The following is a 72089-nucleotide window of genomic DNA, read 5'->3' as shown; positions in this document are numbered from 1 at the left end:
TAAGGGAGAAAGGTGAATATTAGGATCAATGACTGGATTATGATGGAATTGTTTGGACAGATTTCAGCACAGGATACTTACTACTTTGTGGGATTTTACCATATCACCTAAGCATAAGCAGAACTGTTTTTATATGAAGTGCAGAAATATTTTATTTCTGTGCCTTTGCATACACACTTTGTACAATAATGTTTTTAAAAATGTTCAAATTGACCCTAAAGGTTTAACTGTAAACCCCCGATATTTTCTCAAACTTAATTTTCTATTTAGATGGCAAACATATTTTTAGGCTCATGGAAAATGTGAAGCTTTAAAATAGGTAATTATGGTGGACAATCTTGCATTCATCCAATAGATTAACTATAAAAAATGTGGACTTACAGAATATAGAAAATGATCTAGGGAGGTCCCACGCCCGCGGATCCCGGGCCCGCAGCAGCTCTCTACTCCCAGACCCTGTGGGAAAGACACCTCGCCACCTGATCAGGTGGGCACTCCTGGGGCTGCGGAGCGGAGGAGACTGCCAACGCTGCCCACCCCTGCCCACATCCCTGGCCCAAGAGGAAACTGTGTGGGGCCTCTGGGCTCCTGTGGGGGGGGGGGCAGGAGCGGCAGGACCCCTGCCTGGGACACCGCCGGAACCTGAGGGAGGCAGACCGGATGGACAGTTCTCTGCACCCAGATCCCGTGGGAGGGAGAGCTGAACCTTCGGACAGGCGGGTGGGCCTGGGAGACCAGAGGAGACTGCTCTCTGTGCATACATCTCGGACGCCGGAGGAGAACACCGGGGGCCATCTGGAGCCCTGGTGCACTGAGGCTCCCGGAGGGGGCGGCGCGGGTCTTCCTGGTTGCTGCCGCCGCGGAGAGCCCTTGGGCAGCGCCCCGCGAGCAAGCTTGAGCCTCGGGACCACAGGTAGGACCAGCTTGTCTGCTGCAAGAGAGCTGCCTGGTGAGATCGGGACACACAGAGGCAGAGTTAATCTAGGACCAGGCACGTCCTGTGTTTGCCGGAGGTCCCACGCCCGCGGATCCCGGGCCCGCAGCAGCTCTCTGCTCCCAGACCCCGTGAGAGAGAGACCCAACCGCCTGGTCAGGTGGGCACTCCTGAGGCTGCAGAGCGGAAGAGACCGCCAACACTGCCCACCCCTGCCCACATCTCTGGCCCAAGAGGAAACTGTATAAGGCCTCTGGGCTCCCGTGGGGGAGGGCCCAGGAGCAGCAGGACCCCTGCCTGAGACACCGCCGGAACCTGAAGGAAACAGACCGGATAAACAGTTCTCTGCACCCAAATCCCGTGGGAGGGAGAGCTGAACCTTCAGAGAGGCGGACACGCCTGGGAAACCAGAAGAGACTGCTCTCTGTACATACATCTCAGACGCCAGAGGAAAACACCAAAGGCCATCTGGAACCCTGGTGCACTGAAGCTCCCGGAAGGGGCGGCACAGGTCTTCCTGGTTGCTGCCGCCGCAGAGAGCCCTTGGGCAGCACCCCGCGAGCAAACTTGAGCCTCTGGACCACAGGTAGGACCAACTTGTCTGCTGCGGGGGGGCTGCCTGGTGAACTCAAGACACAGGCCCACAGGAACAGCTGAGGACCTGTAGAGAGGAAAAACTACACGCCCGAAAGCAGAACACTCTGTCCCCATAACTGACTGAAAGAGAGGAAAACAGGTCTACAGCACTCCTGACGCGCAGGCTTATAGGACAGTCTAGCCACTGTCAGAAATAGCAGAACAAAGTAACACTAGAGATAATCTGGTGGCGAGAGGCAAGCGCAGGAACCCAAGCAACAGAAACCAAGACTACATGCCATCATCGGAGCCTAATTCTCCCACCAAAACAAACATGGAATATCCAAACACACCAGAAAAGCAAGATCTACTTTCAAAATCATATCTGATCATGATGCTGGAGGACTTCAAGAAAGACATGAACACACTTAGGGAAACACAGGAAAACATTAATAAACAAGTAGAAGCCTACAGAGAGGAATCGCAAAAATCCCTGAAAGAATTCCAGGAAAACACAATCAAACAGTTGAAGGAATTGAGAATGGAAATAGAAGCAATCAAGAAAGAACACATGGAAACAACCCTGGATATAGAAAACCAAAAGAAGAGACAAGGAGCTGTAGATACAAGCCTCACCAACAGAATTCAAGAGATGGAAGAGAGAATCTCGGGAGCAGAAGATTCCATAGAAATCATTGACTCAACTGTCAAAGATAATGTAAAGCGGAAAAAGCTACTGGTCCAAAACATACAGGAAATCCAGGACCCAATGAGAGGATCAAACCTAAGGATAATAGGTATAGAGGAGAGTGAAGACTTCCAGCTCAAGGGACCAGTGAATATCTTCAACAGAATCATGGAAGAAAACATCCCTAACCTGGAAAGGGAGATGCCCATGGGCATACAAGATGCCTACAGAGCTCAAAATGGATTGGACCGGAAAAGAAACACCTCCCGTCACATAATAGTCAAAACACCAAATGCACAAAATAAGGAAAGAATGTTGAAAGCAGTAAGGGAAAAAGGTCAAGTGACATGTGAAGGCAGACCTATCAGAATCACACCAGACTTCTCGCCAGAAACTATGAAGACCAGAAGATCCTGGACTGATGTCATACAGACCCTAAGAGAACACAAATGCCAGCCCAGGTTGCTGTATCCTGCAAAGCTCTGGGTTAACGTGGATGGAGAGGCCAGGATGTTCCATGACAAGGCCAAATTTGCACAGTGTCTTTCTGCAAATCCAGCACTACAAAGGATAATAGATGGTGAAGCCCAACATGGGGAGGCAAGCTGTACCCTAGAGGAGGCGGGAAGCTAGTCATCTTGGCAACAGAACAGGGAGAATGAAAGCACACAGACATGACCTCACATCCAAGTGTGAATATAACAGGAAGCAATAACCACTATTCCTTAATGTCTCTCAACATCAATGGCCTCAACTCCCCAATAAAGGGAAATAGATTGACAAACTGGATACGCAACGAGGACCCTGCATTCTGCTGCCTACAGGAAACACACCTCAGAGACAAGGACGGACACTGCCTCAGAGTGAAAGGCTGGAAAACAACTTTCCAAGCAAATGGTCGGAGGAAGCAAGCTGGAGTAGCCATTCTAATAGCGAATGGAATCAATTTTCAACTAGGGGTCGTCGGAGAAGATGGGGAGGGACACTGCATGTTCGTCGGGGGAGGAATCCACCAAGATGAACTCTCAATCCTAAATATCTATGCCCCAAATACAAGGGCACCTACATATGTAAAAGAAACCTTACTAAAGCTCAAAACACACATTGGACCTCACACAATAATAGTGGGAGATTTCAACACCCCACTCTCATCAATGGACAGATCATGGAAACAGAAATTAAACAGAGATGTAGACAGACTAAGAGAAGTCATGAGCCAAATGGACCTAACGGATATTTATAGAACATTCTATCCTAAAGCAAAAGGATATACCTTCTTCTCAGCTCCTCATGTTACTTTCTCCAAAATTGACCATATAATTGGTCAAAAAACGGGCCTCAACAGGTACAGAAAGATAGAAATAATCCCATGCGTGCTATCGGACCACCACGGCCTAAAACTGGTCTTCAATAACAATCAAGGAAGAACGTCCACATATACTTGGAAATTGAACAATGCTCTACTCAATGATAACCTGGTCAAGGAAGAAATAAAGAAAGAAATTAAAAACTTTTTAGGATTTAATGAAAATGAAGGTACAACATACCCAAACTTATGGGACACAATGAAAGCTGTGCTAAGAGGAAAACTCATAGCGCTGAGTGCCTGCAGAAAGAAACAGGAAAGAGCATATGTCAGCAGCTTGACAGCACACCTAAAAGCTCTAGAACAAAAAGAAGCAAATACACCCAGGAGGAGTAGAAGGCAGGAAATAATCAAGCTCAGAGCTGAAATCAACCAAGTAGAAACAAAAAGGACCATAGAAAGAATCAACAGAACCAAAAGTTGGTTCTTTGAGAAAATCAACAAGATAGATAAACCCTTAGCCAGACTAACGAGAGGACACAGAGAGTGCGTCCAAATTAACAAAATCAGAAATGAAAAGGGAGACATAACAACAGATTCAGAGGAAATTCAAAAAATCATCAGATCTTACTACAAAAACCTATATTCAACAAAACTTGAAAATCTTCAGGAAATGGACAATTTCCTAGACAGATACCAGGTACCGAAGTTAAATCAGGAACAGATAAACGAGTTAAACAACCCCATAACTCCTAAGGAAATAGAAGCAGTCATTAAAGGTCTCCCAACCAAAAAGAGCCCAGGGCCAGACGGGTTTAGTGCAGAATTCTATCAAACCTTCATAGAAGACCTCATACCAATATTATCCAAACTATTCCACAAAATTGAAACAGATGGATCACTACTGAATACCTTCTACAAAGCCACAATTACTCTTATACCTAAACCACACAAAGACACAACAAAGAAAGAGAACTTCAGACCAATTTCCCTTATGAATATCGACGCAAAAATACTCAACAAAATTCTGGCAAACCGAATCCAAGAGCACATCAAAACAATCATCCACCATGATCAAGTAGGCTTCATCCCAGGCATGCAGGGATGGTTTAATATACGGAAAACCATCAACGTGATCCATTATATAAACAATCTGAAAGAACAAAACCACATGATCATTTCATTAGATGCTGAGAAAGCATTTGACAAAATTCAACACCCCTTCATGATAAAAGTCCTGGAAAGAATAGGAATTCAAGGCCCATACCTGAACATGGTAAAAGCCATATACAGCAAACCAGTTGCTAACATTAAACTAAATGGAGAGAAACTTGAAGCAATCCCACTAAAATCAGGGACTAGACAAGGCTGCCCACTCTCTCCCTACTTATTCAATATAGTTCTTGAAGTTCTAGCCAGAGCAATCAGACAACAAAAGGATGTCAAGGGGATACAGATCGGAAAAGAAGAAGTCAAAATATCACTATTTGCAGATGATATGATAGTATATTTAAGTGATCCCAAAAGTTCCACCAGAGAACTACTAAAGCTGATAAACAACTTCAGCAAAGTGGCTGGGTATAAAATTAACTCAAATAAATCAGTTGCCTTCCTCTATACAAAAGAGAAACAAGCCGAGAAAGAAATTAGGGAAACGACACCCTTCATAATAGACCCAAATAATATAAAGTACCTCGGTGTGACTTTAACAAAGCAAGTAAAAGATCTGTACAATAAGAACTTCAAGACACTGAAGAAGGAAATTGAAGAAGACCTCAGAAGATGGAAAGATCTCCCATGCTCATGGATTGGCAGGATTAATATAGTAAAAATGGCCATTTTAACAAAAGCAATCTACAGATTCAATGCAATCCCCATCAAAATACCAATCCAATTCTTCAAAGAGTTAGACAGAACAATTTGCAAATTCATCTGGAATAACAAAAAACCCAGGATAGCTAAAGCTATCCTCAACAATGAAAGGACTTCAGGGGGAATCACTATCCCTGAACTCAAGCAGTATTACAGAGCAATAGTGATAAAAACTGCATGGTATTGGTACAGAGACAGACAGATAGACCAATGGAATAGAATTGAAGACCCAGAAATGAACCCACACACATATGGTCACTTGATTTTTGACAAAGGAGCCAAAACCATCCAATGGAAAAAAGATAGCATTTTCAGCAAATGGTGCTGGTTCAACTGGAGGTCAACATGTAGAAGAATGCAGATCGATCCATGCTTATCACCCTGTACAAAGCTTAAGTCCAAGTGGATCAAGGACCTCCACATCAAAGCAGACACACTCAAACTAATAGAAGAAAAACTAGGGAAGCATCTGGAACACATGGGCACTGGAAAAAATTTCCTGAACAAAACACCAATGGCTTACGCTCTAAGATCAAGAATTGACAAATGGGATCTCATAAAACTGCAAAGCTTCTGTAAGGCAAAGGACACCGTGGTTAGGACAAATCGGCAACCAACAGATTGGGAAAAGATCTTTACCAATCCTACAACAGATAGAGGCCTTATATCCAAAATATACAAAGAACTCAAGAAGTTAGACCACAGGGAAACAAATAACCCTATTAAAAAATGGGGTTCAGAGCTAAACAAAGAATTCACAGCTGAGGAATGCCAAATGGCTGAGAAACACCTAAAGAAATGTTCAACATCTTTAGTCCTAAGGGAAATACAAATCAAAACAACGCTAAGATTTCACCTCACACCAGTGAGAATGGCTAAGATCAAAAACTCAGGGGACAATAGATGCTGGCGAGGATGTGGAGAAAGAGGAACACTCCTCCATTGTTGGTGGGATTGCAAACTGGTACAACCATTCTGGAAATCAGTCTGGAGGATCCTCAGAAAATTGGACATTGAACTGCCTGAGGATCCAGCTATACCTCTCTTGGGCATATACCCAAAAGATGCCTCAACATATAAAAAAGACACGTGCTCCACTATGTTCATTGCAGCCTTATTTATAATAGCCAGAAGCTGGAAAGAACCCAGATGCCCTTCAACAGAGGAATGGATACAGAAAATGTGGTACATCTACACAATGGAATATTACTCAGCTATCAAAAACAACGACTTTATGAAATTCGTAGGCAAATGGCTGGAACTGGAAAATATCATCCTGAGTGAGCTAACCCAAACACAGAAAGACATACATGGTATGCACCCACTGATAAGTGGCTATTAGCCCAAATGCTTGAATTATCCTAAATGCCTAGAACAAATGAAACTCAAGACGGATGATCAAAATGTGAATGGTTCACTCCTTCTTTAAAAGGGGAACAAGAATACCCTTGGCAGGGAAGAGAGAGGCAAAGATTAAAACAGAGACTGAAGGAACACCCATTCAGAGTCTGCCCCACATGTGGCCCATGCATATACAGCCATCCAATTAGACAAGATGGATGAAGCAAAGAAGTGCAGACCGACAGGAGCCGGATGTAGATCGCTCCTGAGAGACACAGCCAGAATACAGCAAATACAGAGGCGAATACCAGCAGCAAACCACTGAACTGAGAATAGGACCCCCGTTGAAGGAATCAGAGAAAGAACTGGAAGAGCTTGAAGGGGCTCGAGACCCCATATGTACAACAATGCCAAGCAACCAGAGCTTCCAGGGACTAAGCCACTACCTAAAGACTATACATGGACTGACCCTGGACTCTGACCTCATAGGTAGCAATGAATATCCTAGTAAGAGCCCCAGTGGAAGGGGAAGCCCTGGGTCCTGCTAAGACTGAACCCCCAGTGAACTAGACTGTTGGGGGGAGGGGGACCATGGGGGGAGGGTGGGGAGGGGAACACCGATAAGAAAGGGGAGGGGGGAGGGTGATGTTTGCCCGGAAACTGGGAAAGGGAATAACACTCGAAATGTATATAAGAAATACTCAAGTTAATAATTAAAAAAAAAGGGTGAACAAAAAATATCCATAGGAGGGGATATGGAGCCAACATTTAGAGCAGAGACTGTTGAACAGCCATTCAGAGCCTGCCCCATATGTGACCCGTATATACACAGCCACCAAAACTAGATAAGATTGATGAAGCTAAGAAGTGCATGCTGACAGGAACCGGATATAGATCTCTCCTGAGATATACAGCCAGAACTTGTCAAATACAGAGGTGAATGCTAGCAGCAAACCATTGAACTGAGAACAAGACCCCCATTGGAGGAAACAGAGAAAGGATTGAAAGAGCTGAAGAGGCTTGCAACCCCATAAGAACAACAATGCCAACCAACCAGAGTTTGCAGGGACGAAGCCACTACCCAAAGACTATACATGGACTGACCCATGGCTCCAACTGCATATGTAGCAGAGGATGGCTTTGTTGGGCACCAATTGAAGGAGAAGCCCTTGCTCCTGCCACAGATGGACCCAGTATAGGGGTTTGTTGGGGGGAGGAACTAAGGTGGGATGGATTGGGATGGTAACACCCTTATAGAAGAAGGAGTGGGGAAAGTTATATGGCTAGGAAACCTAAAAAGTGAATAACATTTGAAATGTAAATAAAGAAATATCTGGGGGTTGGGGATTTAGCTCAGTGGTAGAGCGCTTGCCTAGGAAGCGCAAGGCCCTGGGTTCGGTCCCCAGCTCCGAAAAAAAAAAATAAAAAAAAAAATATATTTCAAAAAGAAATATCTAAAAAAAATAGAGAAACAAACAAAAAAAGAAAACTAGAGTTAGACATTGAGACAGATTTTTAGTTTTTTGACATTGTGAATTTTAAGCTAAAAATCATTCTTAATTAGTTAAATCTATATAAAAGGTATACTTCAGAAGATAAACTAGGTTAGTAGTACTTTGGTTCTAAATAGGCTATTTTATAACAAGGGTTTAAATTGTGTTTCAGCCAAAGAAGTAGAATAACACAGAATTTAATTAAGGACACACATAAAATGTAGGAAAAATTTCTTCATTATTCCACCATTTTTTATTCAAATGTCTTATCCTTCCCAGTTATTTACCCTTTAGTTAGCATAAGTATAGGTTGGGTTACAGATTTTACTGTTTATAAGTTGGCAGACATAATGCTTATGTCAAATACCTTGGTATACTGAGAAGTTCTAGACAGTTTTATTGGCCACTAGAGATTAAAACAAAAAGTCAGTATATTTCCAAATGTACTCATAGATTGTCAAAAAGAATATCAATAATAAATTATATTTTGAAAACATATCACTTTTGATCTTGACAATCATTATATTGGTGTATCAGATAAAATAATAAAAGACCAACAGCATTGTTCAGGGTGTTGAGTTACCTCAGTCAACTGACTAACACCTTTGGATTGAACCAAAATGAAACCTTTCAAAACTGACTTTTATGACCTTGATAGCCTAAAACTTGAAAAGTAACATAAGTGGCTCTGGTACACTAAGCCAACCAAAACTTGGAATTAAGGAAACATATTTTTATGAAGCACAGGGGAATGTGAGGGGAGTGTGACAGAGAAGGATGTGAATACATAGCAGTTCTATGAAGTAGTGAAAGGACAGTATTTCTGTTTTAGGAAAAAATTCGTATTTCCTTCTACCAAGATCATGTGGATAGTGTTTTCTCTAAGACTTCATAATTCAGCAGAACATTGTAAAATAGTCTGAAGTACACACGGACTTGAAACTGGGTGTCATTTAAGTGTAACATCTTTATGGTGTCCCAGGTTTGTTGAAAGCAAACAACAAGGATTATCTTAGTTACAGTGACAAACCAGATAATCTGCACGTTTCTGCAGCAAAGGTTTAATATATCTAATTTGTGAAAGTTAAAATTCTTGCTAATCTTTCCTGTCACTGTCGAGGGCTGGGAGTTGTCACCTATTCAGTGAGTTCTGTGGAGTAGGGAGACTGATGTACAATAGGTAAAAGTTATCAGCACAAACATCAGAATAAAATGATCATTTGGAACAAAAAGAAAAAAGAAAATGATCTAGACAGTTTGGTGCATGCTTAAAATGCTAGCTCTGAGGAAGTTAAAGCAAAATTTTCTTGTGACCAACTTGGACTGTATAGAAAGCACAGCACACACCTTTAATACCAGTGCTTGGGAGGCAGAGGCAGATGTCCACCTATGGGTTTGAGACCAACCTGGTCTACAGAATGTGTTTCAGGACAGCCAGGATTACACACAAGAAAAAAGAAAAGAAAAGAAAGAATAATAAAAAACAAAAAGACCAAAAATTTGGACAAGCAATGAAAGTAATTTATTAAAGCCACACCACTATATCAATTGGGAATCTCATATTTAAAATATGTCATTTCATAGAGAAAACAGGAATGTTAAAACTACCAAATTTATACCAAAAATGATGGGATATTTTATTAATTGTAACAAAAAGATAAATAGAGGAATACCTCAGATTATTTCTTATATAATATTTTCATCAGGTTATAATCTATTTTAAAATTATTACTACAGTATATGATCTTCACTTAGACAAAACTTTCTTCAAGATATAATTTTCAATTCAAATTTTGGAAACCAAAAAGGAAAGCTATTCACTAATGGGAAAGATGTCATTTTTTACTGGAGTCCTGTTGGGCATACTAAGTGAACTATGATTTTACAAAAGCAGAATTCATATTACCAAAATAGTGTTGAAGCATTTTATTTTGGCTTTTAAAGAAATGATACAGAATGGAGTCCTGGAACACCACATTGGGAAGTACCTTCATCCTGGTGGGAATTCTGGATGATAGTGGCTCTCCTGAACTGCTCTGTGCTGTAATCACAGCCCTGTACATGTTGGCTTTGGCCAGCAATGGGCTGCTGCTCCTGGTCATCAACATGGATGGACAGCTCCACATACCCATGTACCATCTGCTTGGGCAGCTCTCTCTCATAGACTTCTTTTTCACATCGATTATTACTCCCAAGGCTATCATGGATTTTCTGCTCAAAGACAACACCATCTCATTAGAGGGTTGTGCCCTGCAGATGTTCCTGGCACTGACACTCGGTGGTGCAGAAGACCTCCTTCTGGCCTTCATGGCCTATGACAGATATGTGGCCATTTGTCATCCTCTGAACTATATGGTTTTCATGAGGCCAAACATCTGCTGGCTTGGAGTAGCCACATCACGGATCCTGGGATTCCTGAGTGCTCTAGGACACACCATCCACACAATGCAATATCCCTTCTGCAAATCCCGGAAGATCAGACATCTATTTTGTGAGATCCCTCCATTGCTGAAGCTGGCTTGTGCAGACACCTCAAAATATGAACTCATGGTTTATGTGACTGGTATGGCCTTCCTAATTCCCCCACTTGCTACAATCCTGACTTCCTACATATTAATTCTTTTCACAGTGCTCAATAAGCCTTCAAATGAAGGAAGGAAGAAAGCCCTTGACACCTGTTCTTCCCACTTAACAGTAGTTGGTCTGTACTATGGGGCTCTTACAGTTATGTATGTCCTACCCAGTTCCTATCTTAGTCCCAAACAAGAGAACATCCTCTGTTTTCTACACTGTCGTGACCCCAGCTCTAAACCCTCTCATTTACAGTCTGCGGAATAAGGAAGTCACTGGGGCCTTGAGGAGGGTCTTGGGTAAGTGGTTTCTGCCTACACAGTCTACATTTTAGGGGATTCTATTGGGTATCTGCTAGACTAAATTCTTTCTCAATGTCAGCACATTTCTGTTATAAATGATACTCTCCCAATGCCACAAAAAATGAATTTTTTTCTAGAGAAGCAGAGAATATGTGTCCTCGATAAAAGTTTTTTAAATTTTCTCATCATTTGGCTTCTTAGAAGAAGAGATTCACTATTTAAAAGTATACATTGTCTTTAAAAGTTGGTCTCTGTTTCCCAGTGTAGCTGTTTTTGAAGGTCTAAAGGATAGTCAAACAAGACTACTCTGGTCTTGTGTCCATACTGAACCTAAAAATCATAGAAAGTAATCTTAAGTGGGTTTCTCAGAGATCAAGAGGAGAGGATTTTTTTTAGGCCTGCACAAATTTGAAACCAACTATTCTTGGTAAAATATAAACCAACACAGATAGTTTTGTCTAAGGTCCAGTTAACATACCTCTACACCATGTTTTCTCTTCCGGAATCTCCTTGTACGTTCTCTCTTCCTCTCCCTGTAAACATCAGCTTTTATGAGAAGCCTGAGAGATGACTTTTCTTGAATTTGTATGTGTGTGTGTGTGTGTGTGTGTGTGTGTGTGTGTGTGTGTGTGTGTGTGTGTTTCTGAGAGAGAGAGAGAGAGAGAGAGAGAGAGAGAGAGACTTAAGTTTTGTACAGGGTGATAAGAATGGATTGATCTGCATTCTTCTACATGCTGACCTCCAGTTGAACGAACACCATTTGTTGAAAATGCTATCTTTCTTCCATTGGATGGTTTTAGCTCCGTTATCAAATATCAAGTGGCTATAGGTGTGTGTATTCACTTCTGGGTATTCAATTCTGTTCCACTGATCTATCTGCCAGTCTCTGTACCAATACCATAGAGTTTTTATGACTATTGCTCTGTTATACTGCTTAAAGTCAGGGATGGTTATTCCCCCAGAATTTTTTTTATTGCTGAGTTTTCACTATCCTAGGTTTATTGTTATTCCAAATGAATTTGCAAATTGCTCTTTCTATCTCTCTAAAGAATTGAGTAGGGGCCTGAGACACCACTGGAACCTGAAGGGACCAACCGGATAAACAGTTCTCTGCACCCAAATCCCATGGGAGGGAGAGCTAAACCTTCAGAGAGGCAGACATGCCTAGGAAGCCAGAAGAGACTACATTCTGCCCACATTTGTGACTCCAGAGGAAAACACCAAATGCCATCTGGGACCCTGGTGCACGGGGGCTGCCAGAAAGAGCGGCGCAGATTCTCCTGGTTGCTGCCCTCATGAAGAGCTCATAAGCAACACCCCACAAGGAAACGTGAGCCACAGGATTACAGGTAAGAACAACGTTTCTGCTCTAAGTGACCTGCCTGGTGAATGCAGGACACAGGCCCACAGGAACAGCTGAAGACCTGTAGAGAGGAAAAACTACACGCCCGAAAGCAGAACATAACGGGCTGAAAGTAAACAGGAAAACAGATCTACAGCACTCCTGACACACAGGCTTATAGGACAGTCTAGCCACTGTCAGAAATAGCAGAACAAAGTAACACCAGAGATAATCTGATGGCTAGAGGCAAGCACAGGAACCCAAGTAACAGAAACCAAGACTACATTGCATCATCGGAGCCCAATTCTCCCACCAAAGCAAACACTGAATATCCAAACACACCAGAAAAAAAAAGATGGAGATTCAAAATCATATTTGATCACGATGCTGGAGGACTTCAAGAAAGACATGAGGAAATCCCTTAGAGAAACGCAGGAAAACATAAATAAGCAAGTAGAAGCCTATAGAGAGGAATCACAAAAATCCCTGAAAGAATTCCAGGAAAACACAATCAAACAGTTGAAGGAATTAAAAATGGAAGTAGAAGCAATCAAGAAAGAACACAGGGAAACAACCCTGGATATAGAAAACCAAAGGAAGAGACAAGGAGCCGTAGATACAAGCATCACCAACAGAATACAAGATATAGAAGAGAGAATTTCAGGAGCAGAAGATTCCATAGAAATCATTGACACAACTGTAAAAGATAATGTAAAGCAGAAAAAGCTACTGGCCCAAAATATACAGGATATCCAGGACTCAATGAGAAGATCAAACCTAAGGATAATAGGTATAGAAGAAAATGAAGACTCCCAGATCAAAGGACCAGTAAATAACTTCAACAAAATCATAAAAGAAAACGTTCTTAACCTAAAGAAAGAGATACCCATAAGCATACAAGAAGCCTGCAGAACTCCAAATAGATTGGACCAGAAAAGAAACTCCTCCTCTCACATAAGAGTCAAAAAACCAAATGCACAAAATAAAGAAAGAATATTAAAAGCAATAAGGGAAAAGGGTTAAGTAACACGTAAAGGCAGACCTATCAGAATCACACCAGACTTTTCACCAGAGACAATGAAAGCCAGAAGATCCTGGACTTTTGTCATACAGACTCTAAGAGAACACAAATGCCAGCCCAGGTTACTGTATCCTGCAAAACTCTCAATTAACATAGAGGAAGAAACCAAGATATTCCATGACAAAACCAAATTTACACAATATCTTTCTACAAAACCAGCACTACAAAGGATAATAAATGGTAAAGCCCAACATAAGGAGGCAAGCTACACCCTAGAAAAAGCAAGAAACTAATCGTCTTGGCAACAAAACAAAGAGAAGAAAAGCACACAAACATAACCTCACATCCAAATATTAATATAACAGGAAGCAACAATCACTATTTATTAATATCTCTCAACATCAATGGTCTCAACTCTCCAATAAAAGGCATAGATTAACACACTGGATACGCAATGAGGACCCTGCATTCTGCTGCCTACAGGAAACACACCTCAGAGACAAAGACAGACACTACCTCAGAGTGAAAGGCTGGAAAACAACTTTCCAATCAATTGGTCAGAAGAAGCAAGCTGGAGTAGCAATTCTAATATCAAATAAAGTCAATTTTCAACTAAAAGTCATCAAAAAAGATAAGGAAGGACACTTCATATTCATCAAAGGAAAAATCCACCAAGATGAACTCTCAATCCTAAATTTCTATGCCCCAAATATAAGGGCACCTGCATACGTAAAAGAAACCTTACTAAAGCTGAAAGCACACATTGCACCTCAAACAATAATAGTAGGAGATTTCAACAACCCACTATCATCAATGGACAGGTCATGGAAACAGAAATTAAACAGAGACGTAGACAGATTAAAATAAATCATGAACCAAATGGACTTAACAAATATTTATACAACATTCTATCCTAGTGCAAAATGATATACATTCTTGTCGGCTCCTCATGGAACTTTCTCCAAAATTGACCATATAATTGGTCAAAAAACAGGCCTCAACAGGTACAGAAAGATAGAAATAATCTCATGCGTGCCATCAGACAACCACGGCCTAAAGCTGGTCTCCAATAACAGTAAGGGAAGAATGCCCACATATACGTGGAAGTTGAACAATGCTCAACTGAACGATAACCTGGTCAAGGAAGAAATAAAAAAAGAAATTAAAGACTTCTTAGAATTTAACAAAAATGAAGTTTCAGCCTACGCAAACTTAAGGGACGCAATGAAAGCTGTGCTCAGAGGAAAACTCATACCTCTGAGTTCCTGCAGAAAGAAACTGGAGAGAGCATATATTAGCAACTTGACAGCACACTTAAAAGCTCTAGAAAAAAAGAAGCTAATATACCCAGGAGAAGTAGAAGGCAGGAAATAATCAAACTCAGAACTGATATCAGCTAAGTAGAAATAAAAAGGACCATACAAAGAACCAAGAGAACCAAAAGTTGGCTCTTTGAGAAAATCAACAAGATAGATAAACCCTTAGCCAGACAAACGAGAGGACACAGGGAGTATGTCCAAATTAACAAAATCAGAAATGAAAAGGGAGACATAACTACAGAATCAGAGTAAATTCAAAAATCATCAGATTCTACTACAAAAGCCTATATTCAACAAAACTTGAAAATCTGCAGGAAATCGACAATTTCCTAGACAGATACCAGGTACTGAAGTTGAATCAGGAACAGATAAGCCAGTTAAACAACCCCATAACTCCTAAGGAAATAGAAGCAGTCATTAAAGGTCATCCAAACAAAAAGAGCCCAGGTCCAGACGGGTTTAGTGCAGAATTATATCAAACCCTCATAGAAGACCTCATACCAATATTATCCAAACTATTCCACAAAATTGAAACAGATGGATCACTACCGAATACCTTCTACGAAGCCACAATTACTCTTATACCTAAACCACATAAAGACACAACAAAGAAAGAGAACTTCAGACCAATTTCACTTATGAATATCGACACAAAAATACTCAATAAAATTCTGGCAAACCGAATTCAAGAGCACATCAAAACAATCATCCACCATGATCAAGTAGGCTTCATCCCAGGCATGCAGGGATGGTCTAATATACAGAAAACCATCAACGTGATCCATTATATAAACAAACTTAAAGAACAGAACCACATGATCATTTCATTAGATGCTGAGAAAGCATTTGACAAAATTCAACACCCCTTCATGATAAAAGTCCTGGAAAGAATAGGAATTTAAGGCCCATACGTAAACATAGGAAAAGCCATATACAGCAAACCAGTTGCTAACATTAAACTAAATGGAGAGAAACTTGAAGCAATTCCACTAAAATCAGGGACTAGACAGGCTGCCCACTCTCTCCCTACTTATTCAAAATAGTTCTTGAAGTTCTAGCCAGAGCAATCAGACAACAAAAAGAGATCAAGGCGATACAGATCGGAAAAGAAGAGGTCAAAATATCACTATTTGCAGATGATATGATAGTATATTTAAGTGATCACAAAAGTTCCACCAGAGAACTACTAAAGCTGATAAACAACTTCAGCAAAGTGGCTGGGTATAAAATTAACTCAAATAAATCAGTTGCCTTCCTCTATACAAAAGAGAAACAAGCCGAGAAAGAAATTAGGGAAACGACACCCTTCATAATAGACCCAAATAATATAAAGTACCTCGGTGTGACTTTAACCAAGCAAGTAAAAGATCTGTACAATAAGAACTTCAAGACACTGAGGAAAGAAATTGAAGAAGACCTCAGAAGATGGAAAGATCTCCCATGCTCATGGATTGGCAGGATTAATATAGTAAAAATGGCCATTTTACCAAAAGCAATCTACAGATTCAATGCAATCCCCATCAAAATACCAATCCAATTCTTCAAAGAGTTAGACAGAACAATTTGCAAATTCATCTGGAATAACAAAAAACCCAGGATAGCTAAAGCTATCCTCAACAATGAAAGGACTTCAGGGGGAATCACTATCCCTGAACTCAAGCAGTATTACAGAGCAATAGTGATAAAAACTGCATGGTATTGGTACAGAGACAGACAGATAGACCAATGGAATAGAATTGAAGACCCAAAAATGAACCCACACACATATGGTCACTTGATTATTGACAAAGGAGCCAAAACCATCCAATGGAAAAAAGATAACATTTTCAGCAAATGGTGCTGGTTCAACTGGAGGTCAACATATAGAAGAATGCAGATCGATCCATGCTTATCACCCTGTACAAAGCTTAAGTCCAAGTGGATCAAGGACCTCCACATCAAAGCAGACACACTCAAACTAATAGAAGAAAAACTAGGGAAGCATCTGGAACACATGGGCACTGGAAAAAATTTCCTGAACAAAACACCAATGGCTTACGCTCTAAGATCAAGAATCGACAAATGGGATCTCATAAAACTGCAAAGCTTCTGTAAGGCAAAGGACACTGTGGTTAGGACAAAACGACAACCAACATATTGGGAAAAGATCTTTACCAATCCTACAACAGATAGAGGCCTTATATCGAAAATATACAAAGAACTCAAGAAGTTAGACCGCAGGGAGACAAATAACCCTATTAAAAATGGGGTTCAGAGCTAAACAAAGAATTCACAGCTGAGGAATGCCGAATGGCTGAGAAACACCTAAAGAAATGTTCAACATCTTTAGTCATAAGGGAAATGCAAATCAAAACAACCCTGAGATTTCACCTCACACCAGTGAGAATGGCTAAGATCAAAAACTCAGGTGACAGCAGATGCTGGCGAGGACGTGGAGAAAGAGGAACACTCCTCCATTGTTGGTGGGATTGCAGACTGGTACAACCATTCTGGAAATCAGTCTGGAGGTTCCTCAGAAAACTGGACATTGAACTGCCTGAGGATCCAGCTATACCTCTCTTGGGCATATACCCAAAAGATGCCTCAACATATAAAAGAGACACGTGCTCCACTATGTTCATCGCAGCCTTATTTATAATAGCCAGAAAATGGAAAGAACCCAGATTCCCTTCAACAGAGGAATTGATACAGAAAATGTGGTACATCTACACAATGGAATATTACTCAGCTATCAAAAACAACGAGTTTATGAAATTCGTAGGCAAATGATTGGAACTGAAAAATATCATCCTGAGTGAGCTAACCCAATCACAGAAAGACATACATGGTATCACTCATTGATAAGTGGCTATTAGCCCAAATGCTTGATTTACCCTTGATCCCTAGAATAAACAAAACTCAAGACAGATGATCAAAATGTGAATGCTTCACTCCTTCTTTAAATGAGGAAAACGAATACCCTTGGCAGGGAAGGGAGAGGCAAAGATTAAAACAGAGACTGAAGGAACACCCATTCAGAGCCTGCCCCTCATGTGGCCCATACATATACAGCCACCCAATTAGACAAGATGGATGAAGCAAAGAAGTGCAGACTGACAGGGGCCAGATGTAGATCGCTCCTGAGAGACACTGCCAGAATACAGCAAATACAGAGGCGAATGCCAGCAGCAAACCACTGAACTGAGAATAGGACCCCCGTTGAAGGAATCAGAGAAAGAACTGGAAGAGCTTGAAGGGGCTCGAGACCCCATATGTACAACAATGCCAAGCAACCAGAGCTTCCAGGGACTAAGCCACTACCCAAAGACTATACATGGACTGACCCCGGACTCTGACCTCATAGGTAGCAATGAATATCCTAGTAAGAGCACCAGTGGAAGGGGATGCCCTGGGTCCTGCTAAGACTGAACCCCCAGTGAACTGGACTGGGGGGGGAGGGCGGCAATGGGGGGAGGGTTGGGAGGGGAACACCCATAAGGAAGGGGAGGGGGGGAGGGGGATGTTTGCCCGGAAACCGGGAAAGGGAATAACACTAGAAACGTATATAAGAAATACTCAAGTTAATAAAAAAAAAGAAATACTCAAGTTAATAAAATAAATAAATTAATTAATTAAAAAAATAAAGCTAGATAGGATGTAATAACATGAATAGCTCAGTAAGTTGGAAACAAAGAGAAAGTCATGGATACTAATCTACAATCTTCATAATTATGTGTGTTATTTAAAATTTATAAGATTTTAGATTACAATATATGTGAAATACTAAAATGTTTGAGAGCACAGATATTTTTAAAATCTCTTTGAGAGAATATCAAAGAAGGAAATCCCACATTGTACAGTACTGTACCACTGAGCTATGCCCACTCTGTATTTTCTTAATTGGATTATGCCATAAGACAGTGAGAATTTCATAATGAAAAATTTACCTCCTTCTTGCCATAACGGTAATGTTAATTAAAGTATGCATATAATGAGAATATAAAATAAACAAGTAGTTTTTCTAGAAATTTAAAAACAGGATAGCATCGAACAATTGTCAGAAAATAATTTCTTGATTTAGTCAAATAAATATTTACTTCTCTATATCTGATGTATACCACATTGTATTTTGATAAACAGTGAAATAAATACTATAGTCCAGCATGTAAAGATAGTAATCTTTCAATAATTTTGTAAAGTAAGTTTTATTATGATATTACACTAACAAATGAAGCATGATACACATTTATAGTAAATAGCATGATGTATTTATAAACACATATATTAGAAAATTATTAAATAAAATATCTCTACAGGTGTATAATTTTATATACATGCCTTTTTATGAAGAGAATATTTGAAATCTATTCTGTTTACTACTTACAAAATGTAATAGCATATTTATACTAAAAAAGAAAGAGAGAGATTTTTTTTGAAATTTTGTGATTATATCTTAACCCAGTCATAATGGTCATATTGATCTAGTGCAAACTAGTGAAACCACCATGGAAAACAGTGTCTGAGTTCCTCAAAGAGTTAGAAGTATATCTACTTCATGATCCAACTAAAACATTGTTGGGATATAGCCAGACATGTGTCCTTTTACTGTAGAAAGTATTGTTGATACATGTCCATTGTTGTTTTGAGTGATGTAACTCAGACCCAGAAAAACAAATGCTGCATGTTTTTCTTATATTTGTATTGCATGATATTTGCGATATTTCACATTGTGAACCCTGAGATTGTATACTGGAAAAATATTTCACTAGTTGTGGTGTGTCTCATCATTAGCACACACCTTTAATCCAAGAGTGTTGCAGGATATTTGATCACACTATGAGATTGTGCATTGAAAAGCCCTGTCTGTAGTTGTTGTGTGGCTCAGTCCTTGCACACACCTTTAATCCAAGAGCTTTATGTTTATTGTAAAGATGATTGAATAAAGTTGACTGTAGGTCAAGAAGTGTAGCAAGCAACCAGTTGACATGGAGTGGAAGTGGGAAAAAAACCATAGAGAGTGAGAATTCAGGAGGACAGATAGAGATGCATAGGAAGTAGAAAGGGGGCATGTTCACTTGGAAGTGGTTTAAAACCAGTGTGGAGAAGGAGAACTTGGTTTTTCCTTCTGGGACATTAGTTGGAGAGGAAGGTCAGCTGAGGGCTTTCTCTGCCTCTCTGAGCTAGCATGCTCTCACTACAGTTTAAGGCTCGTGATTCTTCATTTGATAAAATCAAATCTTGAGATTTTGCTTGAAAAATAACGTGTGGATGCTAAATTTGCATCCATTGATATGCATATTTAAAGTACAGTACCACAGAAGTCAGGAAACTAATAGTGGACCATTGGAGAATGCTTTTAAAAGAAGAGAGTTAAAACATAGCTAGTATAAAGGATGAATGGGAATAATATAGTAAGAAAGATTATTACTGTATAAACATTCTAAAGCATACATAAACATATGAAAAAACGTTTAAAGTCACCATATAGTGGGCACAATGACTTTTTAGACAATGTAGACTATCAAATAAAAGTACCAGCTCCAGGAATGTATTACCTCTTTTGGAGTTGTTGGTTAGTGGGGTTCACAAACATTACAAATTATTTCCAATGCTATTGGTAACCCTCCAGAACTTAATAGTAAGACCCTGTTACTAAAGACACCATATATTTGAATGATAGAGCAAGGAGAAATCAAACTGATATGTATCTGAAAGTTTCATATCTGCTCTGGGTTTTTAGAGTTCTGAAAGTTAAAAATTCTATAGTGATACATAAAGTAAAGCCTTTATGTCTGGCTTTAAGTGCATTGTATAGTGAAGTCTTTGAGTGGAATATTTTAACAAAGCCATTGCTATGTTCTGGTCAGTCAGTGGTGGTCAATTATTTTGAGACTGTTTGAACCTTGAAGAAGTGATGTACCTCTAAAGAATTTGTATTTGGTGCTACATGAAAAGATGCAGCTGCACCAACCTTGGCCCTAAGACACTCCTGGCAAACTTGAAATTCTTACTTTTGATTATGGCTACTCATGGTCAAAATGGCCTTGATTTGCGTGTGTTTTGTATTCTTGTAGGCAACAAAGACAAGATGACTTTGGTGTGTAGAACCTTTCCCAACCCCAATTAACTTTGTATAAAGTTGGAATAAAGTAACTGGGGTGAAATAGTTGGGTGTCAGTCTTTTCCAAAAAGGCTGAACCCCTCTGTTCCTTCAGGACAGAAATGAAGGCCTAGAATCTTGGTGTGCTTCTCTCTCTAATATGTCACCTAAAACTGACATCAATCAATAAATTCTACTGGGAAGAAAAGTTACCATTAGTCTTATCAAAAGGTTAACTCTGTAAACTATAACATGCCTGGCATGGTATCTCTACTGCTTCAGTAATGACCCAAATTCTATGGGAGTATCCAAAAATTTCTGCTTGGATTTAAGGCCTACTCCACATCATGAAAATATGCCTGGCATGGTTGATAAGGCTATAAATACAATATCATGTACAACATAGGTTATATGGGAAAACCTATAGCTAGTACTCAACTAAATGGACATAATTTTAACCCAACTACTAAAAATGTACCTTTAAACCCATAAATAAGTATATCTTTCAGCATCCTAAGAGAAGCTTCTTGCAACAGATGGCAATTAATATTGATAATATTAATAATAGGACAGTGTTCAGAGAAAAGAGATTGTAGAGTTCTTAGTCACAAATGAAGCATCTATATCTCATTCCTTCTTCCAAGGTCCAGAAATCATCTCAGAAGAGGGAGCAGAGAGAGTGAAAGCACAAGTAGAGGAGATTAGGGCTACAGAATGCTATTATTCAGACATAACGTAACTATTGCACTCAAGAACTCAGCAGCTGCAGAAGATCAACCCAGCAAAAATTTCAACATAGATGACAAAAACACTCATGAGGCTTTTGATGCTGAACTATTAACAACTGGTTTCTCCTGAGAGGTAGGAGAATCTCTCAATTTTCTTTGGGGATGTGTCAACTGGTAGCCAGTTCATTCTACATTCAATGACCAAACCCCCATTTATATTTGGACAGCAATTAATATACTCAATGGGTTATTATAAAAAACAAGATGGCATTGGGTTAGGAGACAGATTTGGGGGTGGTACTTCTGAAGGAGTGGTGAGAAGAAGCAAGGAGTGGAATTGATCATATTTCATGTTTGCATGTATGAAATTTTCAAATAATAAATGAAAAACATTTTAGGCACCAGTACACTTGGGGTGTTACAAAAACTTTTGGGTTCTTTTAACTTTGGTGTTTATATTACATGATTGTATTTGTCAAATCTTACAAAGCTGTAAACTAAAAACAGACTGGTTTTACTGTATTTAACTTAGCCTTTTTGAAAACAAAACAGAAATAATAATATTAACAAATGATTATGATGCTTTCATGCTTGGCTTCTGTACCTCAGTAAATACTATAATGAACTCTTATTCTGTGTGATCATTTTTATGGCTTTACACTTTTTAAAATATAAATGTGGGTAGACAGTTCAGAGTAAGAGCACTTGCTGGTTTTCAAATGGACTTGAGTTCTGGTCCCAGTTCCCACTTCACACCTGTCTGTAACTCCAGCTTCAGGAACTTCTGACCTTTAAATGGAGCTTCATTGAAATGAACATAGGTCCAAACAGACACAAGCTCATTCACATAATTTAAAACAGTTCATCTTTAAGATTATAAATATAAATAGTTTTGGATTTCAGGAGTTAAATATTACAATTATTAAATATTTTTGAGCTCAGCAAGGCTCCTTATACATCATACATCCAATAGATATTACTTTTCTTCATCTACAGTTATTTAACTGAGAGTCTTTGGAGAGAGTTCTGTTTCCTTTTCATTTAATTTCATTCACTTATGAAAGTTCAGCTATGCCCTAGGAGTCTATGTGAGCAGTTTTATTTCCTCAACATTTAAAACCCATATCTTTCTCATCTATTTCTGACATTCAAAAACAATTGTCAACTAAATATGTTTACATAATCCACAGCCTTTCTTTGTTTATGGGAACATTTGAAAGATGTTAATGAATATTGACTCTTTATAACTCTAGTATTATGCAGATTTATTTTTAATTTATCACCTAATACTTGGAAAATGGAGCTTTCGTTTTTCTAACCACCACCAAATTTAAGACATGAACAGACATAGAAGCTGTCCTAAGTCTCTAGATGTTAAGGAAGAGAGACTCTCATATCTACAAATTTCAAATGGAATAGCCATAAGGGAGTTGGAAATCATCCATAGAGGAACATAAAAAGGGAAGTAGAGTTCTAAAAACCCTGAGAAATTGGCCTAGTTTCTCAGTTGGAGAAATGACCATGAGGATATCCATGCACATCTATTCAATTAGAAATGAAAAAATTGACTGCCAGTGTTTCCTTAAGGTTACAAAAAAGACTAGAAAAGATAGCTAATGTGTGCTTATAGTCTCAGCACTTGGGAGGATAAAGAAGTTGGATCCTGTATTCAGAGAAAGGCCCAGAGCTCATTTAGTTACAGAAGAACTTCTGAAAGGAAAAGCCAAGAAACTGCCCCAAGAGAATTCATTAAATTTTATTTTCCTAGACCAGTATCTCCAAGGGAAGCTTTTCTTCTGGGAGATAAGTCCTTCTGAAAATTTTCACAGGAGAAAAAAAAAGAAAAGGTCCTGGGCTCAAATGACCAAACAGAATCTCCTCAAAAAAAAAAAAAAAAAAACTCTAGCTTACTCAGCCCTCAGATACATTTAGGTGAGGCTCAAAAGCATCCTTTGGATATCTCTCCTAATTTCAAATTTCTATATGCTATTTTTATCTTTGTTGCCAGAAAGAAACAAGAGTAAATAAACATGAGAATCTGAACCCAAAGGCAGTCAAGTAATTGACACAAAGAAACATTCCCTCAATTTAGCCTATGTGAAAGCAATTTCTACAAATTCTCACACTTAGAACCAGGAAAAATATCTTACTTCATACTACATCACCCAAAGGTGCTTAACAGTCAGGCTGAATTTACTGCTACATCTAGTATACATCTGCTGATGGAGGAAAGACAGGAACAGCCCTAACAACTAATGTTGGATGCACTTGGACATACTTCACTAACAGCAAAAATAATTAAGTAATACCAAAACAGCTGCATCCTCTGTCTTGAAGCTGTCCAAGTGTAGCTGGAGAAGTCAAGCAGGAGGCTTCTCAACAGGCAAGGTAAGAATTTCATTTCTATTTTATTGAAATGTGTAGTCTCTAAGTGTGGCTAATCAAAACACAGAATCCAAAGCCAACCCTAAGACCTTGAGCTGCTTTGTCAGATTTGCTACATCTTTGGGCTCTATTGCCCTTCCATATCTTTTAAGTGTTACAGTGCTAATGGTACCCAGAGTAGTCAATGGACACTAATGAAATATTAATGTACATATGCCAAGATACGGGTGAATGATCTCTGTAAGGACACTTGACTTCCACATCTTTATTATCATGCTCTGAGTTGGCTTTAGTGGTACTGTTGCATGCAGATCGCAGGCTCCCATAGTTCTGACACTACTACTGACTTTGTTGGATTCACTGTAATATTGGGTACCATGCACCAATCAGATTTTTCAAAATAGAAAGACTGGTCTCATTCCTGTTCCTACATAGTGCAATTACTCTCGACTTGCAAGAGGGAAACTGGAACACTGACATTTAAGGCTATATTTGAATATGATTTGGGGGTTATAGCACAATATAAAATAGCTATTTTAGTTGTTTTTAATAATTCCTTATGAGAAAAATACAGACTAATTTTCTAGGAAAGGATGTTATATTTCTTAGTCTTTATAGTTATACAATAATTTGATAAAAACATAGATGTTCAAATTAATTCCAAAATTTTAACTCTAATAGCAACATTTTCTTAAATATAATACTACATAATTTTAGAGAATTTGTATTCCTTTCTGGGGATCATGGAAAAAATGGGAAACTGAGCAAAAGAGATAACAGGGGGAAAATATGATTTCCAATGTGATTAGCCACAAACAGATGTGGACGGATGGGATGTAGAAAATGAGCCTTAAATAGACTGGATAGATAGATAGATAGATAGATAGATAGATAGATAGATAGATAGATAGATAGATAGATAGATATGCATAGATCTCTGTGTGTGTGTGTGTGTGTGTGTGTGTGCTCACCCACATGTGTAACAATAACAGTTAAAGAATAAGATGTCATGAATTTAAGAGACAGTAGGGAACATGGAAAAAGTTGTGGGGGAGAATGAGCGTAAACACAGTATTCATGCATGAAATTCTCAAAATATATAAATTAAACTTCAGAAAGAATTTTAAAAGATTGAAAAATTTGAAAATCAAGAAGCAAAGCTATTCACTAGTGTAAAAGATATAGGAAGTCATCATGGGAATCATAAAGGGCTTCTAATATCACAAAACTAGAGCCCATATTAGCCCAAGTTCACAGAGCCTGGGCCATCTGTTTCTAGGCAGGTAAGCAGACCACAAAGAATGGAGCTCTGGAACTCGACCTTGGGAAGTGGCTTCATCTTGGTGGGGATTCTAGATGGCAGTGGCTCTCCTGAACTGCTCTGTGCCACAATCACAGCCTTGTACTTCTTAGCCCTAACCAGCAATGGACTACTGCTGCTTGTCATTACCATGGATGCCCGGCTCCACGTGCCCATGTATCTTCTACTTGGACAGCTGTCTCTCATGGACCTACTTCTCACTTCAGTTATCACTCCCAAGGCTGTTGTAGACTTTCTCCTCAAAGACAACACCATATCCTTTGGAGGTTGTGCCCTTCAGATGTTTCTAGAACTGGCACTAGGTACTGCAGAGGACCTTCTTCTAGCCTTTATGGCCTATGATAGGTATGTAGCTATTTGTCAACCTCTAAACTACACAATCTTAATGAGTCACAAAGTCTGCTGGCTCATGATAGCCACCTCATGGATCCTGGCATCCCTCAGTGCTCTAGGATATAGCATCTACACCATGCAGTATTCCTTCTGCAAATCTCGTATGGTCAATCACCTGTTCTGTGAGATACCCCCATTGCTGAAGCTGGCCTGTGCAGACACATCCAGATATGAACTTATGGTTTATTTGATGGGTGTGATTGCGCTACTTCTTCCTCTTGCTGCCATCCTGGCCTCCTACTCACTAATTCTGTTCACTGTGCTCCACATGCCCTCAAATGAGAGCAGGAAAAAAGCCCTTGTCACCTGCTCTTCCCACCTGACTGTGGTTGGGATGTGGTATGGTGGTGCTTCCTTCATGTATGTTCTACCCAGTCCCTTCCACACCGCCAAACAAGACAATATCAGCTCAGTTTTCTACACGATTGTTACTCCAGCTCTGAATCCCCTCATCTACAGCCTGAGGAATAAGGAGGTCACTGGAGCTTTGAAGAGAGTCCTGAGGAAACGATTGTCAACACAGCCTAACCTCTAGGTAGCTCTAGCAGGTCCCTTTTAAACTTAATTCTTCCAGAAAGTCAGAATTCTGTTGTGAATGAAACATTTCTGCTAAATCCTAGAGTAAGAAGTATGTCTTTTGGCAGAGAAGCATGGAATGACAAGGAAGTGTGGGGTCCTTTGGAAATGCTTTGTGAATATTTTCAGGAGATATTGGAGAATCTAGTGACTTGTCATATATGGACACAAAGACCAGGTTTTTGTCCAGGTAGTAAATGGCATTTAAATGTTCTAAAGTGATTGGAAATTGGAAAATTTTGTAGATAATAAAGTATAATTGTAATGAGAATCAGATTATATTTCAAGTATGTGATTCAAACAACAACCAGGAAAAATTCTTGAGTTTTGTATACTGTTTTAGAAAAAAAATTAATCACAGTTTTGCTGAATGTTGAATTAACATCAGCCTTCATGATGATTTGATAGATGTCATCCATGGAATATGGGGTGTGTGTGTGTGTGTGTGTGTGTGTGTGTGTGTGTGTGTGTGTGTGGTACAGATTTCCTTTCTCCATTTTATTTTTAGTGATGGGAACAGAACTGAACCAGACATTTATATTTCTTTTTTATGTTAATAGTCAATGCTTTTCCAATTTTTCCCAACATATCTTGAAATATATCAAAAAATGCCTAGGGTCCATATGATTAATATGTGCATCTGCTTTAAACATTGTACAATGTGTCATGTGAAAAAGCATCATCTAGTTACTCATGAATATGCAAAATTTCAGAAGTTTTGTATCCATAAATTTCTGGTTAGAATTACCATCTTTGAGAAATGACAACAAACACTGCCTTGGATGTGGTATGAGGGACACTATACAGTAAGGTGGAAATGCTAATGAATGTAGCCTAGATGTAATCTATGAAAATGAGTCTAGATATTTCTCCAAAATATGAATAGAACTAATATATGACCCAGTGATGGCACCTCTGGGCATATAACTAATGGACTCTACATCCTACCATAAAGACTCTTGAAAATTTATGTTCAGTGCCACCTTATTCACAATAGAAAACAGAATCCCGGTAGATGTTCATTAATGGAAGAATGAATAATCAAAATTTAGAATGTATATACTATAGAAGTTTGTTCAGCTGAAAAGAAAAATGAAATAATGGATATGGTAGTTAAATTGATGGAACTGTAAAAAAAATTATACCAAGTGAGGTAACACAGATACAGAAAAAAAGGGCATATGTTCTCTTTTATCTGTGGCTCCCAGCTCTCAATCCTTACTTCATGTGTTTTACCTAGAGTATTTGTAAAGCTAGGAAACTAGAAAGGGGACATTGGCAGACACGCTGTAGGCAGTGTGGTTTGGCAGAACATGGTGATCTGAAAGTAGAAAGATAAGAAATTAGCGGGAGGAAGGTTAAAGCAGAGAAGTAGGAAGATGGAAGTGAGGGAAAGTTGAAAAGTGTATAAAATGTTGAAACCTAGTGTCTTGTAAAAGTATCAGTGAAAAATAGAATTTATAAAAGTGTTTCAAAGGATAAATAAGTTTAAATTGGAAGGATAGCAGGAATAAGCAGTGTAACTTATTTTCTTGTTAATTTAATGATCTTACTAAGGGAGGTCATGTTGTGTTTATAAAAATTGGATAATTATGTCATGCTCATGTTTAACTCAGAGGATGTATTATAGCAATTTATTGATAACGCTAAATAAAATTATTTTAAGTTGCTATCACAAAACCTGAATATAGAATAGTGCTTACCAGATGCTGGAGAAAGATGGTGAGGGACAGGATCAGGAAAGTATTGATCATCATTGATGGGTACAGAGTTGCAGTCACGTAGCAGCAACAGCTTCTGATGTGATGTGGAACAGTAGTGTGGAAATGCATAAAATTAGTGTGCAGTGCTTCTTAAAACCAAAAATCAGGATTTTGAAAGTTTTAACCATAAGTCAATAATAAATATTTGAGAGGATAAGTATTTACTCTGATTTTAAGGTTATTCAATGTATACTTATATAAAAAAATAACACAGACCAATACCAACTCATACAATATCATGCATTTTTGTAGTACATAAAATAAGTAATGATTTCTTTCTAAAATCAATACAAGTCACTATACTAGAAATAAGTCAAGTTCATGTAAAATCCCAGAGATAATCCCTATGTACAGGTAGTGGATGTCTATCATTTTTGATGCAGGCACTCACTTAACTTAGTGTTCATGTAGAAGTTTGTTTCATCTGATGGAGGCGCACAGGCATCTTTTCTCCTTATGGTAGACTTACAGGTACTGTAAGGTAGCTAATGTGGCAGCCTTACAAAGCAATGGGAGAGAACACAAGGGCTGGAACTCAGTGCATCTCATCTTCCTGTTAATTTTAATGTGAATGTAGCCTTTTAGAATTAAGGTCTGAAAGCTATAAATCCACTCTAATACCACATTTATTTTACAGCATTGTTGTTAGGACTAAATAACACCTCTAAATAGCTTCAACTAGATGTCTGGAATATAATGACTATATCATCCACCTTAACAGTTCTAAGACCAGATTGCCCTGGAAATTGGAAATTGTCGTATATGACATCACTCATATGTTTTCTAGTGTAACTTGGTGTCATCATTATAAATATGTAATGATGTTTTATACGTGTGCTTGTGTGTATAGTAATCAAATAAATTACTGTCTTAGATATATCACTAATATTTCTCATATATAGAGTTATTAAATGAAGCTTAAAATCAACTGCACACTCTTTATATTAAAAGCAAAAATATTTTTTAAAATTCTAGACATTTTTAATTTATTTTTACATTGCAGTTTTTACTGATGTATTCATTATAATATTTAAATCTCTTAATTTAATTTGCATAATTTATAGTTTGTTCATTTATATCTTTATAGCTTCAAGATTGAGGAAATAAATATTTGATTTTAATTATAGAAGCAATTTCTTTTTAATTTCTCATTTAATTTTTTAATACCTATAATTGGAATTTTTTAAACAATTTTTTTTAAGTTTTATATTTTCTTTTAATAATATTTTATTCTTCAACTATTATTTTCCATGATTTATTTAGGAAGAATTTTTATATTTTATAGATTTTTCTGGTTTGTTTTATTATTTACTTTTATTTTTCATAATTTAATTTATAAATTTATAATTTAATCTGATGTGTAAACATAGTGGGAATAGAGCTAGAGAGTGGTTAAGAGCAACTGCTACTTTTAGAGAAGATCCCTGCTCTGTTCCCACAAGACAATTCACAGTAACCTTTAACTCCAGTTAAAGGTTATCCAATGCCCTCTTTTGGCCTTCCTGAACAAAAGGCATGCACATGGTGCATTTGCATACATTCAGGAAGTCACTAGTAGATATAAAATAAAAATAAATAAATCTTTTTAAAAATGTATGGACTTTTGTGTATTTTTTCAATTACCATGTTCTTCTTAGTCTTATATGTAAATCACTCTTCCATCTCCCATTAATTTCTCCCATTTCTTCAGTTTGTGCTCTCTTGAGTTACCTACTAGACTACAGTTGCACATTTAAGAGAGAAACTCTCATAGTTCTAATATCCCCCTCCGGTCTTTTCGTCTTTTCTTTCCTTTTTCTTTCTTTCCTTCTCCTTCTCATCCTCCTCCTCCTCCTCCTCCTCCTCCTCCTCCTCCTCCTCCTCCTCCTCCTCCTCCTCCTTTGTTTTATTTTTTTAGACAAGGTAGCACTGTGTACCCCTGGCTGAGCTAGAACTCACTCTGTAAACCAGGCTGGCCTCACACTCACAGAGATCTGCCTGCCTCTGTCTGCCTCTGCCTCTGCCTCTGCCTCTGCCTCTGCCTCTGCCTCTGCCTCTGCCTCTGCCTCTGCCTCTGCCTCTGCCTCTGCCCCTGCCCCTGCCCCTGCCTCTGCCTCTGCCTGCCTCTTCCTCTTCCTCTTCCTCTTCCTCTTCCTCTTCCTCTGCCTCTGCCTCTGCCTCTGCCTCTGCCTCTGCCTCTGCCCCTGCCCCTGCCCCTGCCTCTGCCTCTGCCTCTGCCTCTGCCTCTGCCTCTGCCTCTGCCTCTGCCTCTGCCTCCTGGGTGCTGGGATTAAAGGTGTGCTCCTCCACTATTGGTTATTTGGAAGTTTCTCATTGTGCACCCTGATCACACTCAGTTACCATCCTTTTCCCACCCTTGTGACCTCCTTCTAAAATGGAGGAGAAGTAGAAGGAGGAAGAGGAGGAAAGGGAAGGGGAAGAAGAAGGAGGGGGGAGGAAGACAAGTCCACTTTGGAATATATTGACTGGAGTATAATCTAATTTCCAATGACCAGCCTCTGAAATCCTTACCTGTACCCCTGACAGAAACCATCGATTGTGACAGCATCCTTATCACAATTTTTAAGAGTTTTATTCAGTAGCTTCCTGTCCAGGCTCTTGGTTTTTTTAATAAAGATATTTAATTTTATTATCCTCAATGTAAAAATGCACTGGCAATATGATTGTATGTTGAGATTATAAATTAATTTGCAATGCAGGCAACTTTTATAAACCTCCACATGCCTACCAAAGCAATGAATTATGTTGTACTTTCTAAACCTACTAATGCTCCCTTTTATATTATGTCACACTGCCATACCTTTGGTTTCATCCTATAACATTGTTTCTCACTTCACTTAAGACAAAACTTTCAGCCACAGACCCCCTTCCCCTCTCTCCAAGTCTCCCATCCCCTTCATCTATCTATACTTGAGTAGCTTAGGGTAATTTTATACATTCCAACTGCCTAGCAACTGTTAAATTCCACTAGCATCTGGCTCGCAATTTCTCTGATTGTCCCAAATTTTTCTTAACATAATTTCTTCCTGAGATGGTTTCTTTCGTTGTTCTGTACAACTGAACAAATTACAATACTGATTGCCCATCACAGACAAGGCCTGCCCCACACTCCTCTTTTAGTTACTGAAACCTTTCTCCAGAATCCCCACAAAAAGCAAACAACCACAAAGGGGATTTCATTTTTTAATAATTTTTAAAAGTTATTTATGTATATACATTTTCATTAATTTATGTATTAATTTTACATCCCAATATCATCCACCTCTTTTCCCAGTTTACCTCTCACACAGCTCCCCAACTCCTTCTCTGAGAAGGGAGAGGACTCCCAAGGTATCACTACACCTTGGCACATTGAGTCACTGCAGGGGACTAGAACCATCCTCTACCACTGAGGCCAGACAACATGGCCCAGTTAGGGGTATAGGATATACAAGTAGTCAGCAGATTCAGGGACAGCCTCTGCTCTGGTTGTTGGGGAGATTTGCATGAATACTAAGCTGCACATCTGCTTGATATGTATGGGGAGCCTAGGTTCAGTCCACGCCTATTTTTTGGTTGATGGATCAATCTCTGGAAGTCACAAAAGGTCCAAGTCAGTTGACTTCGTTGATATTCATGTGGGGTACATGTTCTTCTCAGAACCCTCAATTATTCCCCCCAATTCTTCCATAAGACCCTCTGAGCTTCATCTAATATTTGGCTGTGGGTCTCTATATCTGTTTGCATTGTCTCCTGGGTGGAGTCTCTCAGAGGACAGTTAGGCTAGAATCCTGTCTACATTCATACTATAGTATCATTAGTAGTGTCAGGGTTGGTGCTTGCCCATGAAATGAGTTGGGCTAGTCATTTTTTGGCCATTCTCTCTGAATTTGCTCCATATTTGTCCCTGAAAATCTAGTAAGCAGAACACATTTGGAGTCCAAGACTTTGTAGATGGGTTTCTGTTCTTGTCCTTCCACTGGGAATCCTGCTTTGTAGTAGTAGATGGCTGGTTCAGGCTCCATATACTCCGAACAGGAAGAGTTTCAACTAGAGTCATCCCCATAGAATCCCTATGTCCTCCCTACATTCTGGGTCTCAGGCACAATCTACAGATGCATTCCCCATCCCAGCCCACTGCCAATTTAAGTTCTGTCTTCTGAGGAATATTCAAGCATCCTCCTTTGAGTCCTCCATGTTTTTCGTCTTCTTTGGTTCTATGGATTGTAGCATAGTTATCCTGGATTTGATGGCTAATATCCACTTATAAGTGAGTATATATCATGCATGTCCTTTTGGGTCTGAATCACTTCACTTAGGACAATATTTTCTAGTTCCATCCACTTGTCCACAAAATTTGTGACATCCTCGTTTCTAGTAGCTGAGTCATATTCTGTAAATGACACATTTTCTTTTTCTACTCTTCAACACATCCTGGTGAGGATATGGAGCAAAGGGAACACTCCTCCATTGCTAGTGGAAGTGAAAACTTGTACAACCACTCTAGGAATAAGTTTGGTGGTTTTTCAGAAAATTGAGATTAGTTCTATCTCAAGACCCAGATAAACCAATCCTGGACAAATACCCAATAAGAGGCTCCACCAGCCCCTAAGAACTTTTGCCCAAATATGTTCATAGCAGCTTTATTCATAATAGACAGAAGCTGGAAACAACTCAGTTGTTTCTCAAAGGGGATTTGTACACTTTCTCACTGCTGTGTGTACTCAATTCCAAATAAGCTCTGTTCTCATTCCATTGGCCCGTTATTGAACTATACAAATAATCAACAAAACCAGGAGCTGTTTCTTTGAGAAAAATCAACAAGATAGATAAACCCTAAGCCAGACTAAACAGAGGGCACAAAGAGAGTATCCAAATTAGGAAAATCAGAAATAAAAAGGGAGACATAACAACAGAATCTGAGGCAATTCAAAAAATCATCAGCTCCTACTATAAAAGCCTATACTCGAGGGTGGGCACTCCTGAGGCTGCAGAGCGGAAGAGACCACCAACACTGCTCACCCCTGCCCACATCCCTGGCCCAAGAGGAAACTGTATAAGGCCTCTGGGCTCCCGTGGGGGAGGGCCCAGGAGCGGCAGGACCCCTGCCTGAGACACCACCAGAACCTGAAGGAAACAGACCGGATAAACAGTTCTCTGCACCCAAATCCCGTGGGAGGGAGAGCTGAAACTTCAGAGAGGCAGACAAGCATGGGAAACCAGAAGAGACTGCTCTCTGCACACACATCTCGGACGCCAGAGGAAAAAGCCAAAGACCATCTGGAACCCTGGTGCAATGAAGCTCCCGGAAGGGGCGGCACAGGTCTTCCTGGTTGCTGCCCCTGCAGAGAGCCCGTGGGCAGCACCCCACGAGCGAACTTGAGCCCTGGGACCACAGGTAAGACCAACTTTTCTGCTGCAAGAAAGCTGCCTGGTGAGCTTGGGACACAGGGAAGCAGAATTCCTCTAGGACCAGGCACATTCTGTGTTTACTGGAAGTCCCACATCCGCGGATCCCGGCCCGCAGCAGCTCTCTGCCCCCAGACCCTGTGAGAGAGAGACCCAACCGCCTGGTCAGGTGGGCACTCCTGAGGCTGTAGAGCGGAAGAGACAACCAACACTGCTCACCCCTGCCCACATCCCTGGCCCAAGAGGAAACTGTATAAGGCCTCTGGGCTCCCGTGGGGGAGGGCCCAGAGCAGCAGGACCCCTGTGCCTGAGACACCACCAGAACCAGAAGGAAACAGACCGGATAAACAGTTCTCTGCACCCAAATCCCGTGGGAGGGAGAGCTGAACCTTCAGAGAGGCAGACAAGCCTGGGAAACCAGAAGAGACTGCTCTCTGCACACACATCTCGGACGCCAGAGGAAAAAGCCAAAGACCATCTGGAACCCTGGTGCAATGAAGCTCCCGGAAGGGGCGGCACAGGTCTTCCTGGTTGCTGCCCCTGCAGAGAGCCCGTGGGCAGCACCCCACGAGCGAACTTGAGCCCTGGGACCACAGGTAAGACCAACTTTTCTGCTGCAAGAAAGCTGCCTGGTGAGCTTGGGACACAGGGAAGCAGAATTCCTCTAGGACCAGGCACGTTCTGTGTTTACTGGAAGTCCCACATCCGCGGATCCCGGCCCGCAGCAGCTCTCTGCCCCCAGACCCTGTGAGAGAGAGACCCAACCGCCTGGTCAGGTGGGCACTCCTGAGGCTGTAGAGTGGAAGAGACCACCAACACTGCTCACCCCTGCCCACATCCCTGGCCCAAGAGGAAACTGTATAAGGCCTCTGGGCTCCCGTGGGGGAGGGCCCAGAGCAGCAGGACCCCTGTGCCTGAGACACCACCAGAACCAGAAGGAAACAGACCGGATAAACAGTTCTCTGCACCCAAATCCCGTGGGAGGGAGAGCTGAACCTTCAGAGAGGCAGACAAGCCTGGGAAACCAGAAGAGACATGTCTCTGCACACACATCTCGGACGCCAGAGGAAAAAGCCAAAGACCATCTGGAACCCTGGTGCACTGAAGCTCCCGGAAATGGCGGCACAGGTCTTCCTGGTTGCTGCCGCTGCAGAGAGCCCGTGGGCAGCACCCCACGAGCAAACTTGAACCTTGGGACCACAGGTAAGACCAACTTTTCTGCTGCAAGAAAGCTGCCTGGTGAACTCAAGACGCAGGCCCACAGGAACAGCTGAAGACCTGTAGAGAGGAAAAACCACACGCCGGAAAGCAGAACACTCTGTCCCCATAACTGACTGAAAGAGAGGAAAACAGGTCTACAGCACTCCTGACACACAGGCTTATAGGACAGTCTAGCCACTGTCAGAAATAGCAGAACAAAGTAACACTAGAGATAATCTGATGGCGAGAGGCAAGCGCAGGAACCCAAGCAACAGAAACCAAGACTACATGGCACCATCGGAGCCCAATACTCCCATCAAAACAAACATGGAATTTCCAAACACACCAGAAAAGCAAGATCTAGTTTCAAAATCATTTTTGATCATGATGCTGGAGGACTTCAAGAAAGACGTGAAGAACTCCCTTAGAGAACAAGTAGAAGCCTACAGAGAGGAATCGCAAAAATGCCTGAAAGAATCGCAAAAATCCCTGAAAGAATTCCAGGAAAACATAAATAAACAAGTAGAAGCCCATAGAGAGGAGACACAAAAATCCCTGAAAGAATTCCAGGAAAACATAAATAAACAAGTAGAAGCCCATAGAGAGGAGACACAAAAATCCCTGAAAGAATTCCAGGAAAACATAAATAAACAAGTAGAAGCCCATAGAGAGGAGACACAAAAATCCCTGAAAGAATTCCAGGAAAACACAATCAAACAGTTGAAGGAATTAAAAATGGAAATAGAAGCAATCAAGAAAGAACACATGGAAACAACCCTGGATATAGAAAACCAAAAGAAGAGACAAGGAGCTGTAGATACAAGCTTCACCAACAGAATACAAGAGATGGAAGAGAGAATCTCAGGAGCAGAAGATTCCATAGAAATCATTGACTCAACTGTCAAAGATAATGTAAAGCGGGAAAAAGCTACTGGTCCAAAACATACAGGAAATCCAGGACTCAATGAGAAGATCAAACCTAAGGATAATAGGAATAGAAGAGAGTGAAGACTCCCAGCTCAACGGACCAGTAAATATCTTCAACAAAATCATAGAAGAAAACTTCCCTAACCTAAAAAAAGAGATACCCATAGACATACAAGAAGCCTACAGAACTCCAAATAGATTGGACCAGAAAAGAAACACCTCCCGTCACATAATTGTCAAAACACAAAACGCACAAAATAAAGAAAGAATATTAAAAGCAGTAAGGGAAAAAGGTCAAGTAACATATAAAGGCAGACCTATCAGAATCACACCAGACTTTTCGCCAGAAACTATGAAGGCCAGAAGATACTGGACTGATGTCATACAGACCCTAAGAGAACACAAATGCCAGCCCAGGTTACTGTATCCAGCAAAACTCTCAATTAACATTGATGGAGAAACCAAGATATTCCATGACAAAACCAAATTTACACAATATCTTTCTACAAATCCAGCACTACAAAGGATAATAAATGGTAAAGCCCAACATAAGGAGGCAAGCTATACCCTAGAAAAAGCAAGAAACTAATCGTCTTCGCAACAAAACAATGAGAAGAAAAGCACACAAACATAACCTCACATCCAAAAATGAATATAACGGGAAGCAATAATCACTATTCCTTAATATCTTTCAATATCAATGGCCTCAACTCCCCAATAAAAAGAAATAGATTAACAAACTGGATACGCAACGAGGACCCTGCATTCTGCTGCCTACAGGAAACACACCTCAGAGACAAAGACAGACACTACCTCAGAGTGAAAGGCTGGAAAACAACTTTCCAAGCAAATGGTCAGAAGAAGCAAGCTGGAGTAGCCATTCTAATATCAAATAAAATCAATTTCCAACTAAAAGTCATCAAAAAAGATAAGGAAGGACACTTCATATTCATCAAAGGAAAAATCCACCAAGATGAACTCTCAATCCTAAATATCTATGCCCCAAATACAAGGGCACCTACATACGTAAAAGAAACCTTACTAAAGCTCAAAACACACATTGCACCTCACACAATAATAGTGGGAGATTTCAACACCCCACTCTCATCAATGGACAGATCATGGAAACAGAAATTAAACAGAGATGTCGACAGACTAAGAGAAGTCATGAGCCAAATGGACTTAACGGATATTTATAGAACATTCTATCCTAAAGCAAAAGGATATACCTTCTTGTCAGCTCCTCATGGTACTTTCTCCAAAATTGACCATATAATTGGTCAAAAAACGGGCCTCAACAGGTACAGAAAGATAGAAATAATCCCATGCGTGCTATCGGACCACCACGGCCTAAAACTGGTCTTCAATAACAATAAGGGAAGAATGCCCACATATACGTGGAAATTGAACAATGCTCTACTCAATGATAACCTGGTCAAGGAAGAAATAAAGAAAGAAATTAAAAACTTTTTAGAATTTAATGAAAATGAAGATACAACATACCCAAACTTATGGGACACAATGAAAGCTGTGCTAAGAGGAAATCTCATAGCGCTGAGTGCTTGCAGAAAGAAACAGGAAAGAGCATATGTCAGCAGCTTGACAGCACAACTAAAAGCTCTAGAACAAAAAGAAGCAAATACACCCAGGAGGAGTAGAAGGCAGGAAATAATCAAACTCAGAGCTGAAATCAACCAAGTAGAAACAAAAAGGACCATAGAAAGAATCAACAGAACCAAAAGTTGGTTCTTTGAGAAAATCAACAAGATAGATAAACCCTTAGCCAGACTAACAAGAGGACACAGAGAGTGCGTCCAAATTAACAAAATCAGAAATGAAAAGGGAGACATAACAACAGATTCAGAGGAAATTTAAAAATTCATCAGATCTTACTATAAAAACCTATATTCAACAAAACTTGAAAATCTTCAGGAAATGGACAATTTCCTAGACAGATACCAGGTATCGAAGTTAAATCAGGAACAGATAAACCAGTTAAACAACCCCATAACTCCTAAGGAAATAGAAGCAGTCATTAAAGGTCTCCCAACCAAAAAGAGCCCAGGTCCAGACGGGTTTAGTGCAGAATTCTATCAAACCTTCATAGAAGTCCTCATACCAATATTATCCAAACTATTCCACAAAATTGAAACAGATGGAGCACTACCGAATTCCTTCTACGAAGCCACAATTACTCTTATACCTAAACCATACAAAGACACAACAAAGAAAGAGAACTTCAGACCAATTTCCCTTATGAATATCGATGCAAAAATACTCAATAAAATACTGGCAAACCGAATCCAAGAGCACATCAAAACAATCATCCACCATGATCAAGTAGGCTTCATCCCAGGCATGCAGGGATGGTTTAATATAAGGAAAACCATCAACGTGATCCATTATATAAACAAACTGAAAGAACAGAACCACATGATCATTTCATTAGATGCTGAGAAAGCATTTGACAAAATTCAACACCCCTTCATGATAAAAGTCCTGGAAAGAATAGGAATTCAAGGCCCATACCTAAACATAGTAAAAGCCATATACAGCAAACCAGTTGCTAACATTAAACTAAATGGAGAGAAACTTGAAGCAATCCCACTAAAATAAGGGACTAGACAAGTCTGCCCACTCTCTCCCTACTTATTCAATATAGTTCTTGAAGTTCTAGCCAGAGCAATCAGACAAAAAAAGGATGTCAAGGGGATACAGATCGGAAAAGAAGAAGTCAAAATATCACTATTTGCAGATGACATGATAGTATATTTAAGTGATCCCAAAAGTTCCACCAGAGAATTACTAAAGCTAATAAACAACTTCAGCAAAGTGGCTGGGTATAAAATTAACTCAAATAAATCAGTTGCCTTCCTCTATACAAAAGAGAAACAAGCCGAGAAAGAAATTAGAGAAACGACACCCTTCATAATAGACCCAAATAATATAAAGTACCTAGGTGTGACTTTAACCAAGCAAGTAAAAGATCTGTACAATAAGAACTTCAAGACACTGAGGAAAGAAATTGAAGAAGACCTCAGAAGATGGAAAGATCTCCCATGCTCATGGATTGGCAGGATTAATATAGTAAAAATGGCCATTTTACCAAAAGCAATCTACAGATTCAATGCAATCCCCATCAAAATACCAATCCAATTCTTCAAAGAGTTAGACAGAACAATTTGCAAATTCATCTGGAATAACAAAAAACCCAGGATAGCTAAAGCTATCCTCAACAATAAAAGGACTTCAGGGGGAATCACTATCCCTGAACTCAAGCAGTATTACAGAGCAATAGTGATAAAAACTGCATGGTATTGGTACAGAGACAGACAGATAGACCAATGGAATAGAACTGAAGACCCAGAAATGAACCCACACACCTATGGTCACTTGATTTTTGACAAAGGAGCCAAAACCATCCAATGGAAAAAAGATAGCATTTTCAGCAAATGGTGCTGGTTCAACTGGAGGGCAACATGTAGAAGAATGCAGATCGATCCATGCTTATCACCCTGTACAAAGCTTAAGTCCAAGTGGATCAAGGACCTCCACATCAAACCAGACACACTCAAACTAATAGAAGAAAAACTAGGGAAGCATCTGGAACACATGGGCACTGGAAAAAATTTCCTGAACAAAACACCAATGGCTTATGTTCTAAGATCAAGAATCGACAAATGGGATCTCATAAAACTGCAAAGCTTCTGTAAGGCAAAGGACACGGTGGTTAGGACAAAACGACAACCAACAAATTGGGAAAAGATCTTTACCAATCCTACAACAGATAGAGGCCTTATATCCAAAATATACAAAGAACTCAAGAAGTTAGACCGCAGGGAGACAAATAACCCTATTAAAAAATGGGGTTCAGAGCTAAACAAAGAATTCACAGCTGAGGAATGCCGAATGGCTGAGAAACACCTAAAGAAATGTTCAACATCTTTAGTCATAAGGGAAATGCAAATCAAAACAACCCTGAGATTTCACCTCACCCCAGTGAGAATGGCTAAGATCAAAAACTCAGGTGACAGCAGATGCTGGCGAGGATGTGGAGAAAGAGGAACACTCCTCCATTGTTGGTGGGATTGAAGACTGGTAAAACCATTCTGGAAATCAGTCTGGTGGTTCCTCAGAAAATTGGACATTGAACTGCCTGAGGATCCAGCTATACCTCTCTTGGGCATATACCCAAAAGATGCCTCAACATATAAAAGAGACACGTGCTCCACTATGTTCATCGCAGCCTTATTTATAATAGCTAGAAAATGGAAAGAACCCAGATGCCCTTCAACAGAGGAATGGATACAGAAAATGTGGTACATCTACACAATGGAATATTACTCAGCTATCAAAAACAACGAGTTTATGAAATTCGTAGGCAAATGGTTGGAACTGGAAAATATCGTCCTGAGTGAGCTAACCCAATCACAGAAAGACATACATGGTATGCACTCATTGATAAGTGGCTTTTAGCCCAAATGCTTGAATTACCCTAGATCCCTAGAACAAACGAAACTCAAGACGGATGATCAAAATGTGAATGCTTCACTCCTTCTTTAAATGAGGAAAAAGAATACCCTTGGCAGGGAAGGGAGAGGCAAAGATTAAAACAGAGACTGAAGGAACACCCATTCGGAGCCTGCCCCACATGTGTCCCATACATATACAGCCACCCAATTAGACAAGATGGATGAAGCAAAGAAGTGCAGACCGACAGGAGCCGGATGTAGATCGCTCCTGAGAGACACAGCCAGAATACAGCAAATACAGAGGCGAATGCCAGCAGCAAACCACTGAACTGAGAATAGGTCCCCCGTTGAAGGAATCAGCGAAAGAACTGGAAGAGCTTGAAAGGGCTCGAGACCCCACAAGTACAACAATGTCAAGCAACCAGAGCTTCCAGGGACTAAGCCACTACCTAAATACTATACATGGACTGACCCTGGACTCTGACCCCATAGGTAGCAATGAATATCCTAGTAAGAGCACCAGTGGAAGGGGAAGCCCTGGGTCCTGCTAAGACTGAACCCCCAGTGAACTAGACTATGGGGGGAGGGCGGCAATGGGGGGAGGGTTGGGAGGGGAACACCCATAAAGAAGGGGAGGGGGGTGGGGGATGTTTGCCCGGAAACCGGGAAAGGGAATAACACTTGAAATGTATATAAGAAATACTCAAGTTAATAAAAAAAAAAGAAACAAGAAGAAAATAAATTAAAAAAAAGAGCAGATCATATAGATCTAGGAATAGTGCATTGTGTGTGTAGTGTATAATTTCTTATGCAAACCATAGTCTGTAGAGCTTTGGCAATGAATTTGTATTTTCTAAACCACACAGTCTATGATGTTTTGTTGCAGGATCTAAACAGATTAGAACATATTTTATCCATCAATGATTAGTGCTAAAAGTAAACGAAGTATCCTCATCTCCCTTACTAATACTTATCCTTGGCAATTTGTGGATAAATACTAACTAAATGAATAAAAAATGAAGGCATTTTTGCTTAAGGTAAAGATAAAACGTTCAATAAGCCTGTGAGAATATAAGTTGATATTTCATTTGAAGTGAGATTTGGGAATAATTTTATTCATCAACCATGTCTTTCAAAATATATAAGGGAAGAATCAGAGATGTCAAAAATTTGCTTTCTCCAGACAGATCCACCACTCTACTTTGTTAAAGCAAGCTACTGGCCAATATCTGAAAATTTAAAATCAGAATCACTATCTTGGCACATAATTATATTGTTGCATATTGTCCAATATGTGATAACTTAATACAGAATTAACGTGTCTTGATATAGAAATTCATATAGCAATAAACAAATACGTGAAAAATAAAAAGAAAGCCTATACTCAACAAATCTGGAAAGTCTGGAGGAAATACACTATTTTCTAGACAGTTACCAGGTACCAAAGTAAAATTGGGATGAGATAAACCATCTAAACAGTCCCATAAACCCTAAATATATGAAGGCAGTCATTAAGTCTTTCAACCTAAAAAGCCCAGGACCAGATGGTTTTAGTGCAGAATTCTATCAGACCTTCCAAGAAGACCTAATACCAATACTCTTCAAACTATTCCACAAAAGAGAAACAGAAGGAGGAAAGCTAGCCAAAATAATTTCTACACTATATAGACTAGCTCCTTTTTATAGTTTTCCTTTAACATTTCAGCAATACTGACACTGTTGACCTCTGTGTCTAATCTTTACCCTTTTCTCTCAGTTGCTAGCTTTCATCCTCTTCCCATCCACTCCATTAACTTTTGTGAGCCCTGTCTCTTTATGGATGTGGAAGTTCCCAGGATACTAGTGTAGACTCCTTTCTTCTCACCTAAGAATGGTCCTTGGATTATTTCTAACTTCAGAGGTTAATATAACATTTAAAATACTTGATGAGAAAGCCAGAACATATGGTTAAATCAATGTTGTTTATCTCATCACATATCTTTTTTAATGAGAATTTCAAACATATAAATGTACTCTCAATTCATCTCTTGCTAATCTTGTCCACTACACATACCAAATCATGGCAGTGTTCCCAAGGATGCAAAATATATTGTTTCTGACTTTTATCAAATTTATGGCACTAGGTATGAATGTCATCCTGTGGTGTGGAACTCAAATACAATCAGAAATCAGTTGGTTACACTCCAGTCATAAGAGTCATGTCATTGTCATATCAATTGGAACATCTTATCTCATAAGTCAAATTTAAGGGTTTTTTTGTTTCTCATTTAAAACTTTTTGTAAAACATTTATAAATAAATTTATAGAAGATGAGAAAATAAAATATCACAATTTAATACAACTTTAAATATAAATAATTAAAATGAATGAAAGGGTCTTCTTTCCTGTATTTGTTTCTGCCTTCTGTATCCATCGATAAGTTTTAAACACAGATGTTTCTGTGTCTTCTGTTTCTTGTCTTATGGAGAAAACATTATGTTGTAATTCTACAGTCTTTATAATGAGGGCAAAGATCAAGATCTTCATTAATGTAACCCCTTTGCAAACATGTCTGAATAGAAGGAAAATCAACTTGCCAGAAATTCTCTGTTGTGTTCGGTAGAGTGCAGCAAAATCAGGGTCTTGAGCAGGAAGCAAACTCCTTTCCTCTTTTGTCTGTTGGCAAATTTGCATGATAAATTCTGTATTTATTACATATGTTCCCAAGCAATTTTCTTCTTTCCTTTTCACAAACTACCCCAATATGAGAAAAATGTATGCTAGTCTCTCTGTGCTGCAATTATTACAACTTGTGAATACCATGACATGTTTGTCCCCAGTACACAATCCACATTTCTTCTTCATTACTCTGTTCAAGTGCAGTCAGTCATTTAGCTTGGTACGTTTTTCTTGTTCAGCTGTTCTTCTCATCTGCTTAGGAGTCTCTTATTCTTCGCTGAGAACAGTTTGCAGGTTAAATATTTGCCATATTAAGACACTTTAATTTCTTTTTTTTTTAATTTAGAGAATACTTTATTAGTTTTTGTAATCAAACCCACGTAGATAAGACCTTACATATTTAATACAGTGTGTTACCCCTGTACAAATGGAAAAAACTTAAGTTCAACATTTCTAGACCAATATGGCTGTTAATTTCTGTACAGTGCCAACTCAACACAGTAAACGGGGATACTTTTTTCCAAAGTTGACAGCACAGCTAAAGTTTCAAAAAATTCAAATTATATATCTGTATATATATATTTATATTTATATAAAAAGACCAATAATAGCAGTGTGTTATGCATCAACAGCAGCAACAGCTTTTCCAGGTTCTGCAGTCATCTGAACAAAACTGTAGAAACATCCAGCACACTCCATTAAAAAAAAAAGTAAAAAAACAAAACCTGAGAAAACAGCACAGTTCTGTTACTCTTGTGGTACCTGGCACCATTTTTTTTAAATTAGCTTCTCAATCATCATCTGGAAAGAAAACATTCTGAGCAACATTATTAAAAACAGCTCTGATAAAGCACGGTCACTACTACGTATCATAAAGCAGGTACAAGCTATTTTACATCCACAGAGGTATGATACAGTACTGTCCTACATCTATAATACTAGAGGATACAATTTAAAAGGCATTATTTGAGACTTGATTCTACTTTTCCAGCAGAGGGCCTAAAGGATGGTGTGACACAGCTTTGTAAAGAAACATACTCTAGACAGGATTTCCTTTCACTAGTGGCACACTTCGAAGGATTCATTCTCTCCATGAATGTCAGCTAAAACCGTTATTAAAAAAATGAAATATCCCTAGAACAAAACAGTATAACCACCGGATTCACATGAAGATGACCTAGTGGAGACAAGCTGGACCTCACCTTACCAACAAGCTATCAAATCTGATATGTTTAAACAGTGAGACCTCCAAGGAAGGAGATGCCAAGTAGTGCTTCAAAGCTTCGGACCACAATCAAACACAGCATCCTTTTCAACAGAAGCAGAAGCTCATCTGAATATGCTCAAGGATGCTGACATCAACATTTAATCATCTCCTCACTCATCCAGGAAGAAGGGGAGATCAGTTACTACTGTACTTTATTGTGTTCAACCAAATCACCATGTTACAAAAATAGCAAGCTGCCATAATAAAAAATAAGGCTCCTCTATCCAGCACCAGATAGCATCATTTTACTTTCAAGCCTAGAAATTGCACACTTGTATATAAACCAACCGAAGATGAGGATTGAGAGTTCATCTTGGTGGATTTTTCCTTTGATGAATATGAAGTGTCCTTCCTTATCTTTTTTGATGACTTTTAATTGAAAATTGATTTTATTTGATATTAGAATGGCTACTCCAGCTTGCTTCTTCTGACCATTTGCTTGGAAAGTTGTTTTCCAGCCTTTCACTCTGAGGTAGTGTCTGTCTTTGGCTCTGAGGTGTGTTTCCTGTAGGCAGCAGAATGCAGGGTCCTCATTGCATATCCAGTTTGTTAATCTATGTCTTTTTATTGGGGAGTTGAGGCCATTGATGTTGAGAGATATTAAGGAATAGTGATTATTGCTTCCTGTTATATTCATATTTGGATGTGAGGTTATGTTTGTGTGCTTTTCTTCTCTTTGTTTTGTTGCCAAGATGATTAGTTTCTTGCTTCTTCTAGGGTATAGCTTGCCTCCTTATGTTGGGCTTTACCCTTTATTATCCTTTGTAGTGCTAGATTTGTAGAAAGATATTGTGTAAATTTGGTTTTGTCATGGAATATCGTGGTTTCTCCATCTATGTTAATTGAGAGTTTTGCAGGATACAGTAACCTGGGCTGGCATTTGTGTTCCCTTAGGGTCTGTATGACATCAGTCCAGTATCTTCTGGCCTTCATAGTTTCTGGCGAAAAGTCTGGTGTGATTCTGATAGGTCTGCCTTTATATGTTACTTGACCTTTTTCCCTTACTGCTTTTAATATTCTTTCTTTATTTTGTGCGTTTGGTGTTTTGACAATTATGTGACGGGAGGTGTTTCTTTTCTGGTCCAATCTATTTGGAGTTCTGTAGGCTTCTTGTATGCCTATGGGTATCTCTTTTTTTAGGTTAGGGAAGTTTTCTTCTATGATTTTGTTGAAGATATTTACTGGTCCTTTGAGCTGGGAGTCTTCACTCTCTTCTATACCTATTATCCTTAGGTTTGATCTTCTCATTGAGTCCTGGATTTCCTGTATGTTTTGGACCAGTAGCTTTTTCCACTTTACATTATCTTTGACAGTTGAGTCAATGATTTCTATGGAATCTTCTGCTCCCGAGATTCTCTCTTCCATCTCTTGTATTCTGTTGGTGAAGCTTGTATCTACAGCTCCTTGTCTTTTCTTTTGATTTTCTATGTCCAAGGTTGTTTCCATGTGTTCTTTCTTGATTGCTTCTATTTCCATTTTTAATTCCTTCAACTGTTTGATTGTGTTTTCCTGGAATTCTTTCAGGGATTTTTGCGATTCCTCTCTGTAGGCTTCTACTTGTTCTCTAAGGGAGTTCTTTATGTCTTTCTTGAAGTCCTCCAGCATCATGATCAAATATGATTTTGAAACTAGATCTTGCTTTTCTGGTGTGTTTGGATATTCCGTGTTTGCTTTGGTGGGAGAATTGGGCTCCGATGATGCCATGTAGTCTTGGTTTCTGTTGCTTGGGTTCCTGCGCTTGCCTCTCGCCATCAGATTATCTCTAGTGTTACTTTGTTCTGCTATTTCTGACCGTGGCTAGACTGTCCTATAAGCCTGTGTGTCAGGAGTGCTGTAGACCTGTTTTCCTGTTTTCTTTCAGCCAGTTATGGGGACAGAGTGTTCTGCTTTCGGGCGTGTAGTTTTTCCTCTCTACAGGTCTTCAGCTGTTCCTGTGGGCCTGTGTCTTGAGTTCACCAGGCAGGTTTCTTGCAGGGGAAAAGTTGGTCCTACCTGCGGTTCCAAGGCTCAAGTTTGCTCGTGGGGTACTGCCTAAGTCCTCTCCGCTGTGGCAGCAACCGGGAAGATCTGCGCCGCTCTTTCCGGGAGCCTCCGTGCACCAGGGTTCCAGATGACGTTTGGTGTTTTCCTCTGGCGTCTGGATGTGCACAGAGTGCAGTATCTTCTGGTTTCCCAGGCGTGTCCGCCTCTCTGAAGGTTTAGCGCTCTCTCCCACGGGATTTGGGTGCAGAGAACTGTTTATCTGGTCTGTTTCCTTCAGGTTCCGGCGGTGTCTCAGGCGCAGGGGTCCTGCCGCTCCCGGGCCCTCCCCTACGGGAACCCAGAGGCCTTATACAGTTGCCTCTTGGGTCAGGGATGTGGGCAGGGGTGGGCAGTGTTGGTGGTCTCCTCCGCTCTGCAGCCTCAGGAGTGCCCACCTGTTCAGGCGGTGAGGTCTCTCTCCCACGGGGTTTGGGAGCAGAGAGCTGCTGCGGGCCTGGATCCGCGGGTGTTGACACTTTAATTTCTAAAGTGTGACTTCTATATATTAGTTAACTAAAATGATAGGTTTTATAGTCAGGCAAGCAAATCAAGTATTGCACAATGCAGCTAAAATGTTGACATGGCTCATCAATATTTCTTTTCTGGTTTCATGAGATCTATGAAAGCTTGGTAAAATACAACTATTTTCTCACTACTTGGGAAGCTGAAGAAGGTAGATCCCATGTTCAATAGTGAGAGAAACCTAGGCCTTACAAACTGTCTAAGTGATAGAACACACCTGGAAAGCCAGCCAGGAAACAAATTCTAGAGGATTCATTAGCTTAATATTTTCTAGGCCAACATTTCCAGAGGGTGCTTTTCAGCTGGGAGATAAGTCCCTCTGAAGAGAAGCACAAGAGAAGAAACTGAGGAGAGTATGGGATCAGAAGACAAAGAACAGTGTTTCTGGATGAGACCCTTGCTTACTCTGGATGCAGAGACACTCAGATGGAGAGTAAAGAGGCTCTTTTATCAACTCTTTGAATTTCTACTTCCCTTCTGTAACTTTGATTTTGTTAAAAGACAGCAGAAAGGATAAAGAAACCTGAGCATAAGGATCCAAGAACAATCTGAAAAGTGACAGGAAGCCAGAGGGACTCCACCCATGCAAGCACTCAAATAGAAGCTGTCTCTACCAATCCACTGTAGAAGTGGCACTAGAAAAGATACTATCTTGATCCATAGGAAACTAACCAAAGGCTGTTGGTTATGTGGATACCTGCACTGCTATTTCTAGAACACAACTGTAGATGAAGGAAAGAGTAGGACATTTCATACACTCTGGTTGTACATCACAAACCTAGGAAACAAAGAAATTAATCACTGCTGAAAAATGTTACACTTGCACCCCACATTTGACTTGCAACTGAAGAGAAGCTAGTGTACTCAGGCAGCTAGGATTATCACCAACTGAGGTAAGGAATTTGTCTCTCATATAATGTAACATGAAGTCCCCTAAGCATACTATGGCAATAAGTAGAGTGTATATCAAAACATAAAGACTTAAACTACAATACAAGACCCACTGTTGCTCTAGGTTCCATTGCCCTTTCAGTCTCAATATTTTAGAGTTTTTTAATATCAAGAGATAATCAATTAGGACTGGTAATGATTATAGTGTTACAGTCTAGAGCTAAGAATTATTTCCCAGTCAATAATATCAATATTTGTCTTGAGAATTTTTATCAAATACAATTTCAGTCAAGAAACTTTGATATAAAGAATGAAAGCAATCATGTGGTTGGAGTCATTTTGGTGTCATAAGGGGTTCCAATACTACAAGCTAGAGTCAATATTAATAAAATTTTTACCAAAATATCTTTTTCTAGGCAACCAAAGAACCTGAAAAAATGGAGTTCAAGAACTCAACTTTGGGAAGTGGCTTTATCTTGGTAGGAATCCTGAGTGGGAGTGACTCTCCTGGACTGCTCTGTGCAACAATCACAGCCCTGTACACACTGGCACTGACCAGCAATGGACTACTGCTCCTTCTCATCACAGTAAATACCCGGCTCCACGTGCCCATGTACCTTCTACTTGGGCAGCTCTCTCTCATTGACCTTCTCCTGACTTCAGTCATTACTCCCAAGACTGTTATGGATTTTCTTCTGAGAGACAACACTATCTCCTTTGGAGGCTGCGCCCTTCAGATGTTTGTGGAATTAGTACTGGGTGGTGCAGAGGACCTTCTTCTAGCTTTTATGGCCTACGACAGGTATGTGGCCATCTGTCATCCTCTGAACTACATGATACTCATGAGTCCAAGAGTCTGCTGGCTCATGGTGACTGCATCATGGATTCTGGCAAGTCAGATGGCCCTGGGTTTTGCCATTAATACCATGCATTATTCTTTCTGCAAATCGAGGCATATCAAACACCTCTTATGTGAGATACCTCCCTCGCTGGAGTTGGCCTGCACAGACACCTCTAGTTATAAGCTTGTGGTTTATTCGGTAGGTGTGCTCATGTTAATTCTCCCTCTTACTGCCATCTTTTTCTCTTATGCACGGATTTTGTTCACTGTACTCCACATGCCCTCAAATGAGAGCGGGAAGAAAGCCCTTATTACCTGTTCTTCACACATGACTGTTGTGGGCATGTACTATGGGGCTCTCATAGTCATGTATTTCCTACCAAGTTCCTACCACAATCCCAAGCAAGACAATATCCTTTCTGTTTTCTACACAATTGTCACCCCAGCTTTAAACCCACTTATCTATAGCCTGAGGAATAAGGAGGTGACTGGGGCTCCGAGGAGAGTCATGGGAAATACTTGTCATCACCCCATACAATAAAGGTAGTACAAAGTATCTTTCTTCCAAATTTAATTACTCCTCCTTATCAGAAGACTTCTGCTCTGAAATACTCTTGAAAAGAAACTGGGCACTAAAAAACATGTATCTTGTGATTGAGCTTATGTAAATTTTTGAACATTCTCCTCACAGGTTATTTAATAGGATAAGATTCATACTGTTAAGGTTTCTCTATTATGTCTTTATTTCCTAATACAACTAAAAATTCTACAGGGAAGTACTCACTGCACCTGAACCCTGAGATTTTATATCACATCCAAGCAAGAACTATAGAAATAACTTCAAGCGGTGCCTCATTATTAGGAGGGGAATGATTTAGGTTTTCAAAAATTTAGATCATAAAAAGTCAGTTAAATGTAATACTGACAGCAACAGATTTGTCCAATGTCCAATTTTGTAAGCAACAGCATTTATGGATGCTCTGAGTGATGCCATGGGTTTGGGGGAAAGGAGAGAGATCTGCCCCCCACAGTGATGGAAATTCGAAGAAAATCTATGCTGTTGTTCTGTGTGTAATTAAACAAACAACAAAGTAAATTCATACTTTTCAATATTTTCAATATTTTTTCTAAGTATGTCTTTATGTCCATTATTTATCTGGTTTAAACATTTCGCAATGTGCAATATCATATAGTACCTGATATATATATGTAATTTTCATGGCTTTTGTATCAATTTGAGATAAACTGGGACAAGCATGACAGTGCATCTCAGGAGGCAAGTTGTTTTCTGTGAGCATGAGACAGGATAAACAAAGTTTCATAGTAAGGCCCTGTCTAAAAAATGGTTGAAACTTGGACAATAGAATAAATGACAATGTAACTTACTTTCTTGTTTATTTAAAAAATGTATACTTGAAATGAATTTTTGCTTCTTAAAATTTATTCATTTCCTATCATTTCTAGTATCTGCAATTTTACACATAAATATAATGTGTCTTTGCCACACACCCCCCACCACTTATCCTATCCTGGTTGCTCAACACATCTGCTTTCCAACCCCATGTCCTCCTTTTTCCCCTAAAAACACATTGAATGTAATTAATGCTGCCTATACACACATGGGTCAGGGAATTATCCACTGAGATATGAACAACCTACCATTCACTACCCATGGAAGAAACGACTCTCCCTTCCTTGGCAGCTATTAAGTGCCTGTGACTCCTTAGCTAAGGTTAGGGAAAGAAAGCCCCTCCCCAACCCATGGTGGAATTTTTAGCTGAATTAATCTTGTGTAGGGCTAGGTAATCACAGATGCAGTGAGTTCATGTGTGCCACAGGCATGCCTCGTGCAGAGGCCAGGCTTTCAGAGCACTCTTTCCATCCTCTAGCTTACATGTTTTCACACCCTTTCCTGTGATGTTCCTGAGCCTGAAGTGGAAAGGTTGATAGAGATGTCACATCTTTACCTGAGCAATCACAGCTGCTTATTCTCAACACTTTGGACAGTTAAAGTCTCTGAACTAAACATTACCCTCCACAATAAGAAGACTCTCTGATGAAAGCTAAGAGCTGCACAAATCCATGAATATAAAATAAATAAATAGAACATAAGTTGGCATGACCTTTGGTAACACATTATCAATAGGCTCTCTCTTTAATTACAGCCTATAATTTCTCTAGACATGAGTTTGAGCATGCTTACAGCAAAAATAATGAGTTGTTTCCTGTGCAATAGATTTCATACCTAACCAAGAAATCAGTTAGTTGCCCCATAAGTAGTGTTGTGACAATTTTGCCAGTGACCATATCTTCCCTGAAAAAAATTTATTGTAATATGTAGGTTCCAGAGCAGGGCAAGATGTCTAATAATTTGTTTCTACCATCAGGGTACTTAATACCTTACAGCCCTATACTAGCTAACCAATAGGAAGAGAGATTTATAAAAAGGATCATGAATTTATCTGTATCCTACAACCAAAATCATGCAGGGTCTTTAGTAATAATGTTTACTGTGAACCTATTTAGCAATAGGGTTTACTATATACTGTAGACGATCACAAGCAATGACAATATCACAGTATGGTGTGTGTGTATTTGTGTGTTTGTATGTGTGTGTATGCATTTGTTTGTCTTTGTGTGCCTACTGTACAGTGAATTACACTTTTCTCTTCTTTTTTTCTCCATCTTTATTAACTTGGGTATTTCTTATTTACATTTCAATTGTTATTCTCTTTCCCCTCCCCCCTCCCTTTCTACATGGGTGTTCCACTCCCAATACTCACCCCATTACCACCCTCCAACAACAATCACATTCACCAGGGATTCAGTCTTGACAGGACCAAGGGCTTCCCCTTCCACTGGTGCTCTTACTAGGCTATTCACTGCTACCTCTGAGGTTGGAGCCCAGGGTCAGTACATGTATAGTCTATGGGTAGTGGCTTAGTCCCTGGAAGCTCTGGTTGGTTGGCATGGTTGTTCATATGGGGTCTCCAGCCCCTTCAAGCTCTTTCAGTCCTTTCTCTGATTCCTTCAAGGGGGTCCTAGTCTCAGTTTAGTTGTTTGCTGCTGGCTGTGTGTCTCAGGAGAGATCTACATCTGGTTCCTATAAGCCTGAACTTACTGGCTGTATATGTATGGGCCAAATGAGGGGCAGACTCTGAATGGGTTTTCCTACTGTGTCTGTTCTAAACCTTGCCTCCCTAAACTCTCCCAAGGGTATTATTGTTCCCATTTTAAGGAAGGAGTAAAGCATATGCATTTTGGTCATCCTTCTTGAGTTTCATGTATTCTGTGCATCTCTGGTAATTTGAGCATTTAGGCAAAAATCTACTTATCAATGAATGCAAACCATGTATCTTTTACTGTGATTGGGTTACCACACTCAGGATGATTTTTTGCAGTTCCATTCATTTGCCTATGTATTTCATAAAGTCATTGTTGTTGATACCTGAGTAATATTCCATTGTGTAGGTGTACCACAATTTCTGTATCCATTCCACTGTTGAAGGGCATCTGGGTTCTTTCCAGCTTCTAGCTATTATAAATAAAGCTGCTATGAACATATTGGAGCATTTGTATATGTTGGGGCATATTTTGGGTATATACCCAAGAGAGGCATAGCTGGGTCCTCAGGTAGTTCAATGTCCAATTTTCTGAGGAACCTCCAGACTGATTTCCAGAATGGTTGTACCAGTCTGCAATCCCACCAACAATGGAGGAGTGTTCCTCTTCTTCACATACTTGCCAGGATTTGCTGTCATCTGAGTTTTGATCTTAGCCATTCTCACTGGTGTGAGGTGGAATCTCAGGGTTGTTTTGATTTGCATTTCCCTTATGGCAAAAGATGTTGAACATTAGGTACTTCTCAGCAATTTTGGATTCCTCAGGTGTGAATTTTTTGTTTAGCTTGAACCCCAATTTTAATAGGGTTATTTGTCTCCCAGCATTTTAACTTCGTGAGTTCTCTTTTTTCTATAGTTGTAAGATTGGTAGAGATATTTCTCCAATCTGTTGGTTGCCATTTTGTCCTAAAAAATAGTGTCCTCAGCCTTACAAAAGCTTTGAAGTTTTATGAGATCCCACTTGTCGATTCTTGATCTTAGGGCATAAGCCATTGGTATTTTGTTCAGGAAATTTTCTTCAGTGCCCATGTGTTCGAGATGCTTCCCCACTTTTTCTTCTATTAGTTTGAGTGTATCTGGTTTGATGTGGAGGTCCTTGATCCGCTTGGACTTAAGCTTTGTACAGGGTGATAAGAATGGATTGATCTGCATTCTTCTACATGCTGACATCCAGTTGAACCAGCACCATTTGCTGAAAATGCTATCTTTTTCCATTGTTTTTTTTTGGGGGGGCTCCTTTGTCAAAAATCAAGTGCCCATAGGTGTGTGGGTTCATTTCTGGCTCTTCAATTCTATTCCACTGGTCTCTCTTTCTATTGCTGTACTAATACCATGCAGTTTCTATCACTATTGCTCTGTAATACTGTTTGAGTTCAGGGACAGTGATTCCCCCAGAAGTCCTTTTATTGTTGAGGATAGTTTTAGCTATCCTGGGTTTTTTATTATTCCAGGTGAATTTGCAATTGTTGTGTCTAACTCTATGAAGAATTGTGTTGGAATTTTTATGGGAATTTCATTGAATCTGTAGATTGCTTTTGGTAAAATGGCCATTTTTACTATATTAATCCTTGTGCATGGGATATCTTTCCATCTTCTGAGATCTTCTTCAATTTCTTTCTTCAGAAGCTTGAAGTTCTTATCATACAGATCTTTCACTTGCTTGGATAAAGTCACACCAAGGTATTTTATATTATTTGGGACTATTATGAAGGGTGTTGTTTCCCTAATTTCTTTCTCAGCTTGTTTCTCTTTTCTGTAGAGGAAGGCTACTGATTTATTTGAGTTAATTTTTATAGCCGCCACTTTGCTGAAGGTGTTTATCAGGTTTATAGTTCTCTGGTGGAAATTTTGGAATCACTTAAGTATTTAATCATAACGTCTGCAAATAGTGATATTTGATTTCCTCGTTTCCAATCTGTATACCTTTGATTTCCTTATGTTGTCTAACTGCTCCGGCTAGGACTTTGAGAACTATATTGAATAAGTAGGGAGAGAGTGGGCAGCCTTGTCTAGTCCCTAATTTTAGTGGGATTGCCTCAAGTTTCTCTCCATTTAGTTTAATATTAGCTACTGGTTTGCTGTATATGACTTTTACTATGTTCAGTTATGGACCTTGAATTCCTGTTCTTTCCAGGACTTTTATCATGAAGGGGTGTTGAATTCTCTCAAATTCTTTCTCAGCATCTAATGAAATGATCATGTGGTTTTTGTCTTTCAGTTTCTTTATGTAGTGGATTATGTTGATGGTTTTCCATATATTAAACAATCTCTACATCTCTGGAAGGAAACCTACTTGATCATGATGGATGACTGTTTCGATGTGCTCTTGTATTCTATTAGCAAGAATTTTATTGAGTATCTTTGCATGGATATTAATAAGGGAAATTGGTCTGAAGTTCTCTTTCTTTGTTAGGTCTTTTTGTAGTTTAGGTATAAGAGTAATTGTGGCTTCAGAGAGGGAATTTGGTAGCACTCCATCTGTCTCAATTTCATAGAATAGTTTGGATAGTATTGGTATGAGGTCTTCTATAAAGGACTGATAGAATTCTGCAGTTAATCCATCTGGGCCTAGGCTCTTTTTTGGGGGGAGGACTTTTTTTTATTATTTTTTTCTCTGTCTTTATTAACTCAGGTATTTCTTATTTAAATTTCAATTGTTATTCCCTTTCCTGGTTTCTGGGCCAATATCCCTCTAACACCTCCCCTTCCCCTACTATATGGGTTCCCCATCCTCCCCTAATTACCAAACTCTCTCCCAAAAATCAGGATCACTGGGGGTTCAGACTTGGCAGGAACAAGGGCTTCCCCTTGCACTGATGCTCTTACTAGGCTATTCATTGCTACCTATAAGGTTGGAGCCCAGGGTCAGTCCATGTATAGTCTTTGGGTAGTGGCTTAGCCCCTGGAAGCTCTGGTTGCTTGGCATTGTTGTTAATATGGGGTCTCAAGACCCTTCAGGCTCTTCCAGTTTCTCGGTTTCCTACAACAGGGTTCCCGTTCTCGGTTCAATGGTTTGCTGTTGGCATTCGCCTATGTATTTGCCAAATTCTACAGTGTCTCTCAGGAGAGATCTACAATTGGTTCCTGTCAGCCTGCACTTCTTTGCTTCATCCATCTTCTCCAGTTTGGTGGCTGTATATGAATGGGCCACATTCCTGGCAGGCTCTGAATGGGTGTTCCTGCAGCTGCTGTTCGAAACTTTGCCTCCCTACGCCCTTCCAAGGGGATTCTTGTTCCCCTTTTAAAGAAGAAGTGAAACATAGGCATTTGGGACATCCTTGTTCAGTTTCAGGTGTTCTGTGCATCTAGGGAATCTCAAGCATTTAAGATAATATCCATTGATCAATGAGTGCATACCATGTGTGCTTTTGTGTAATTGGGTTACCACACTCAGGATAATATTTTCCAGTTCCATTCATTTGCCTATGAATTTCATGGAGTCATTATTTTTCATAGCTGAGTAATATTCGATTGTGTAGATGTACCACATTTTCTGAATCCATTCCTCTGTTGAAGGGCATCTGGGTTCTTTCCAGCTTCTGGCTATTATAAATAAGGCTGCTATGAACATAGTGGAGCATGTGTCTTTGTTATATGTTGTGGCATCTTTTGGGTATATGCCCAAGAGAGGTATAATTGAGTCCTCAGGTAGTTCAATGTCCATTTTTCTGAGGAACCTCCAGACTGATTTCCAGAATGGCTGTACCAGTCTGCAATCCCACCAACAATGGAGGAGTGTTTCTCTTTCTCCACATCCTCCCCAGCATATGCTGTCCCCTGAGTTTTTGATCTTAGCCATTCTCACTGGGGTGAGGTGAAATCTCAGGGTTGTTTTGATTTGCATTTCCCTTATGACTAAAGATGTTGAACATTTCTATAGGTCTTTCTCAGCCATTTGGCATTTCTCAGCTGTGAATTCTTTGTTTAGCTCTGAACCCCATTTTTAATAGGGTTATTTGTCTCCCTGCGGTATAACTTCTTGAATTCTTTGTATATTTTGGAAATAAGCCCTCTATTTGTTGTAGGATTGGTAAAGAACTTTTCCCAATCTTTTGGTTGTCGTTTTGTCCTAACGACAGTGTCCTTTGCCTTCCAGAAGCTTTGCAGTTTTATGAGATCCCATTTGTCGATTCTTGATCTTAGACCATAAGCAATTGGTGTTTTGTTCAGGAAATTTTCTCCAATGTCCATGTGTTCGAGATGCTTCCCCACTTTTTCTTCTATTACTTTGAGTGTATCTGGTTTGATGTGGAGGTCCTTGATCCACTTGGACTTAAGCTTTGTACATGGTGATAAGCATTAATCGATATGCATTCTTCTACATACTGACCTCCAGTTGAACGAGCACCGTTTACTGAAAATGCTATCTTTTTTTCAATTGGATGATTTTGGCTCCTTTGTCAAAAATCAAGTGACCATAGGTGTGTGGGTTCATTTCTGGGTATTCAATTCTATTCCACTTGTCTATCTGTCTGTCTCTGTAACAATCCCATGCAGTTTTTATCACAAATTCTCTGTAATACTGCTTGAGATCAGGGACTTTGAGTACTCCAGAAGTCTTTTTATTGTTGAGTATATTTTTAGCTATCCTATGTTTTTTGTTATTCCAGATGAATTTGCAAATTTTTCTGTCTCATTTTCTGAAGATATGGATTGCTATTTTTGATGGGGATTGCATTGAATCTGTAGATCGCTGTTTGTAAAATGGTCATTTTTACTATATTAATCCTGCCAATCCATGAGCATGGGAGATCTTTCCATCTTCTGAGGTCTTCTTCAGTTTCTTTCTTCAGAGACTAGAAGTTCTTATCATACAGATCTGGTTATACAGATTTGGTTAAAGTCACACCTAGGTATGTTATATTATTTGGAACTATTATGAAGGGTGTCGTTTCCCTAATTTCTTTCTGGGCTTGTTTCTCTTTTGTGTATAGGAAGGCTACTGATTTATTTGAGTTAATTTTATACCCAGCCACTTTGCTGAAGTTGTTTATCAGCTTTAGTCGTTCTCTGGTGGAACTTTTGGGATCACTTAAATATACTATCATATCATCTGCAAATAGTGATATTTTGACTTCTTCTTTTCCGATCTGTATCCCCTTGACATCCTTTTGTTGTCTGATTGCTCTGGCTAGAACTTCAAGAACTATATTGAATAGGGAGGGAGAGAGGGGGCAGCCTTGTCTAGTCCCTGATTTTAGTGGGATTGCTTCAAGTTTCTCTCCATTTAGTTTAATGTTAGCAACTGGTTTGCTGTATATGGCTTTTACTGTGTTTTGGTATGGGCCTTGAATTCCTATTCTTTCCAGGACTTTTATCATGAAGGGGTGTTGAATTTTGTCAAATGCTTTCTTAGCATCTAATGAAATGATCATGTGGTTTTGTTCTTTCAGTTTGTTTATATAATGGATCACGTTGATGGTTTTCCGTATATTAAACCATCCCTGCATGCCTGGGATGAAGCCTACTTGATCATGGTGGATGATTGTTTTGATGTGCTCTTGGATTCGGTTTGCCAGAATTTTATTGAGTATTTTTGCGTCGATATTCATAAGGGAAATTGGTCTGAAATTCTCTTTCTTTGTTGGGTCTTTGTGTGGTTTAGGCATAAGAGTAATTGTGGCTTCATAGAGGGAATTCGGTAGTGCTCCATCTATTTCAATTTTGTGGAATAGTTTGGATAATATTGGTATGAGGTCTTCTATGAAGGTCTGATAGAATTCTGCACTAAACCTGTCTGGACCTGGGCTCTTTTTGGTTGGGAGACCTTTAATGACTGCTTCTATTTCCTTAGGAGTTATGGGGTTGTTTAACTGGTTTATCTGTTCCTGATTTAACTTCGGTACCTGGTATCTGTCTAGGAAATTGTCCATTTCCTACAGATTTTCAAGTTTTGTTGAATATAGGCTTTTATAGTAAGATCTGATGATTTTTTGAATTTCCTCTGAATCTGTAGTTATGTCTCCCTTCAGATTTCTGATTTTGTTAATTTGTACACACTCTCTGTGTCCTCTCATTAGTCTGGCTAAGGGTATATCTATCTTGTTGATTTTATCAAAGAACCAACTTTTGGTTCTGTTGATTCTTTCCATGGTCCTTTTTGTTTCTACTTGGTTGATTTCAGTTCTGAGTTTGATTATTTCCTGCCTTCTACTCCTCCTAGGTGCATTTGCTTTTTTTATTCTAGACCTTTTAGGTGTGCTGTCAAGCTGCTGACATATGCTCTCTCCTGTTTCATTTTGCAGGCACTTAGTGCTATGAGTTTTCCTCTTATCACTGCTTTCATTGTGTCCCGTAAGTTTGGGTATGTTGTACCTTCATTTTCATTAAATTCTAAGAAGTCTTTAATTTCGTTCTTTATTTCTTCCTTGACCAGGTTATCATTGAGTCTCTTGTTCAACTTCCATGTATATGTGGGCATTCTTCCCTTATTCTTATTGAAGACCAGTTTTAGCCTGTGGTGGTCTGATAGGACGCATGGGATTATTTCTATCTTTCTTTATCTGTTGAGGCCTGTTTTATGACCAATTATATGGTCAATTTTGGAGAAAGTATCATGAGGTGGTGAGAAGAAGGTATATCCTTTTCTTTTAGGATAGAATGCACTATAAATATCTTTTAAGCCCATTTGATTCATGACTTCTCTTAGTCTGTCTATGTCTCTGTTTAATTTCTGTTTCCATGATCTGTCCATGGATGACAGTGGGGTGTTGAAATCTCCTACTATTATTGTGTGAGGTGCAATGTGTGCTTTGAGCTTTAGTATGGTTTCTTTTATATATGTAGGTTCCCTTGTATTTGTAGCATAGAGATTTAGGATTGAGTGTTTATCTTGGTGGATTTTCCCTTTAATCAATATGAACTGTCCTTCCTTAGCTTTTTTGATGACTTTTAGTTGAAAATCGATTTTATTCGATATTAGAATGGCTACTCCAGCTTGCTTCTTCAGACCATTTGCTTTGAAAGTTGTTTTCCAGCCTTTTACTCTGAGGTAGTTTCTGTCTTTGTCTCTGAGGTGTGTTTCCTGTAAGCAGCAGAATGCAGGGTCCTCATTGCATACCCAGTCTGTTAATCTATGTCTTTTTATTGGGGAGTTGAGACCATTCATCAATGAGAGATATTAAGGAATAGTGATTATTGCTTCCTGTTATATTCATATTTGGATTGAGATTATGTTTATGTGTTTTTCTTCTGTTTGTTTTGTTGCCAAGTTAGCTTGCCTCTTTATGTTGGGCTTTACCATTCATTATCCTTTGTAGCACTGGATTTGTAGAAAGATATTGTGTATATTTGGTTTTGTCATGGAATATCTTGGTTTCTCCATTTATGTTAATTGAGAGTCTTGCAGGATACAGTAACCTGGGTTGGCATTTGTGTTCTCTTAGGGTCTGTGTGACATCTGTCCAGGATCTTCTGTCTTTCATAGTCTCTGGTGAAAAGTCTTGTGTGATTCTGATAGTTCTACCTTTATATGTTACTTGACCTTTTTCTCTTACTGCTCTTAATATTCTTTCTTTATTTTGTGCATTTGGTGTTTTGACCATTACGTGATGGCAGGATTTTCTTTTCTGGTCCAATCTGTTTAGAGTTCTCTAGGCTTCTTTTATGTTATGGGGATCTGTTTCTTTAGGTTAGGGAAGTTTTCTTCTATGATTTTGTTGAAGATATTTACTGGTCCTTTGAACTGGGAGTCTTCACTCCCTTCTATACCTATTATGCTTAGGTTTGATCTTCTCATTGAGTCCTGTATTTCCTGTATGTTTTAGACTTGTAGCTTTTTCTGTTTTACATTATCTTTGACCATTGTGTTGATGATTTCTAAGGAATCTTCTGCTCCTGAGATTCTCTCTTCTATTTCTTGCATTCGGTTTGTGATGCTTGTATCTGCTACCCCTTTTCTCTTCCTTTGGTTTTCTATATCCAGGGTTGTTTCCCTGTATCCTTTCTTTATTGTTTCTATTTCCATTTTTAATTCCTTCACCTGATTGATTGTGTTTTCCTGCAATTCTTTCAGGGATTTTTGGGATTCCTCTCTATAGGTTTCTACTTGTTTATTTATGTTTTCTCTGCATTGTTCTAAGGGAGTTCTTCATGTCTTTCTTGAAGTCCTCCAGCATCATGATCAAATGTGATTTTAAATCTTGATCTTGCTTTTCTGGTGTGTTTGGATATTCAGTGTTTGCTTTGTTGGGAGAATTGGGCTCCAATGATGCCATGTAGTCTTGGTTTCTGTTGCTTGCGTCCCTGCACTTGCCTTTTGCCATCAGGTTGTCTCTGGTGTTACCTTGTTCTGCTATTTCTGACAGTGGCTAGGCCATCCTATAGCTCAGTGTGTCAGGAGTACTGTACATCTGTTTTTCTGTTTTCTTTCAGCCAGTTATGGGAACAGAGTGTTCTGCTTTCAGGTGTGTAGTCTTTCCTGTCTACTGGACTTCATCTGCTCCTGTGGGCCTGTCTCCTGAGTCCACCAGGCAAGTTGGTCTTACCTGTGTTCCTATGGCCCAAGTGGCTCCTGGGGGGCTGCTTTTGATCTCTTGTGATGTCGGCAACCAGGAGACACTGTGCCGCTTTTTCCAGGAGTCCCTGTGCACCAGGGTCCCAGATAGCATTAGGTGTTTTCCTCTGAAGTCAGAAATGTGGACAAAGTGTAGTATCTTCTGGCTTCCCAGACATGTCTGCCCCTCTGAATGTTTAGCTCTCCCTCCCACAAGATTTGGGTGCAGAGAACTGTTGACTGGGTCCCTTCAGGTCCACGCGGTGTCTGGACTGTGAGGGACCTGCTGCTAGAGTGCCCTATCTTCTGGTTCCCAGAGGCCTTATACAGTTTTCTTGGGCCAGGGATGTGGGCAAAAATGGGCAGTATTGGTGGTCTTTCCCGCTCTGCAGTCTCAGGAGTGCCCACCTGTATGGTCGGTGAGTTTTCTCTCCCAATGTGTTTGGGAGCAGTGAGCTGTGGGCCTGGATCAGTGAGGTTGGGGCTCCAGCTAAAAACCGGAAGTGTCTGGTCCCAGAGGAATTATGCCTCTGTGTGTCTTAAGTCCACCAGGCAGCTTGCTTGAAGCAGAAATGTTGGTCTTACCTGTGGTCCCGCGACTCAAGTTGCTCGTGGGGGCTGCTTTTGAGCTCTCTGTGAAGGTGGCAACCATGAGTGCCTGTGCTGCCTTTTCCTGGAGCCCCCATGCACCGGGTCCCAGATGGCATTCAAGGTTTCTTTTATTTATGTAGGTGCCCTTGTATATGGAGCAAAAATATTTAGGATTGAGAGTTCATCTTGGTGGATTTTTCCTTTGATGAATATGAAGTGTCCTTCCTTATCTTTTTTTATTACTTTTGGTGGAAAATCGATTTTATTCTATATTAGAATGGCTGCTCCAGCTTGCCTCTTTTGACCATTAGCTTGGAAAGTTGTTTTCCAGCCTTTTACTCTGAGGTAGTGTGTCTTTGTCTAAGAGGTGTTTTTCCTGTAGGCAGCAAAATGGTGGGTCCTCACTGCATATCCAGTTTGTTAATCTGTGTCTTCTTATAGGGGAATTGAGTCCATTGAGGTTGAGAGATATTAAGGAATAGTGATTGTTGCTTCCTGTTATATTCGTATTTGGATGTGAGATTATGTTTTTGCTTGCCTTTCTTTGTTTTGTTTCAAAACGATTAGTGTCTTGCTTTGTCTAGGGTATAGCTTGCCTCCTTGTATTGGGCTTTACCATTTATTATCCTCTTTAGGGCTGGATTTGTAGAAAGATATTGTGTAAATATGATTTTGTCAGGGAATATCATGGTTTCTCCATCTCTGTTAATTGAGAGTTTTGCTGGATACAGTAACCTGAGCTGGCATTTGTGTTCTCTTAGGGTCTGTGTGACATCTGTCTAGGATCTTCTGACTTTCATTCTCTGGTGAGAAGTCTGGCGTGATTCTGAGATGCCTGCCTTTATATGTTACTTGACCTTTTTCCCTTACCGCTTTTAATATTCTTTCTTTATTTTGTGCATTTGGTGTTTTGACTATTATGTCATGGCAGGATTTTCTTTTCTGGTCCAATCGATTTTGAGTTCTGTAGGCTTCTTGTATGTTCATGGGCATCTCTTTCTTTAGGTTAGGAAAGTTTTCTTCTATGGTTTTTTTTGTTTTTTTTTTTTTTTGTTTTTTTGTTTTGTTTTGTTTTGGGTTTTTTTTGGAGATATTTACTGGTCCTTTGAGTTGGGAGTCTTCACTCTCTTTTTACCTATTATCCTTAGGTTTGATATTCTTATTGTGTCCTGGATTTCCTGTATGTTTTGGGCCAGTAGCTTTTTCCTTTTTACATTATCTTTGACAGTTGTGTCGCTGATTTCTATGAAATCTTCTGCTCTTGAGATTCTCTCTTCTATCTCTTGCATTCTGTTGGCGATCCTTGTATCTACTGCTCCTTGTCTCTTCTTTTGGTTTTCTATGTCCAGGGTTGTCTCCCTTTTTGCTTTCTTTATTGCTTCTATTTCCATTTTTAATTCTTTCACCTGTTTGATTGTGTTTTCCTGTAATTCTTTCAGGGATTTTTGCATTTCCTCTCTATAGGCTTCTCTTTGTTTATTTGTGTTTTCTTGTATTTCTCTAAGGGAGTTCTTTATGTCTTTCTTGAAGTCCTCCATCATCATGATTAAATGTGATTTTAAATCTAGATCTTGCTTTTCTGGTGTGTTTGGATATTCAGTGTTTGCTTTGTTGGGAGAATTGGGCTCCGATGATGCCATCTAGTCTTGGTTTCTGTTGCTTGGGTTCCTGTGCTTGCCTCTTGCCATCATGGTGTCTCTGGTGTTACCTTGTTCTGCTATTTCCTACAGTGGTTAGACCATCCTATGTGTGTCAGGAGCACTGTAGACCTGTTTTCCTGTTTTCTTTCAGCCAGTCATGGGAACAGAGTGTTCTGCTTTCAGGAGTGTAGTCTTTCCTGTCTACTGGTCTTCAAGTGTTCCTGTCAGCCTGTGTACTGAGTATACCTGGAAGGCCACTTGTAGCATAAAAGTTGGTCTTGCCTCTGGTCTGGGGTCAGGACTTGCTTCTCAGATCTGGGTTTCAGCTCTCCGTGAGGGCAGCAACTGGAAGGGCCTGTCCTGCCTTTGCTCAGGACTCTGTGCACACAGGGCCCTAGGTGTTTTCCTCTAGGTCTAGGGATATGAGCAGGGTTAGCCAGTACTAGTGGTCTCTCCTGCCCTGCAGTCTCAGGAGTGCCCATCTGTCTGGGCCGTGAGCTCTCTCTCCCAAGGGGTTTGGGAGCAGGCAGCTCTGGGCCTGGATCAGCAAGGTTCAGGCCCCAGCTAGAAACTGGAAGTGCCTGGTCCTGGAGGAATTTTGCCTTTTTGAGTCCTGAGTCCACCAGGTAGGTCACTTGGAGCATAAAAGTTGGTCTAACCTCTGGTCTCAGGCCTGGTGTCGCTTCTCATAGCTGCGTATTAGTCCTCCATGAAGGCAACAACCAGGAGGGCTTGCTCCTCCTTTGCTTGGAACCCTGTGTACAGGGGACCCAGATGGTGCTAGTCATTTTCCTCTAGAGTCAGAAATGTGGGCAGAGAGTGATCTCATCTGACTTCCCAGGCATGTCTGCCCCTCTGAAGGTCTAGCTCTCCCTCCCACGGGATTTGGGTGCAGGGAGCTATTTGACCGGGTCCCTTCAGATCTGGGGTGTGTCTGGGCAACAGCTTGAGTGTCCCTATCTTCCTGTTCCCAGAGTCCATATAAGGTTTCCTCTTGGGCCAGGGATATTGGCAGGGGTGGGCAGTACTGGCGGTATCTCCTGCCCTGCAGTCTCAGGAGTGCCCACCTGTCTGGGCGGTGAGCTCTCTGAATTATACTTTTCTTATTTTTGGTTGTGATCTAGGGATTCAATCATAAAAATATGTTGGTATTCACTAATCCATGTCATTGTCAAATATATTTAAATATTTAATTAATTTCATTTGGCTTTTCTGTGATACTGTCAATGTCATATAAAGGGTATGAAATTCAACCAACAATGTTCAGCTCTGTTTTGAGGTACTTAATTTTGAATTCAATATTAGATCTTTAAAATCCAGAATAATTCAATCAAACAAAATGTAAGCACTAACAACTTTTTCAGGGAAGCAATATCAAAAATTCTAGCACCCAGGGTCTAGACAGAGGGGAAGAATGATAGAAATGTCCTCAAATTTCAATGTGACTTTTTGTATAAGATGTCTAGAGTGCAGATGACAATGAGTGAGGTCTGAAGCATTAGAAGAGACATAGCAGGAAGCTTTGTTACTGTCTCTCAAAGCATACAGCTCCACAAATAACCTGTATCAAAATAGAGCCTTTCTATTCACAAACCCTAAAGGGAAAATCTCAAGAAAACATTTCATGCTGGAATTACTTTTGGAGCTTAAGAGGTCAAATACCAAACAAAAAGGAGGTATTTCTTATGGTGGTATACTGAAGGAATGTGAACGTCTATTCCTTGTTTCAAGGGCCAAATGATCACCCAGGCATTACCATTTCCCCAAATATATGTAGGAGATAGATACCGGTGATTATCTGGTGTCTATCACAGGATCCTTGGGAAGGGATGGGTTTAATCTATTGATTTATTTCTCTTTCTTTGCTATCCTTATCAGAAAAGGCTGATCCCTGCTATAAACAATTTTCTCAGGATAACTAATATTCAACATCTTTAGTTACCAGGGAAATACAAATGAAATAATATTGATCCCATGTCACAACAGTTAAAAATGTCTATAACAATGAATTTAAAAATTCCTCTGTCCACTCTCTGGCTTTTACATGTTTTAGTGTCCTCTTTCTGGATGTTCCCCAAACATGGAGATGCTCCACTTAGGACTAAGCAACTAAAGACAGTTGTCAATACTTTGACTAAATCTGAATCTCTGCATTCATTTCTTCCTCTTGGAAAATAAGTTTCTTATACCCATCAGAAATCAGTGGGCTGACCCATAATAGACGTGTACTAATAGATACTTTTTGTCTAATTTAGTATCATAGCATGTAGTGTTCATCCATGAGCAAACTGTTTTCTCTCTGAACAGCCTTCATGGCACCCTGAAACTGAAAGCTACCTGGCAGAGAGAGAGAGAGAGAGAGAGAGAGAGAGAGAGAGAGAGAGAGATTCCCAACCAATTTTAGATTGATTCCTATATGTACTGCAAGCAGAGTATGTATTGTCTTCAGCAGTAAGGGTTTACCATATCCTTAGTGTAAATAAATGCAGTGTACAAAGTGCTGTTTTGACTGCCACTGGGGCTCTACTGATAACTCTGGGTCTGCTACAATCAATGAAACCATGAAGTCATAGAAGCTGTGGTGTTTCTGCATAAGACTTGAGAAGATTAGGACTGGCAATGTTTCAACAAGGATGGGAAGGGAACTCATGAGTCTCCATCCATAATTGATGACATTTGAAATCTGGAAAATAGAAGAAATAACAATATACCTTGCTTTCTTGACAATTTAAATCATTTATTACTTCTTTAGTAAGAAAGGCATTATTATTTGTGAATTTGTCCACTAGTAAGTTAGCCATGCTCCTGTGGATGGCCTCATGCCCATGAACATGTTGACCAAATATTTGAACTTGATTGATTATTAAAGCATAAAGGGGATATGAGGTCAGAGGGGGTTCTTTTGGGAATGGATCTTAGGGGAGTTGGAGGGGGAAATAGGAGATTTTATACTAGGTCATTGTATACATATGTAAAATTTCAGAAGATTGTGTTATTAAAAAACAAATCTACAAGTATAAGATAAAGCAAGCATAAAATCTATTTTAAAATATGATTAGATTCTCATTCTCACATTTCCTCTCCTTTAGCAATCTATTACATAAGGTAGAACTGTATGGTTATGGGGTCGGGGGAAGGTATATGAGCAAGTCTGCTCAAGGAAAACCGAACACTGTTTAATGTCATTACTCCTGAATAAGATTAAATTCAAGTCTTGTTTTGGATTTTGACAGTGTCATACACCAAGGTAGCATGTCCTCTGGAAGTGCTGTTGCTATAATTTGTATCTTTTTATCTTTGTTTATATTTATTGGTATCAAAGTTATGTACAAATATTGTAGAGGCCACCAATCAATTTGATTGAATCTAAAATACACTCCATTGATAGACCCTACATATCTGACACTGATAATGTTGGTAAGAACTAAGACTACATAGCTTGTGGATCTAGGGGAAAACTTTATTATTGTGCTAAAAGAATATAGCAAATCAATGACTCCTGATTGCATACTGTCTGTCTCAACCTACATCAGAGACACTCCTTCTTGAGGTAGATGGGAATTAACACAGAGACACAAATATGGACAATGTGAGGAAAATAAGACACATTGGAACCCTCAGCTCTAAGTGGGATGCCTCCATTAAACCTTACCCTCAAGATTCAGGGATGTATGTAGAATGGGGGGGTGAAGAATGTAGAGTCAGAAGTGACTCCAAGCAAACAGTGTCTTCCAGATACAACAGGAATTGACACACATATGAACTAACACAAACTCTGGCAGCATATCCAGGATCTGAATAGGTTAAAGCCAGATAGGGTCACAGCACAGAAGGGGAGAAGTGGCCATGGAGTCCCACTGCTAACAAAGGAGCTGTTTTATTCTATTTTTTTGTTAAAGACAATTAATGTGCCTTAGACCTGGGTTTCTTCTCCTTCCTCTATAAACATTATTCATAGTCTTTTCTTGTGTCCCAAGTTGCCTGAATATTTTGTGCCTGGATACTTTTAGATTTAATATATTTTTGAATGAATTATCCACTTACTCTGCTTTGTCTTCAAGATCTAAATTTCTCCCTTCCATGTCATATAATATGTTGGTGAGAGTTACCTCTGAGCTTTTTATTGAATTCCTGGGTTTTTTATTTCACATTTTGTTTCAGACTGTGTTTTCTGCATTTGCATATACATTTCAAACTATTTTCACTATTTCATTAAAGTGTTGTTTCCACAGTTATCATTAAGATGTTTATTCATAACCCATTTAGGGCCTTGAACACATTTGTTTATTCATTCATTCATTCATTCATTCATTTATTTAGAACAACTCAGCAAATTAAAATTCTGGTTTTATTGTTGGACATTGTTTCACACATACATCAAACAGACCAAATAAATAAATAAACAAACAAACAAACAAACAGCAACTTCATAGACAAAAAAAAGTAAAAAAATCTTTTTATCTTTGGTCTTTTTAACCATCTCATACAAACCAACTACTTGTAGTACAGCTAGGTACATACACAAAAAAACTACTAGATTGCTTGGAATAAGATTGTTTTCTCGTGGGGTTGGGGATTTAGCTCAGCAGTAGAGCACTTGCCTAGCAAGCGCAAGGCCCTGGGTTCGGTCCCCAGCTCCAAAAAAAAAGAAAAAAAAGATTGTTTTTTCATTGTTGCTTTTTTTGTTTAGTTTTGTTTTTTATTCCTAACAAGGTTTTTTCCTCCTTTGAGATTATAATGTATATGGTCACAGCACAAGTAAAGTCTGAAGTAGGGCAGAAAACACTCTGAAGGCTGGTTCGGTCACCCATTATCACTAAAAATGTCTGACCCCTAACAATACTTACAAAAATATAAAATGTAAATAACAAATACAGATTTTCCTTTTAATGTATTTTTAAGAAAAAAAGCAGCGCCTAAGAAGTTCTGGGTCTTTTCTCCTCCCATGTTGCCAATTCATTTTGTGGTTTTGGTGGGGGAGTGGAGAGCACATGTCATCTGTGGGTGGCACTGCCTACTTGGGCAGGCAGGGCCTGCTTCTGTACTCAAAGATGACCACTTTTAAATTCTGAGACAGGAAGTGGAGGGTGAATATGTCATGGTGTGTAAAGTTATCTTTTCCTTTTGCTGTCTAGTCATCTTCATCAGTCTTCTGTTTCTTGGTGTCAACATTATCGTCGTCTTCGTCATCGTCGTCATCGTCGTTGTCTTCAGCTACATGCTTGCTCATAGGAGCCTCAACTTCCACATCTTTATCTCCATCATCTTCCATATCACCACCTTCCTTCCTCCTCTTCCCTCTCTTCCTCTTCTTCCTCCTCCTCTTCCGCTTCCTCTTCCTCTTCTGCCTCCTCCTCTTCCCCACCTTCTTTCTCTTCTTCACCTACCTCATTGTCAGTCTCCTACTCCCCATTTTTGCCCTTTTGAGCTTTCCCATTGGCAGGTGCATCTCTTCCATTCTCTGCCCCCTCAACTTTCTTCTCCTTCAAGTCCTTGGTGGTGATCTCAGAGCTGGTGTCCACTGCTGCATCTGACTTGGTGGGGCATGCTGGTGGTGGTCCAATGCTGCAAGTAAGGAATTAGTCAAGCAAGGATTCTGGTGAGAAAGCTGCCGGAGACCACATTGAAAGAGGCAGTGGGCAGCAAAGGTTGCTGCAGTAAGCGCAGAGCACAACTCAGGAACAATACAAGCATGGCATTTCAGAGCAGCCAGTGGGGCTCTTGAACACATTCATAAGTGCTATATTGAACCATTTGCTTCGTGCTTCAACCCAATTGTTTATCTTGGATATTGTTGCAATAAAGTTGCTGGCTTCTTCAGGAGGTATATCGTCTTGGTTGTTCACATAGTGTTTTCTGCTGTTATTTAGGCTTCTGTAATTATAATGTTTGTGGTTTTCCTGTTGCAGGCATCTTGTCTCAGCTTTGTTGAGTGGGTTTTTCATTCTTTGGTTGTTTTGAACTAATCTGACAGTTTGTGGACCAGAAGAGTGATGCTTGGTTTTCAGTTTTGAATGTCATTGGATTTTAGGATTCAGACTCCAACTACTCTCAGACCTGGGATTGTGATTAGATCTCTGAGTTGACAACAAGCAGTCAGAATAGATCAGTGGTTTGGTTGAATGATAAGCCAGTAGTCAGGTGAGGAATTATGACTCCACAATTCTTTTAAGAAGGGGTTGGAAAAAAGAGAAGAGGTTGGGGTACTATTCCATGAAGGGCAGAAGAGATACCCTGATCCCCTCTATGCATAGCTGTTGACTCTAAAGTAGATGTAGGTGGGCTAGGAGGAAGGACTAGGCAGGCTTGCAGTAGCAGGTTTAAGAGTACTTTGGAGAGAGCAGGATAGAGAAGAAAGAGGGCACAGGTAGCCTGCCTGGGTCCCAGACATGAATAATGGCTGTGATGTCCTTGATAGAGTAATTTATTATGGGCAGGGAGAAATGGCTAAAGAGGGTGACAAGGAAGAACTAAGAAACCCTAGGTCCATACTTAGGTGCTGAGTACCATGTGAATGGGATAAGCAGGGCTGAAAAGTGGATCTTATTGAATCTTTCAACACAAATCCCCTGGCTTGGCATGTCAGCACATCTTAACATTACATATGTTCTTGGGTCTTAGTTCTTGGGTTCTTGGGTTCTTCTAGTGCATATTTTTCTACCTAAGCATTCAAACACCTAATACATGGTGAAGAAAACTCAGCAAGAAACAATGAACATCTGTGGAGCTCTGTCAAGGAAAAAAAAGATGTCCTGCAATTTCTGTGAAAGTTCCACACTCTAATATCCCCTGTGCTTCTTGTGTATGATGTTATTAGCTGCAGAAGCTAATCAAGGTCATGCTAATATCAGGTCTTCCTCAGTGCTACTCAGCATACTTGGCCCTCCTAAAACTGATTCAATTCTGGTTCTCTTTTCTACCTTGCCATGCACATATTCACATGGGCTCATGTTTATGTAGTTAGTGTCCACAGAACTCAGGAAGCACATACCACAGCTAGCAGTGGTCTAAATCAGGCTACTCCCCACCTCTTACCCAGTTCTCTCCTTATCCTTCTTCCTCAGTTTTCACTTAGCCACTCATTACACAATTAAATGTTAAGAAATGCTGCTTGAGGGATCATTGTTTTTTATTTTATTTTAAACATTGAGACAATAAAATGGATTCTATTTCCTTAATAAACACACACACACACACACACACACACACACACACACACACACACATAAGAAAAAAACACTATATAAGTTCAATAGAAGAAATGCCCGTAAACTAGTCAATTTATTATTATAAAACTGACATTTTTTTCTGGTTTTGAATTTTTCTGCCATGCTTACTAGAATGGTGGATATGACATTGACTTCTTACCTGATGTTCCGCCCTAACATGGGATCACTATTTCTCCATTATAATTTTTAAATTTAAAAGTTCATCTATACCCGCAGATCCCGGCCCGCAGCAGCTCTCTGCTCACAGACCCCGTGGGAAAGAGACCTCACCGCCTGGTCAGGTGGGCACTCCTGAGGCTGCAGAGCGGAAGAGACCACCAACACTGCCCACCCCTACCCACATCCCTGGCCCAAGAGGAAACTGTATAAGGCCTCTGGGTTCCCGTGGGGGAGGGCCCAGGAGCAGCAGGACCATTGCGCCTGAGACACCGCCGGAACCTGAAGGAACAGACCGGATAAACAGTTCTCTGCACCCAAATCCCGTGGGAGGGAGAGCTAAACCTTCAGAGAGGCAGACATGCCTGGGAAACCAGAAGAGTCTACACTCGGCCCACATCTCTGACTCCAGAGGAAAACACCAAACGCCATCTGGAACCCTGGTACACGGAATCTCCCGGAAACGGAGGCGCAGATTTTCCTGGTTGCTGCTGCTGCAGAGAGCTCGAGGGCAGCACCCCACGAGCAAACTTGAGCCTCAGGACCACAGGTAAGACCAACTTTTCTGCTGCAAGAGACCTGCCTGGTGAACCCAAGACACAGGCCCACAGGAACAGCAGAAGACCTGTAGACAGGAAAAACTACACGCCTGAAAGCAGAACACTCTGTCCCCAAAACAGGCTGAAAGAAAACAGGAAAACAGGTCTACAGCACTCCTGACACACAGGCTTATAGGACAGTCTAGCCACTGTCAGAAATAGCAGAACAAACCAACACTAGAGATAATCTGATGGTGAGAGGCAAGCGCAGGAACCCAAGCAACAGAAACCAAGACTACATGGCACCATCGGAGCCCAATTCTCCCACAAAACAAACATGGAATATCCAAACACACCAGAAAAGCAAGATCTAGTTTCAAAATCATATTTGATCATGATGCTGGAGGACTTCAAGAAAGACGTGAAGAACTCCCTTAGAGAACAAGTAGAAGCCTACAGAGAGGAATCGCAAAAATCCATGAAAGAATTCCAGGAAATCATAAATAAACAAGTAGAAGCCCATAGAGAGGAGTCACAAAAATCACTGAAAGAATTCCAGGAAAACACAATCAAACAGTTGAAGGAATTAAAAATGGAAATAGAGGCAATCAAGAAAGAACACATGGAAACAACCCTGGATATAGAAAACCAAAAGAAGAGACAAGGAGCTGTAGATACAAGCTTCACCAAAAGAATACAAGAGATGGAAGAGAGAATCTCAGGAGCAGAAGATTCCATAGAAATCATTGACTCAACTGTCAAAGATAACGTAAAGCAGAAAAAGCTACTGGTCCAAAACATACAGGAAATCCAGGACTCAATGAGAAGATCAAACCTAAGGATAATAGGTATAGAAGGGAGTGAAGACTCCCAGCTCAAAGGACCAGTAACTATCTTCAACAAAATCATAGAAGTAAACTTCCCTAACCTAAAAAAAGAGATACCCATAGGCATACAAGAAGCCTACAGAACTCCAAATAGATTGGACCAGAAAAGAAACACCTCCCGTCACATAATAGTCCAAACACCAAACACACAAAATAAAGAAAGAATGTTAAAAGCAGTAAGGGAAAAAGGTGAAGTAACATATAAAGGCATACCTATCAGAATCACACCAGACTTTTCTCCAGAAACTATGAAGGCCAGAAGATCCTGGACTGATGTCATACAGACCCTAAGAGAACACAAATGCCAGCCCAGGTTACTGTATCCTGCAAAACTCTCAATTAACATAGATGGAGAAACCAAGATATTCCATGACAAAAACAAATTTACACAATAACTTTCTACAAATCAAGCACTACAAAGGATAATAAATGGTAAAGCCCAACATAAGGAGGCAAGCTATACCCTAGAAGAAGCAAGAAACTAATCGTCTTCGCAACAAAACAATGAGAAGAAAAGCACAGGAACATAACCTCACATCCAAATATGAATATAACAGGAAGCAATAATCACTATTCCTTAATATCTCTCAAAATCAATGGCCTGAACTCCCCAATAAAAAGACATAGATTAACAAACTGGATACGCAACGAGGACCCTGCATTCTGCTGCCTACAGGAAACACACCTCAGAGACAAAGACAGACACTACCTCAGAGTGAAAGGCTGGAAAACAACTTGCCAAGCAAATGGTCGGAAGAAGCAAGCTGGAGTAACCATTCTAATATCAAATAAAATCAATTTTCAACTAAAAGTCATCAAAAAAGATAAGGAAGGACACTTCATATTCATCAAAGGAAAAATCCACCAAGATGAACTCTCAATCCTAAATATCTATGCCCCAAATACAAGGGCACCTACATACATAAAAGAAACCATACTAAAGCTCAAAACACACATTGCACCTCACAGAATAATAGTAGGAGATTTCAACACCCCACTCTCATCAATGGGCAGATCATGGAAACAGAAGTTAAACAGAGAAATAGACAGACTAAGAGAAGTCATGAAACGAATGGACTTAACAGATATTTATGAAACATTCTATCCTAAAGCGAAAGGATATACCTTCTTCTCACTACCTCATGGTACTTTCTCTAAAATTGTCCATATAATTTGTAATAAAACAGCCCTCAACAGATACAGAAAGATAGAAATAATCCCATGTGTGCTATC

At 39.8% G+C, this 72089-nt stretch overlaps 2 protein-coding genes and 2 pseudogenes across 2 annotated transcripts; 3 read left to right on the top strand and 1 right to left on the bottom strand.

Moving 5' to 3' along the window:
- On the top strand, positions 10167 to 11115 carry Or2ag17b-ps1 (olfactory receptor family 2 subfamily AG member 17B, pseudogene 1; annotated as a pseudogene).
- On the top strand, positions 25259 to 26206 carry Or2ag16b (olfactory receptor family 2 subfamily AG member 16B). Its single transcript, NM_001000193.1, is given in 1 exon segment — positions 25259 to 26206. A coding segment is annotated over 1 exon segment (948 nt).
- A 21588-nt stretch (positions 26207 to 47794) lies between these two features.
- LOC148007788 (olfactory receptor 2AG2-like) lies at positions 47795 to 48739 on the top strand. Its single transcript, XM_087596663.1, has one exon. The coding sequence runs from the start codon at positions 47795 to 47797 to the stop codon at positions 48737 to 48739; it is 945 nt and encodes a 314-aa protein (XP_087452789.1).
- An 18579-nt stretch (positions 48740 to 67318) lies between these two features.
- On the bottom strand, positions 67319 to 69433 carry LOC148007787 (prothymosin alpha pseudogene; annotated as a pseudogene).
- Between the last annotated feature and the right edge of the window lie 2656 nt (positions 69434 to 72089).

The sequence above is a fragment of the Rattus norvegicus genome, chromosome 1 (genome assembly GCF_021556685.1).
Source record: "Rattus norvegicus strain SHRSP/BbbUtx chromosome 1, alternate assembly SHRSP_T2T, whole genome shotgun sequence".
NCBI classification, from domain to species: Eukaryota; Metazoa; Chordata; class Mammalia; order Rodentia; family Muridae; genus Rattus; species Rattus norvegicus.
This window is presented reverse-complemented; position numbering and strand designations above follow the sequence as displayed.

Coding starts and splice junctions, on each gene's coding strand:
- LOC148007788 (XM_087596663.1), top strand. CDS start 47,795: ATGGAGTTCAAGAACTCAACTTTGGGAAGTGGCTTTATCTTGGTAGGA.